General features: G+C 33.1%; 1 protein-coding gene across 2 annotated transcripts; it reads right to left on the reverse strand.

The window, feature by feature from the left end:
* Window positions 1-4,407: 4,407 nt before the first annotated feature.
* Window positions 4,408-55,670, reverse strand: LOC111060849 (elongation of very long chain fatty acids protein AAEL008004). 2 transcript variants are annotated; one of them, XM_039426354.1, is made up of 8 exons: window positions 55,465-55,670; window positions 48,552-48,633; window positions 26,596-26,786; window positions 19,827-19,916; window positions 14,882-14,938; window positions 13,452-13,557; window positions 10,367-10,503; window positions 4,408-7,244 (listed from the first exon to the last, which is right to left on the reverse strand). In XM_039426354.1, the coding sequence occupies exons 2-8, from the start codon at window positions 48,631-48,633 to the stop codon at window positions 7,077-7,079; spliced, it is 831 nt and encodes a 276-aa protein (XP_039282288.1). In that variant the 5' UTR covers window positions 55,465-55,670; the 3' UTR covers window positions 4,408-7,076. The 2 variants fall into 2 exon arrangements, with proteins under 2 accessions (XP_039282288.1, XP_039282289.1); XM_039426355.1 differs by lacking the exon at window positions 55,465-55,670 and adding an exon at window positions 52,523-55,454 and having other exon boundaries at window positions 5,356-7,244.
* Between the last annotated feature and the right edge of the window lie 16,419 nt (window positions 55,671-72,089).

Here is a 72,089-nt window from a genome sequence, read left to right on the forward strand (position 1 = left end):
TTGTGAAAGAAATGGAAGATGATGAGAATATAAATTATTCTTTACCACTGGGAGAAAGGAAGATTTTATTCCAGATCTGATAAGAAAATGATTGAAAATTGGTGGGCTTTGAAAAGAGATTGATTGATTTCATAAAATAACAATTTATTTGTTAAAAGAATTCGGTGATTCAATAGAAAATATAAAAAAATATTAAGGTTGATACAATTAAATAGTCAAGAGGATTACGATATTATTTTGTTAACAGAACTGACGTTTTCTTTAAGACAATCCACAGACTTAGTGAAGGCATTGACAGGGTTTGTGAGATAAAATTATATTATAATTATATTGTTATTATATTTAATTACAAACATACGATTCGATTAAATAATTGACAGTGACTAGTGAAGATGATTAATAGATTGATCAGAATAATATTAGTATAAATGAGAACATCAGCGACATTTTCAAATGATCAATGGATTTATTAAAGAAGAGATCTTGAACGTGACCACCTTTCTGATTCAGTCATTCATTCAATTATACAATAAGTACATTATCAAGATAACAGGGAGAGGAAAAATAAAGTAACCTAAGGTAACCCAAAATATAGATAACACAGTCCGGAATAGGTCAAGTCTTGTAGTTCTTCAATCAACAAAATTTTCATCTTCATCATGATCTTCACCTCAGGGCATTAGGTTTATTAATTAACTTGTTCCGGTACCCATTTCTCTCTTGGCTCCCTACATCTCTTTTTTTCTGTAGGTCTATAGTTTTGAAATTCAAGGGACATTCTATACAAATGACTGCACCAGTTGCGTCTATTTTGAATAATTCTTTCATGCAGAGGAGCAACCAATAAAACCTGTCAGAAACTTTTCAGTCCTCAAGTATTTTCACAAAGTAGATTTACAATTCAAGATGCTTCAAAACTAAACATAGAAGAAATATTTCACATTATTATAACTAAAATAGGAAATATCCACATATAAAAAATATAATTTTGAAGAAAAACAAACTTAACTCTAAATCACAACCATTCATTGGAAAATCTAGAAAATAGTTTCGGCTGTTACACAAGATTACTCTTAACTGTCGTAGCTAGTAGCAAAATACGCGAATACAGTATACAGTGAATAGAGTCATTGTAGTGGTTGGAGTTGGTAGAAGCAGTTGGTTCTCCACTCAAAGTGGGCGTGTCCTGTTTCGGCCAAATGACAGTCTCTCACCTTGATAGGTCAGCCATCTACCAATCATATAGCTTCAGCGGCAGGATGGATGTATTCATCCATTGGAACACAATAAAAGTTATCGAGAAGTTTTATGTAGCTCTAAAAAGAAAAGTGAGTTTTATTCAAGCTCAGATATTGTAGATTGTAGTTATATTGAGATTGATAATGGTTGAAATTCCAGGTTATTTTCTCGATCTATTACTGAATGAGTGAATGTGGCAGCTTCAGACAGCTCTATTCAAAATTCTCAGTTATTAAACTACACTTCTATTTTCACCAATTATATAGTTTTTAAAACCTAGTAGGGTTTACCTGTAAATTAAAGTTGGAGGGAAGTACAACAATTTTACCTGTTATATCAATGATTACCGATAAGTCAATTTTATCAAATCTTATAAAACGCTGAACGCTATGTAGTGGAAATTTTTGATAACGAGATTACTCAGACAAACTACGAAAAAATAAGGAATCGATCACAAATACATAGGAATTTTACTTTTTCACTCATTGTTTACGAGAATCGAAAATCTTGTATTGTTTATCGTGAGTAACTGAATTATTGATTTTGTCCATTCAGGATCGATCTTTTGGATTGAATAACATGAATCGACTATCTGAATTGAATAACTGTCAATTTATTCTATTGATGCTTTCAATATATAAATATGAAGAGGTTTTGATGATCAAATAACAGAGAACCAACTTGATAAAACCATTCAGCATCATCGAAGAAGTATCCATGCAGAACTCAGAATTTCATGTCTGATCAGGTTATCATGATTATCATCATATAGGTAGTGGAATCTAGTGATAGTTCCAATATTTGACGTATTGAGCGCTATCTTCCAGTCATTTGAATTTCTCTATAAATTTTGCATGCTTGTTTTCGCGTTCACCTTGTTCTCTTTGGATATACTTTTGGCCGAACATAGAAGTCGTGAGGATTGCATACCTAGAGAATTGAAGGAGTTTTGTTGGATTCTCACAAAACTATGAAGTATCGTTGCCAATCTATTTTCTCTCAATTGTTTCCTCCCAACTACCTATTCGTTCTCGTTCTTCATTCAATAGATATTGTTTAAGGACTGAAATATTAATTTGAAGTGTTTTTGTTATGCACTTGATGTTATTATTAGTTGTATTAAATACATTTTCATAGTCTCATAAAATTCCAGAATCTGTGAAGTATTGGAGGTTTCATGATAATCACATCAATCATTCTTTGGCTCTGAAGATTGAAAAAAAGAATTTTCGATATTTCAGCCTTTGAACGTGATGACATAATGAGAATGACTCTCAATTTTTTATTTGATGGAATGACAAAGTTTAGACAGTAATTTCCATTCCACAACTTAATCACGATAACAGTTGATAAGACAACAAGCTGAGTAGGAAGTCCCTTGGCATCCCTTGCCATGGATTAAAATTGAATTTAACTGCCGCGAAATAATGTCATCGCATATTGACTCGATCAGATTTGTTCCGTTATCATTATTTCGCTGCTGTTGAATATAGGTTAGGTTTTTTGGCAACTAGTCGTTTCAAATCTCAACTCTGCCTTTATTTGAGAGAATTTGAATTTGAAGCTTGGTTGAAGTTCAGAAACTGGTGCCCAGTCAATTAGACTCTTTCAGATTTGTTCAGTTAATCCAGCGCTATATAGTTGGATTTTTGGCAACTAGTCGTTTCAAATATCAACTCTTCCTTTATTTGAGAGAATTCGTGAATTGCCGGTATCTGATCCTTGTTTCAAGAACAACTATCATTTCAAAAATGTCATATTTTGACTGTTTGTCATGAAGCAAAGTCCATTCCTAACTATTCATATGAAATCATCTCAGATAAGTACTTCATTGTGTATTCGGAATTAGCAGGACTCCCTTTTATACTCTCTTGATAGGAGTTTATAGACAAAATGCACTTCCTTGTGTAGGACAAAATGTTTTCCTAATCGTTCTTAATGATATTATTTCAAATATAACATAATGTCAAGCTACTTCCAATCATATCCATTTATGGTTTTCAAAATCTACGAGAATCACGAGTATTATCATTTTTGATATACGTAAAAATCTAATATACCCAATAATTTTATTGAAATGAAATACGTAATAATCTAAGAAACTGACACAGAGTAACAGTTCTGTAATGGAGAGTTGATCCGTAGGTCGATTCACTTTTTTATTGTTCGATTATAATTTTTTTATTGTGAAGGAGACAAATTTGGGGGAACCCGTTGTCTCCATTGTGAATAAATAAATGAATAAATCACCAGCTTCATGAAAGAGGGGTGGAGATCGACGTGGGCACAAGATGCACCCAATAATAGCTTCCTAGTTGAAGATCCAACTGAAAGAGTGCACGGATTCGATCTCCAGAGGAAGGAGTGGTGTGCTCTCAATCGGATTCGTGTGGGAAAAGGGCGATGTGCTCAGGAGCAAAAGAGATGGGCCCTACTGCAGTTAGATTTGTGTGAGTGTGGCCAAACACAAACCATGAGCAACATAACTGCTGAATGCTCAATCCATTCTTTCGAGGGTGACCTAACAGAGCTGTATGGAGCCACAAACAGAGCTGTAGACTGGTTAAAGCAGCTAACAATAGAACTGTGAGTGACTCTGGAAGAATAACTGTATAGTTTTATTTCCAGACTAGGCCTGAATCTGATATTTTTTGTTTTGGAGACGAGGGTCTAAGACGCGAATATTATTTTATTTCCTGAAAAGAATTTCATGGCTGGTGTTGGCGTCGGACCATACGATTGCATGAATGAACCAACTTCATTTTTCTCACGTTGAGATTTCTCACAACGATATAAGATCAAGATCATATTCTATGAGAAATCACAATGTGAGGGGAATGAAATTGGTAATGATGGATGAAGCTGAAAATCAAGTGTTTTTCAAGATACAAGGAGTATTCTTAGCAGATGCTCAAGGAAATATGGGATAGAGCACTCTATAGAGCGCCCAGAGGGATTGTGAATGATACATTTTCTTAAACAGCCTTTTTATCAGGTAAGAGTTTGAAAAATCAAACATATTGGACTTTTTGTGCAGTTGATAAGTTGATATTGTGGTAATTATTCATATCGAATAAAAAAAACTAAGAAATTGTCGAAAAACCACAGATTTAAAACAGTTTTTTTCATTCAAACATATTGGAGGTAAACTTATTTGAAATGATTGAGACGGGTTTATAAAAGTTTAATTCAAGATATTCACAATACAATAATTCAATAATAAACATCAATATCTTATAGTATAATATAATTAGCTATATAATACATAGATATTTATCATGTTGAGGTATTTGGGACACTTATTCTGGAATTGTCTCAAGATAAATATTGTCTTCTGAAAAATCACATCAGAATCGATACAATATTTTTGATTGAACGTCTGATTTACAATGTTTCAAAGTTGTATTATACGTTCAATAAACATCAAGCCTTTCAAACTAAGAACTATGTATGACAAATACTTGGTATAATTTGAAAAACAATCTCTCAAAGCTTAGAATATTAATATATTTGATTAATAGTTACATAAAAATTAATAATAAGATAACTATCACTCACAATACATTCACATGTTTTATTTAAACCTATATATCACTAGAATTATTGGTATCTTCTAATGTTATTTCTCATAAAAAAGGCCTAGAATATATAGTTTCAACTTAGTGACCATCTATTTTCAAATAAATTACGATGCTAATACAAAACTTCTCAAATCCTAATTGGATGGAGAGAGCAAATTTCAAAATTGTGTCTACTTGGGATCGCCAGGATCACTAGAAAACTACTCTATCTAAGCAACAATATTTTTAGATGATGTACACTGTAGTATGTTATACGGTAGGTTATAATATCAATATAGGAGAAACAAGGAAATTAATATGGGTTATACATCAATGTAGGAGAAATCTACACATACATGTACTGAAACACAGTTTCTTAGGAAAATTATCTTCAACTGGTTTCAGCTTGCAATTTTCTAGAACATTGCAGACGTATAGAATGAATCACCTTCTATACGGTAGGTATATACGGTAGGTTATAATATGAATGTAGGAGAAACAATAAAATTAATATAGGTTATACATCAATGTAGGAGAAATCTACACATACATGTACTGAAACACAGTTTCTTAGAAAAATTATCTTCAACTGGTTTCAGCTTGCAAATTTCTAGAACATTGCAGACGTATAGAATGAATCACCTTTTATTGTATTCAATCTATGAGACTTCCGTTAAAGAAGGAATATTTGTGATTATTATTTGCAGATATTTTGAATTCATTCCCGGGAGCCTATTGAGTCTCTAGAAGTACAATGAAAGAAACTCAATCGAAATGAATAGAGGAGCTCCTAGTGAAAGGAGTCTATTGTAATGGCCAAGTCCTGTCTACTGAAGACTTCATCAAACTGAGTTAGAATTCAAATTAAACTTAAATATGATACAAATTATCACAAATAATATTATGATGAATGAGGTGATCTAACCATCCACACAGTACAGTATAGTACAAGAATAACAATATGTACAAGAAACTCATTCATTCAAATATTATTATAAGAATAATGTGAACAGCTTAGAGTCCTGTTCCTATTACAACAAATCTCTCAACGTGTAAACTTTTCCCAATGCCTAGCTTTTAAAACAGATCGATCGCGACTATTTCTCGGTATACATTTGTTGTAATGGTAACATCATAATATTTAGTAGCTCTACTTCAATAAATGAGTATATAAAATACTACGCTACTGGTTGAGGGTGCTAATAAGGGGCAGTTCCTATTACCACAATCATATTAAAAAATTAGTTGCAAGAAAGATGAAAGTATGAGAACATCAAATAGGATAATAAAATTGTAACATGGTGTGGTATGAATTGGTGGCAATAGAAACAGACCCTTAGGTAAACCTTAAGTTACTATGCAACCAGGTTATATAGTTACTGTAGGTAGACCTACATGAATTACACTGGCATAACGTTAAAACTAACTACCGTATCTATGAACTCTCTATATTATGCCGTATTTATAAATTATACTGAAGAACCTTCTTAGCCAAGCAAGCTTTGGTTGCCTAGCAACCAGCTACCAGAATTTTTATAATCAGGTTCTAATCACAGTGCTCATGTTATTGATTGTTATGCAATTGGACTGTGCTTGGCTAAGAAAGTCTTTAAGAGTTATTCATTAATACAGTCCTGTATTTTTTATTCTGGATTGGGCCAAGCGAAATCATCTTTGAAACAAAGGAAGGTCGGAAACAGAATTGGAACAGAGAAACAGAGTAACTGAAACAAAGAAATCAAGTTTCTAAACCAAAGTCTCTGAGGCAAAGAAACAGTGTTTCCAAAACAGAGAAACAGTTCCATGGAAAAGAGAAACAAACTGTATTAGAGGGAAACAAAGGAACAAAGTTATTGGAACAGAGAAACAACATTTCTGGAAAAAATTAACCAAATTCCTAAACCAAAGTCTCTGAAGCAGAGAAACAGTGTTTCTAAAACAGAGAAACAGTTTCTGCAACAAAGAAACAGAGTTTTTAGAACAGATGAGCCAATTATTTTCTCTGTTACATGGTTTATCATCAGCTGATTGGATGGACTTGTTGATCTCGATTGGTACAGCCCAGCTAAAATACACTTGGCTAAGTAATTTGAAAATCAACTTAAAATTTGTTCATTTTAATGATTTCAATCTGTTTCTAGTTCACTCTCATTGAACTACATAAAGCTGGTCGGTAGATGAATCCATCCATCTATCTTGAGCTGGATCGGCTCCGATTGACCAGCCTGATGAATGAATGATGTATCAGTCGATGAATGAAGGATGAACGTTGAGTCATCACGAGCTGTGCTGCTTCTTGTTCAAGTAGGACCGGAAGTAGAACTGCGTGAAGAGGTAGAGGAAAACGAAACCGTTGGCTATGATGTAGTAGGTCAGTTTCCTGGGCATCTCACAGTTGAAAACTGTCAGACAGGTGAAGAGGCAGATGATGAAGATGAATTGAGCCTGGAAAAATCAAATCGAAAATTGATTATTGGTGATCGATATTATTCAATTGGTAAATTTAATCAGTGATCAAATTTTTTGATGATCAAAAAATAAATGATACAGGGATTTAATTGGTGCAAATATTATAGAAAAATATGAAAACATGACATTAGTTACAAAGATGAATTGGATATTGAGAAGAAAATAGGAAAGTTCCAAATGATATGTGGAAATATCAGCAGGACTTTGGGTAAAAAGCTAGAACAGATACAATTATGAAATTTTATAAGGTAATGGCCGCTCCAGTCCTCCTCTATGGTAATGAATCATGGGTTACTACGAAGCCACTTGAAAGTAGAGTGCAGGCAGCCGAGATGAGATTTCTCCGAAGAACCAAGGGATGTGACAGAAGAGATCATTTCAGGAATGAAGAAATTAGGAGAGAATTGAAAATCTGCAGAATGAATGAAAGAGTTACGGAGAATCGGCATCAATGGAGGGAGTATGTTCAAAGAATTTCAGCTGAAAGAATACCATTCAAAGTCTATAATCATCAGCCAGTAGGCAAAAGAGATGTTGGCAGACCACGCAAGCGGTGGCAATAATAGGATTTTTCATGTTTATTTGAATAATTGGCTAGATGTGAGTCGGAACAGGTTAATGCCTAATCCTTGTTTGTAAGAAAAAGAAGAAGAAGAAGAATATGAAAACATATTTCTAGGGCACCCTCTGAGTGACACTCCTTTCAATTTATCAACCCTCTTCTCAATAGGTATAGTTAATCAAATCCCTGGGTGATCGAAAAAATTATTGATACAAAGATCCAATTCAGGAAAATACAGAAAACACATTAGAAAAGACATAGAAAACTTATGAGGTCAAAAAGATGGAAAAATCGGAGCTGGAAGGATTTTATAAAGTATGTGACACCTTTGAGAGCTCTCGAAGATATTGTAAAAATGTTACCGATGAAACTTGTAGGCTAATTTATAAGCTATAATTTTGTATTCCAATGAAATTTTGGAAAGACGCATATTGTTCGAGATATATATGCAAAAAACCAAAATATGGTACTTTCAAACAACCCCCACCCTCTTAGCACGAGGTGTAGGGGCGAGAAATTATTGATATATCCACCCCCTCACTATCCCTAAAAGAGCTGCGGGGTCAAAAAATGTGTTTCTAAACTTTTCCCTCTAAAATCATTCGTTGACTGGACTATAACTCGTTTCTACTTGAACCGGTGAATGTTCATTCTGATGTCAATACACATTTCGAAAAAGTCTGGAGAATAATGTAGAGTCTGCAAAATAATGAGCGAGATTTACGTTCAATTATGACGTTATTAACTTTTCCAAAGGAAGCCATATAAATTCGTTCTTTGTTGAAGCGAGTTGTTCAAGGATTCAATTGAATCCATCTAGTTATCTTTAAGATTATTCATAATACACTCATGTTGCTCCTGTGTGGGAGAATAAGTCGAGGATCTAAACAAATACAGTTGAAGTTAATGAGGAGTTTAAAGAGAACGTTAATACTACTCAACAATCATGATCTTGGAGTTGAATAACGATGCTGGAAATTTAAGTCATTTTAGATAATGAGAAATCGCTCTCAGGCAATCTCAGAGATATCAAATCATCACAAAATGTTATCGTGCAGGCAAATAAGCCCTCATTAGTGAATGATTCATGCTTCGCAATAGAGGATTTGTAAGGATTCCTTCAAAAGATTTGAATTCGAATTCTGGAAAATGATTCAAGGCGAGATTGCTTGAAAAAGTCAGATTTTTTATAGAGGTCAATCATTAGGAAGATAATATTGAATGAAGAATAAATTTATTATTAAATCTACTCAAGTATCTATTAAATCCACTCAAGTACTACTTCTAGGTATTGAGATTATCACCCATATTCTAATAAGTCCAGAATAATCTCCATTTTACAGAAGGAATAGCAGGAAAAATTGAAATTTCAACAATTACGAATAGCTTACAACTCCAGGATTTTTAAACTTACTTGATCAAGATGGGACTTGATCAGCTATAATGTAATGTATCAAATAGATAATTTATGAATATATTGAACTCAACTCGTACTCACAAAACTGATCAATTTTCAATTTTTAATATAACAACACATGGAAATTGCTGAGATATTGCAATTGGAATTGAATAGAAGACGCATTTATTCAAATGCTAATTAATATATAGCCTAATTATTATCTAATGAAAATCATAAATTCTCATCGAATTTCCATCTAGCTGTTAACCCTGTTATCAATGTCTGCAGTAGCAGAAGTCTTCGGGGTGATTTACAGCATTTATTTAGGATTTTCGTTGAATAATAATTATATATCAATTAGCATTTGAATAAATGCATCCTCTATTTAATTCCATCTGTAAAATGGTTGGCAGCTATGGCTTCGTATGAAATGAGCGTAATTATATATTGCAATTATTCAAATGCTGATAAATTAATAATTATTATTATCTATCCAATATAAGTTTCAAGGGTGATGCATGATGATTGAAGATGCAAGATTATTGGACCTACAGCTTCAGGTGGGTTCCTAAACACCGTGGAACAAATTGGGTGGATAGAATAGAAGACGGATAAGTGTTACTTAGTGCAATTACAATCCACAAGAAGACAATGTAACAAATCATGCACTACAAAAATGAACAGAAGATTCCAGATGCTCATTCCTGATGATAATATCATGATGACTGTTATTTTTTATACTTTCTCAATTCGAGAGCTTTAAATTGTTTGTGAATATACCTTCTTTATGAACTAAATAATTATACAACGAAAGGCGCTATCATCAAATTAATGTCACCTGTTTATGACTTTTCAATTTATCAGTCTCCATTCTCCTTCTCTCATTGAGGAACATAGAAATAGAAAAGAATTGTTTTTTCACGACGGAACCTACTCTACTAATATGAGCAGAAGTTCGAGTAGTAGTTCGAGCAAAAGTCTTCAAATAGCCTGTATGGTACTACTCTGAAAATTTATTTTATAATGAACTATAATGAAATTTATACCTAATTTGTTTCAATGAATGTGAATTTAAATAAACAACCACTCAGAAATAAATCATTTATAAATTAATTGTTATATGTATAATTTACTCACAAGTTGCAGTTTGGTGATGTATTTCTTCCACCACAGATAAGGCTGGATGGCCGGCCCAAGAGCGGCCAGGAAGTAATAGCTGTACATGGCCACGTGAACTCCAGAGTTTATCAGACCAATAAGTCCCGCTTGTTCTCCTGTAATTGATAAAAATATATTCATTTATTCAATCCATCATAATGAGTGGATTTTTTCATGACTCCACATTCAATACATTCATTCCCTCAATCCATTAAAATAAGTGGTTTCTATAATTCAAGTAAACATTGTCCAATACCAGGAGAATTATCATATTTCAATCAATTAATTTCGAATATTGGTTTATTCAGACTCAGAGAGCGCATCCAGTCATTCAAAAGGAGAGAATTTGATGTAAAAATATTCTTTTTCTAAGAGTGATGTCCAGATGAGTTCTAAACTTATTTATCTATATATTTATTTATTTTTCTATTTATTTATTCATTTATGTATGTATTTATTTATTTATCTATCCATCTATCTATTCATTTATTTATTCATCTATTTATTCAATCATTCATAATCACACAACTTAAAGAAAAGTACCACAGACATACTCCCAAAACGGTTCCAATTCTAATTTACACAACAGTCCAAATTAATGTAGTTGGGTTATGTTTCACTTCAACATTCTTCAATTAGGCTACACACTCAATTTTCAATTAAAAAAACACAAAAATCATTTTTAAATTTAAAAAAACCTCTAAATTGAATTTCATTAATAACAAATAATTGGAAAATTCTAAACTTTGAAAACAATTATAAAATTTTGAGACCGAAAAGACAAACACATACAATTAGTATACACATACTGTTTGTTTGTTTGTTTATGGGGAGGTTGATGATGAGAGGTTTGTGTTATAGTTTACAGGAACGTTTGAAATCCCGGGAAATTTACATTGGCAGTTCGATGTTATTGAATCAGCATAATTATGAGGTGTTTTCTATTCTAACCCGAATTATTGGAGGAAACTCTTGTTTTTGTGATAGTTGTCTAGTAAAAGACTACTCAGATCACAAATTTTACAGTCCTGGGATCTGTTCCATGAGAATCTGAGAGCCCAGCTCGTACAAGGATAATCTATCTCTCACAAAGATTGCGTAGCGAGCTATGTTCAGTCAGCTGCGATGGTTTTATAATATCACACAAGTATATCCGAATCTTTTTATCAGGAGCCCCAAATTCTATGATGCAGACCCTAAATGGACAAAATATCGTTCGCTCTCATTATCATGTAGAATGTTATAATTTCTCATAAACAATTCAATAATAATTATTGATGAATAATGATTGATTGACTTATGAATTATTCATAAAGAGAAGCTTAAGGTGCGTACAGATTTACGCGCCGCGAACATGAGCAATTCACTTTTAATCAGCTGATGCCAAGCTTTTTATATCTGTATCTTACCGTTTCTGTAAAGATACAGATATAGTCAGCTTATTGAAAGTGAATTGCTCATGTTCGCGGCGCGTATATTTGTACGCACCTTAAGATTTCCTTCCATCATGGAAATTCATATCCATCGACTTATAAATTCATAGTTATACTTTGTGAGTTCTTTGGTACCACAAAGATGTCAAATTATCAATCAATAACTTGATAAGATGTAACTAGCCTAGATGAAAACTATTCTATCATATTCCAATTGCTAGACTCAAGTGTATAGATGAAAACTATATTCACGTAAAATCTGAACGAATCATTTCCTCAATGAGATTTTCTGCTTGAGATTATTACCTCTTCAAGTTAAAAGCGTAAATGGTGGAATTTTCCGTTTTATCTTTTTAAATCTGGAAATTGCCGCTCATAAATACAACTTGAATACTGTAATTTGAAAGGATTCTTATAATCATTAGAACCATTGCATCAAAATGAATCACTTCTTGATGCAAGCAAACAGTTTCAAGCAATTCTCAGCTCAATCTTGCTCGATTAGAATGCAGCATAATGCGGAGTCCGTGCTTCAAACCATCGTAATTTCTGGAATATTTTCACTCGTGAGGAAAAGTGTTTCGGTTTCAATCACTTGTCTAGAAATAAACTACTGTATTACAGTACAATGAAATCCACTTCAAACTGTTGGCATTCCTCCTATATAGCAAGGATGCTACCCATTCAAACATTTTTAAAGTATGAGTTGAGTCACTACAGCTTAGTTCATTCTGGATATCGTGACTGCGGCTTTATAAACGCTTATTATTAGCATCTTGAGAAATTACCAAAATTGTCTTAGTTAATCTTTTGGTCTCGGATCTTTTGATTTTGCCTGATTTAAAATCTATTGCCTCTCTGTTTACACAAGTTACCTAATGAAGTACTTAACGATATGAAATAAATTCACATAATATATTATGATAATGATTTTGAAAAGTAGGCTACTGTGAGAATTCATAGAATTTGAAAATGAGATATCCACACATCTACAAAGAACTGAGTTTCTTCTCTATCCTAGAGTTCTTCAAGAAAAAGTAGCTTGATATGTATAAAATATATGATATATACATAATATATCATGATAATGATTTTGAAAAGTGAGCTACTGTGAGAATTCATAGTATTTGAAAATTGGATATTCACACATCTACAAAGAACTGAGTTTCTTCTCTATAGAGTTCGTCAAGAAAAAGTTGTTTTAGAACATCCTATGATAAGCAACTCTCTATGGCTGATTAAACGTATGTTCTGATGATGAATGAAACTTGAATTTTGTAAGTTTTGATGTACTCCACACATTTCAGTGTGATATTAAATCATTCTCACATTGATACATCAACTAATAACCAACCCTCATTTAATATTCCTCCCTACATGATTCTTGAATGGCTTACTTCTTTTCAATTGGAGGCTGAGTTAACATTTACATTATATTTAGTTGGAGAATGGTTTATTTTAGGCTCTCTAATACAATTCTAACTTTCTTCAACATATTGACTTCAATATAAAATATCAACTTCAATCCAAAATTTCTTTTTAAAAAATTATGATTCTATGATTTCTTCTCAATTATTGGAGTTCGAGTTAACATTAAAATTTAGTTGAAATATAATTCATTATCTCCTTACCTCTGATGTATTTGAGATACGCCCATGTGGAGACCAACATCATACTATGATGATAAACATGGAGAAACGACACATGTGATTGTTTTTTCCTTAGAACGAAGAAAATCTGCAACATAAATTGAGAAAGAGTTGATGAAAAGAGAACTAATAAAAGATCTGCGACTTGAATATTCTCACAAGTATAGGAGAATTATCGATGTTCCCCTGATCACCTCTACATGGATTGTGTAGATAATATTATGATGAAGATACACAGGATTCATCTTCATTTTATATTTGTTCAGATCAAGGTTCTCAAAAGATTACAAGTAACAAGCTCGTCTATTGATGATTGTCATGGAGAAACAAAACATGTTATTGCTTTCCCTTGAAACGAAGAGAATCTGCAAAATCAATGTAAGACAGAATGAAAACAGAATAAGACAACGTATCAAGCTTGAAAATATGTGAGATATGTTTAGAAAAGTTAGTTGAAACTATTTTCCAGTTGTGTGACAAGAATATTCTATTATAAATATTGATGGAGATAGATAAATAGAACATAGTTTTAATGGTGAATAAAAGATTTTAGGTTCAGCTCGACATATCAGTATAATACTGATATAGTATTATTCAGTATAATACTGAATATCAGTATAATCTTATGAATCGAAAATTTAAGATTCAGCTCGACAGATATCAGTATAATATAGGTTATACTGGATTTTTCATTTTAATAAAAAAATATAACATGTTGTGATGGAATAATTTAAAAGGGTACTGAAATTTATATTTTTTATATTAAAAGTAGCCTTTAAGAAAAAAGACAATAAAATGGATTTTTATTCTCTATCCTTATAAAAAGAATGATTCTCAATAGGTGTATTATTTTTGCATCTCACCATATCGTACAAGAACCATTCAGTTTGGATCACCGCGGGCATTTCATTTTTCAGATTGTGAAAGACAGTAATTTGCTAGGAACTGGACGGTCGATAGAGCTCAGAAACCGGCCTTAACTGACTTATACTAATCATAAGTCACGAATGTATTCGCCATCTTATTTGGCATTTGATTGCTGGTGCTCTTCTGGAACTCCTGGAACTCCTTGATTAGTAGAAGAATAGATTCGTTTTCAAAATATCTTATTTCCACCTGAATAACTCCATGCAAACCCAGTAACTCGACATAATAGAAAGATGAAACCCAATAACTCTTGTTAGATTATAATTTACAACCAATCATTGTTGATTCCACAACATTCAAATTGATTCTCCATTATCAAATACGAGATAAAAAAGAATTCATAACACGATATCTTCATAATGAGCAATTTATACTTATGTATTTTGTAGCTAAAGTCTATCTCTCTCGAACATTCTATGATTATCACTAAATTTTAAATATCTCTGAGTATAATTTTCTAAATATTTTTCAGAATATCAACTCACCGTATCCAGTAAATCAGCTAGTTTTGAGAAGAAGTAATACCATGCGGCTTGGAAGAGCTGTAAAATAGAAGAGGTAAATTAGGTTGAATTTCTCAACAGTTGGATTTTAATGTTAATCATATTGATAGATACACTTTTTTTAAGTAGACAATAGAGGAGTAGACAGAATGAGCATTATAGTACAGCACATTCTTAACTTGATTATTGATTCTCGATTGATAGTTCTCTTGGGTATCATGATTCCAGAAACAACTTCCATTTATTGCTATTCTTTCATTCATAAAGTTTGTTGTAATTTATTCATTTTCTTTGAAATCGAATTGATATTGATTGATTGAATTTCATAAACATCATACTCAACTGGGCTAGACATTTGTTATTTTATATTGGCAACTACTTGTATCATATTATTGAATTATTATAATGTTCGTTATTTGATTTGAAAGTATCTTCTTGTGATGAGATAAATTATTGACGATTGTAGTGATAATGGAGAATAGATTATTGGAAACTTTGGAAATCAATGAATGAATTAGTGAATCGTAAACTATAGAAAGTAGCCTTTGCAATCTATCAAACTGAAACATTACATACGTCTCAATCAATATTTTTCCATGATATTTCAAAAACTCAATAGACTTATAGCTACTGACCACATTATACGTGAGGATATCAAGACACTCAACAAAATTTTTGAATAAACTCGTGACTACACGCTCGATAATATATTCTCTGATCAAATCATATGCGAAAGTTCAAGGATGGGCAGCCATAATAACCAAGTGCGTGAACGGTTTTGTTCTTTGATCAACGCATTCTCAAACATCACAATCATTATACTCACATTCTGGTTTTTCTTTCTAGTAGCCTATTCCTCCATCTGAGATTCCAATAGAATACGTTGTCAAAATATTTTACGAATTGGATCCAATGATCAAATTAGATTGATTTAGATTAAATTAGATCAGTCAACATCAACATTTTATCAAAATTTTAGAGAAATAGTAAAGGCTCAGCCTAGGTTTTCATCCAATGTCATAATTTTATTATGATTATTGTGTTTTATATTATGAATGAATGAATGAAAGATAAACATGGGAAACCCCATTTTCCAAGGTACAACTAAGGGAAGGTTCATATTGGAATTTTCTTCATCCAGCCAGCCTATCAACAAAGATTCGTTATTTAAACTTTTAAATGATTTCTCTGAATAGTGCTCCTGAGAATTGAAATTAGAATATTGATTTTTTTGGGAGCGATTTGACTCAGTGGTCGCGCGGATAAGCTATCGCTTAGATGGATTAAGAATTGTGCGCCTGCTATTCCCGTTGGAAGGGTGACCGCATGAGCCAACGCCTTTGAATTTTATTCATGAGTTCTAAATTCGCTTACCGGTGGTTCAGAAGCTACCTAAACCTGATACTGTGGGTTCTTTCATCTCTTATTATCATCTGCCTCATTACCCACGCACAAGCCTAGATTTCATGTTGGATGACCCTCATAAAAAAAATGAATCTATATTATATAAAAGCGGAATGGCACTCACTCACTCACTCGCAGAACTAGAACTAGAAATCTACCGGACCAAAATCGTTCAAATTTGGTAGGTATGTTCAGTTGGCCCTTTAGAGGCGCACTAAGAACGGATTTGGAAAAATCTCCAAAGATACGCCCAAAATCTGCGTTTTTCAACGTTTTCTCAGCTTTATCGAGAACTTATGAACAGAAAATGTTCAAATTTAGTACAGATAAGCTCAGCTAGGGTGTAATAATTTTGTGTTAGAAGGAATTCGCAATAACGTCAAAGATACGCCCAAAATTAGTGTTTTTTTACGTATGGTTGATTGAATTCAGCGAGGAAGTACTTTGACTTTTAAAAGATACGCTTAAAATTAGTGTTTTTTACGTATTGTTGATTGAATCGAGCGAGGAAGAACTTTGACTTTCTGATGGAATGAAGCATGCTCAAATGAAAAATTGATATAATTTTCGGACGATCCAGTCCGGGTCCAAGAGGCGGTGCCCCCTCGCTAGACGTCTATGGCGAGCGAAGCGAGCCTGACGGCTAGTAAATGAATGAAATAATAATAAGAATAATAATAGAAAAATGAAAATGGAAATATTCTCAATGAGGAGAGTTAGGACATCTTTACTTCTCAGGTTAGTTTCTTTTTGTAATGCGAATTGCAGTGGTTACAAGGCAAACTTTTAGACACACTTTCCAAACCGTCATCATTAGTTGCATGAGATGTATTGAGTATTTGTTATTTTGTATGTATTGTATCATTGTATTTGAGTATGTATTTCAAGCGTGTATTTTAAGATGTATTTTAAGCATGTATTTTATATCAGGGAATGCTGACTCTTCAAAGTCAATCTCACAATAGTGAGGCTATTATAGGCCAATGTTTCCGAACACTATCCAGTCATTTAGGTGGTTCACAATAGTTTCAAGGGAGTCAACAAGTAGTTGGAATGGCATGGCCGGTTTCAGCTGTCCATAAAAGAGGATCCGCTCGGTTTGGATGTTTAGAGGCAAATGGTCTCATTCGCTGACCGTTTAACACCCTCCTCTACATGTATACATGCAGTTCTACATATATATAGTATGTATACAACCACATGTATAGTAGATCTATACAACGTGTTCTACGTATAATTCTATGGCTCTATTATGTTTGCCGAACCACCAGTGATGCAGTGATGAAGCCAACGGACTGACACGCGGTCCACAATCATAATTTTGTGAAGCTGTGGAATTTGAGCGAACTATATTATTCTAGAATAATGGAGCTAGAGACGCATGCAACTATGCAAATTGACTGCAACGCGGCATGCTAATTTTGTCTGGATCGGTTGTGTTTTCCAAAAGAGAACAATATTATTACTACTTGTTGACTGGTGTAGTTTGCCTTCATGAATACAATGATGAGTGGAATAGTAGATGGGATAAGCATTGCTGGCTGTCACCCAACGTTAAGTTGGCTGTTTGTGAGTAGTTTCATGAACACTGAAGGATGAAGTAGCTTGCTATAATTTTATGATCACAGTTTGATTCCTGTGAGTAGTTTTCTGTGTTTAGTAGTTTTATCAACTCTGAAGAATGAAGGAGCTTGCTAAATGATTATAGGGTATGATTCAAATATATTGGCTGTAAATCTATTCATTCATTCATTATTAAAGAATTGTTGGTATTCTAAACTTCATTTGTTTATGAGTAGTTCTATCAACACTGGAGGAACTTGCTCTGGGATTACGATAGGATTCAAATACAGAGTGATTCACGTAAGGTAAAACAGTAGGTAACTTGTTAACCGTTCATTTTACAGAGAACTTTGAATTCGCAACTTCCCTTATTATTTTGTGAAATTTTATGACAAGCCATATTAAATTGAAAATTTGGCCGCAATCTTCCAAAATGGAGGATAACTTCATTTTTTAAATGGTGTCCCCCCTTTTTTATGATACTTTTGGATTCTACATAGCATTTTAAGACATATTTACTCTTGTCATTTTGTTTGCTATACTTGACCGTTTAGGATGTACAGCCATAATAAGCCAGTAAAGCAATATCCATATATGATTATGTGTGGCTTATTATGGCTGTACATCCTAGACGGTTTGGTTTATCGAAAAAAATGACAAGAGTAAAAATGTCTTCGAATTTTAAGTAGAATCCAAAAACTACATAAAAAAATGGGGGTTGCCATTCAAATAAATAAAATTGTCCTCCATTTTGGAAGATGGCGGCCAAATTCTGAATTTAAAATGGCATGTCGTAAAATGTCACAAAAAATTGAAGTTGCACATTTAAAGTTCTCTGTAAAATGAATGGTTAACAAGTTACCTATTGTTACACCTTATGTGAATCACTCTGTAGCCTATATTGGCTGTAAGTTGTCACAATATTTTGATGAATAACAATAATGAAAAATGAATAACAATAATGAATAATGAATAACAACTATGCTTCCCATTCAACCACTGGTAACAGCTTCTATTGAATATCTCAGCAAGTTACAGGAGAAACCAGTGTGCGTGAGTTATGTACTCTTTGATGCCAAGTTGATTAAATCACATTGTGATCCTCTGCCAAGTAGAATCATTGTAATCCTGTTGCACTTGGAATATAATATAGACTCTTTCATGAATTTACAGTAGTACACTTGAGATTGAGTTATATCTTGAAATTTATAGTATATGAATTTTCGAATTAAAGCGAACAGCATAACATTATCAAGTATTGAAAAAGCAAAGTGGAATTTTACGCAATTTGCTTCAAGTTTTATAATCTAGGTGCATTCCTTGTTTCTCACCAAGTTTACTAGATGAATTGAATCGTTCGATGATGCATAAATGAGTCTAGATATCTTTGGAAAGTTCTAGAATAATTGTCGTTCATATTAAGATTTTCATGACTGTTGAGGATGACGTGTGAATATCTGATCAGTTTCTACTATGATAGAAAATAATACATTATTTTGAGATTCAAGAGTCCACTCATTGTAAAGGAAAAAAATCCATCATTACTGATGGAGTGGTTTAACCAAACGTCATAATTCCAATGCAATTACAATTCACTACAATCATAAGAAAAGCATATTTTCATGATCGAAATTCACAATGAAATTTCTGGTACTAGTGTATTCTGCGTCATAATTCATCTTCAACGTTAGCGTTAGCATCAACTCACGGGAATATGAAGCCCAATCATACACAATTGTAGATTATACTTTCTTAGCCTAATCTCATTCTTGTGTGATTGTGGTTATTGCATAATGCGTGTGTGTGTTTTGATTATTAAACTTGTTCGGGACTTCAAGGTCAAAAAACTGTTGGAAAACAGCAATATTTTAGAATTCTTTTCTTTATTGGGTTTTCTAATTCTTAATTTGAAATGGGTACTCAGATTTATATTTCCATTCATATTTGGGAAGATACGTACTTCATTTCTCAGGAAGAAGTTCTCTCTCTTATCGGCTGGCATACAAGTGTGTTCGACTATGTAGGTGATAGCTCCTTGTGTGTGGAAAACCTGTAGGGAATAGAAATATAATTATTAGAAATGCATTTTTTTAGAATTGGAACTGAATAAGCTATTGAAATAATTGAAATCGAGGGTTGAGTGGTTCTAAAGCGTCATCTTTGTTCATCGTACTTGTTAAGTGTACAATTGAAGATCATTCAACGATGTTGAATCACACAGTTAGCACATATCATGATTCCATCATCAAATTACAGAATTCATGAAAAAATATCATTCATGACAAAAAAGATCGTTATCTCTTATCATGGAGAAAATAATTCATTGTTCATGAATTTGACATCGAGTCCCAGAAAGTTTCAGATTTTTTTGTTTTCAAGAGAACAAGTGTTCAATGAAATTGAAAAATAAAATAAGAGGAAAATATTGCAAAATACATTACCCGCTAAAATGAAACAAGATATTGTGTAACAACATAACCGTGAAGGTTAAAGCTGATATTATGATAACAGAGTTTTCAAATAAAGTGAGAGCTATACATAAATTATTCGATGTGTGGTGGAATCTACATAATAAGCACAGTTATGTTCAGTTAGCCCACTCAAATTCGTCGGACACAAAACTTCAAATGGGAGATGTTGGCATTGAATAGATTCAGAACGAATAAAACTCAGACGGACACGACAAAGGACTCTGAAAGCATATCTTGTAGAATAAAGGATGTGATTGAGAATGGTGATGTTCCATTGAATAATAACTTCCGTGAAAAACAATCGAGACCTTCCGAACGTATAGGAAGTTGTAGGGAAATGAAGTCACCAGCGTCGATGTCAATTGATAAAAATTATGTGTTTCACATGTTCATCTTCCGCACTTTTGAAAAACACGATCATCATTGATCTTTGTATTTTGAGATGACTCATATGCCATTTTCACTGTTTCTTGAATGGGAATGAATATTGTTATAGCTTCAAATTCGCTCGCAACACCAAAATTATACTATTAGTCAATTATGATTGTGAATACTTTTATCGTGAAGACTTTTACGCTGGATTGCAAATACGTTGTCTCCGTCAGGTTTGGTAGAGAGTTAATGGAAAGAATACTTCGAATATTCTTTCCAAGGAATGGACATTGATATGTCCAAAGCTCCGCCAATTTATGTAGATGCATAAAAATATTATCTATTCTATCTATAGTTATTAAAAATTGTTTTTTTTTCATATTATATACAGCTCAATAATCATTTTCTTAATTTATATTTTATAAATTCATCCATAATTTTGCTGTATTGTAAGCTATTGTATATAAGTGTATAAGCCAGTATATATTGTAATCTACATAAATAAAGTACGCAATCAATCAATCATCATTGACTTGAAATTTTCTCCATTATTACCGGGTTAATCGCAGATCAGACTTTTTCTAATTTTTCTAACCCTGATGACTATGTCTATTACACTGTGTGTTTAATGACAATGAAGAATTATATTCTATTCTGATCTTAGAATGTAATAAAAATAATATATTATATCCCGGAATGTTCCTTCCAACATCTGGATTAAAATAGTCATCCAATTTCGGTATAATGTACCACTCTCGTACGCTCAACTTCAAGAATTCCAGATTACTAGATTCTGCTTTTTGGATTTCCATATTAATTCATCAACTCTGATATGAACCTACGGGGTAGGTCATTCGTGAACATTTCCGGACTACTAAAACCTACAGGATTCATTTGTCAGCCAAATCCTACACATTAGAGTGCTCTTTTAATGGATTGAAATAATGTGTCAGTCATGTTGGATTTGGCCATTGTACTCTCAACTTTGGTATGAATTTTGTTGTTTAGCTCGCCCACTATGATAAAGTCGTCGCTTGAATAGAATTTTCTTCTACTTGTTTTATAGATATTTTCTTGAAATTGAAAATAAGGTTTTTCCATTATTTTCATCACTGGTGATCAAGACGGATTTAATCAATAAACAAGTTCTCCTCTCAATTTTAGAATGAATTTGGAAAAAACCAGAATTGGCAATACCTTGTAGACAAGAAACCTAGTTGATTAACAGTATTGTAGTTGATTGACAACAACTTATTTACAACTCTCTTATTACAAGTAATATTTCAATCTGCAGTTCAACTCAAATTTCATTTTGTTGAGTTTTCCCAATTTGTTTAATAATAATTATAGAAGGGCGTTGACAATGATTGAAAGCTCTTATGTATGTTCCATCATAAATGTATCAATGAAATAATATGCAATTTGAGTTCTAATATTGTTCAACTAATTATTGTCTTCTGTTTGGAAAAAATCCTGTTTTGAAATTATAATAAATTCATGGAAAGACCACTTAAATTGATAATTTAATTGAAAAATTGAATTTCATTCATGCTGGTGGATTACACAATCAACTTTATATAAAAAAGAAAAACCCTTATTATGCTTATCATACTTCTGTAATTTTACTGTCGCCTAAAATATCTATGTAACTATTCATCAAGGTTATCTTGTAAGTAAATTATCCAGCTTATACTGTTGAACTCCTTTGTACCTTATTAATCTCTTCATTATCAAAGTAAGTTTGTCGAATCGAACATATAACAAGTTTTGTTGCCAAGTCATGATGTAACCATAACGTTTTAATTCAACATTGATTAGGGATTAACATTTTATAAAAAAATGCGACTCAATTCAAAACATGTTTAGCCATGTACTCAATCATGAACTCTTCTTACCCTATTATTATGTATTTGATTCCATTGGTTCAGTTGTGGGTTCTATTTTCAGTTATATTCATTAATGTGGTAACTTATAGGTTGCACTTAACGGAAAGGTTCCCGGCAGCCATTTGAAAACCATTGTCATCAATGATAACCAGAGGATCTTCTCGTTGTGTGCTAGATACAGCTGGACAGTACAACCATAAAGTAAAGGAAACTATATTTTCATCAAACTACAGTATATTACTGTCATATCTGGTGCATCTGACTGTATTGAAATTGATATTATCGTGAGATCACGTTTCTGTCAGGTCATGCTTATCTCTATTCTCATTCATATGTCCAATTCCAATAGTAGAGTTTAGTTTTAGAACCAGATGGTGATCTAGTGCAGTTACTGTCATAGAAAAAAAACTTGACCGTATTTTGTCTTATAATAAACTAGATTAAGTGGATTCTAGATTCATAAATGAATATGTTATTTTTTCCTGAACTATTCTCTATCATAACATAAGCTCGACTCCAAAATGTATTGCTTTCGTATATTTCATTGGATATTCTGATTATTCAATTAGAATATTTGAATCATCTACACAGCTACACTACACTTCCAAAGATCTATGCTTGGAACGAATTCGAGTATAAACAACATTTTTATTATTGGAATCTTTTTGTGTAATCTGAGTTGGTAGAAGCTTTGACTCCGCCTATTTATAAAGTACACAACGATATGCTAAATAGTTGCAAAGTTGAAGAGGTCTCTCAAAATAATGGAATTAGGAATGGAGGAATATGGTACTGGTTCAATGATATTCAACGGAGGTCGGTGGCATTATTAAAGCGTAGGCCTATACTGTCGGCAATTGGAGCCCCGCAAAGTTGCAACTGTTCAAAAGTGTGCTTGCTTATCAACCAGTGAAAGTTGGCAACTTAATATTTGTTCATTATTAAAAATTAAACGAACTTACTACTTCATCAAGCAACCTAAGTCGCTTAGGAAGTCTCCACCGCTAAATAGAAACTTTTAATGAGTGTTTCGCGAGATTTCCTTTTTTCGAATTTGTGTCTCTTGCTTCCCCCACCCTGTGGAAATGGCGGCTCTTATAAAAGTTGTCAATGACATTTTGTACTTACGCTTTTCAAGCTCTTTGTATCTAATGAGTGGTGTAACTTACAGAACTCTTCTACCTAAAAAAATGCCCATAAAAGCGTACCGTAAACCAGAAGATAGAGATACCACTAAAACTATTCAGATAGTGAAAAAAAGAATCCATCAACGTTTTCTTTCACTAATATCATTTCATTGACGATCTAACACCAAACAAGCTCATTGTTGATATTCTTCATCCTAAATCACTGCAATTGAATTGCAAATTGAGTGTTCTTTAGTAATTCTGATCATCAATTTCCCAGTTTCATCGAGGGAAAAGTTTTTGACACTCCCAGAACTGCAACAATCTTGAATGACTCTCATTTGAAGCCAGGTTTGTACGTTGTTAAATGAGGAATGAATGATAATTGGATTATAGACATCGGATGCCAGATGAGATGGAAATTCTATTTTCCTACAGTTACGTTGAAAAGTGGCCATTGCTGCACTGATTACAGAACGCAAAGAATCACTTTTCCGCTCTAGTGCGGGAAAAATTTTTCTGCACTCCCAGATTTGCAACATGGCAACGCAAAAATACTTGGTAGGTTATATGGAGCAACAGTGCAGCAAAATCAAAATGAAGTTGGTAACAGTGACTGCTGTGGCTGCTATAGTGAGCAGAGGTGCAACGAAGCACAACGCGCAAATTATTAGTATTAGATATTATAACCAAGGACAACATTTTTATTCAATTTGACAATAAATTAAGGTTTTTATCAATAATAAAATTACACAGAAAAACATTTGATGGATTTCAGGCAATTTTACCCATAATTACCCACTTTTCATATTCAATGGTAACTGTAGGAAAAACTTAATGTGAAATACGTGCGCAAAGTTCCTCTGCTGCACTCAAGAAACCATTCCGCCCTCGCCTACGGCTCGGGCGTAAACGTTTCTTTCGGTGCAGCAAACTGTCACTTTGCGCACTAGTTGCACAAATAACTATTTCAAAGTTAGTTGTGTAAATGTTTGTTTCTGGACTTGAGAGTGCTAGGCAATTGAATTTAGAAATAAAATAGATTTAATAATGAAAATTAAATGTGATATTACTGTAAGCTTGAACTGACGTTGTTATGACATTTTTATGTTTTTGACAATAAATATTCATTTATTTAATGATAGGGCCTACAGATTCAGTTATGTTCCGAATCACTTGACTCCCAATCTAATTCAATTCATTATTCAGTTTAGCAATTAAATATCATTGAAGATTTCACTGATGAAAGCTCACAGAAGATGGAAAGCATATTTGGAGGCTCTCCTGTCTTTCTTCATCTCCCAGCCCGCTAATTCTGGAATCCGCCAAGTCAAATAGAATATTTTACCACACAAAGAAATTAACATATGCGTTTCATTGTAACTGTGGATTGAATCTAATCCATAAATTAAAGTTGATGACCGTCGGTTATAAAATTGTTATGTAATCCTCATGAAAGGTTTTTCACATTTGAATAATAAATATAATAATAGAGAAATGGTTCTATTCAGCGAATAAGATAAACTCCTAGTCCAAATTATTCAGATTCATTAGAATCGTATATTATTTTCTGTTTCGAAAAATCATAATCAGTAGAATCACTATAGTGAAACAAATGCTCTCTCATTCTTCCTCTTTCGTTCTTTTTAGCACATATTACCCTCCTTAGTGTTTCATTTAAATTATTCATATACCAGATTACGACCTGTTTCAGTTTGAGCCTATTATAGGAGCTTGTACTATTTATTTCCAGAATATTAAATGAAGGCGATTTTTCACATTCCAGACTGTTTGTTCGATCGCATATCTATAAATAATATTTAATGGAGTATTTTTTAAGGATCGGGCAAGGTCAAAACTGTTCGTAATGTCTTCTTTGTTTAGATTTGCAGCTTTGCATTCCTTTCAAAACGCAGGAGTCTTCAACGAATGGATCCATCTAAAATTATATTCTTATAAAATAAATTACTTTTATCTTGCAGGTGTTTTTATAGTATAGAATCAATTATCACAATACTAATAACACTGATGTGATATTATTATGACCGAGCGAAGTGAGATCTAAATGTGCGTACAGATATAGGCGCCGCGAACATGAGCAATTCACTTTTAATCAGCTGATGCCAAGCTTTTTATATCTGTATCTTACCGTTTCTGTAAGAATACAGATATAATCAGCTGATTAAAAGTGAATTGCTCATGTTATCGGCGCGTAGATCTGTACGCACTTTGAGATTCAAGTCGACGGTTTGGCATTTCTTTTCATGTTTACATGTACTGCATAATGTTTAAATGTTCAAATGTTTATATGTTACGCATTTACAGCGGAACGCGGTAATAGATTCCCATGAAATTTGACAGGTATGTTCCTTTTTAAATTGCGCGTCGACGTATATACAAAGGTTTTGGAAATTTTGCTATTCAAAGATAATATAAGAGAAGAAAGGAGCCTCCTTCATACGCCAATATCAGAGTAAAAATCAGACTATAGAATTATTCATTATGAATCAGCTGTCTAGTGGACTATGATACTACCCGTTCAAAAACATCGATCATCTTGAAAATGTATCTTTCCATCAACGTTAGTAGAGAGTTGCAGCCAGACCTGATAACAGCGCTCACACTCACATTCCGGGACGACACGTCACGGTACGATAGAAGAGAAAGCTCTATATTTATTTAGGATTTTTTCTAGACATTTTAATTTGATAAATTATTCATTAATTTTTGAGAAAACTTAACAACAGGTCAATGTAACTTACTGAGCGCGAGGTCTACTGTTCACAGAACTACTAGTAAGGTAATAACCCTTGTAATTTTTTCAAATAATAGAAATTAATTTTTAGGAGTGGAGCTTTGAGAATAGGACTTACCTTCTGGAAGAGCCATGCGTTATATACAACTTGGAAAAGATTGTAAGCCATCATAATGTATTTGAGATCGTATGGCTTTCTGAAGGACATGTATTGAGGTCCCAGTTTGAGGACGAAATATAGGTATGTGGCCACTATTGTTGCTATGGGGTAAGGGCTGCTCATCAGGAACCAAGAATCGATGAGTCTAGCTGTAAAATAAAGAAAAATTAATTAATAATCAAATATAATAATTCATAGGCTCTAATGTAATCAACAAAAAAAGGAAACAGAATGATAAATTGATTGAATAGTATAACTCATCGATTATGAATCATAAACAAAAAATGGAAACAAAATAATTGACATTATCATGAAAAGATTCAAAGGAAACTGGAAAAAGATGTGGAGGGAATGAAGTTTTTGACTAAAAATTTTGTGAGAATGATATCTGTTCCAACCAAACAGCGTCAGACACTGGAAAGGCATGTGGTTGGTCAAAACTTGTAGTCCTACAAAATGGAGTCCAATAAGTTTGTTTCCACCAATCAGAGAGGTGCAAAGCGTAAAATGGGCGTTCACCTCAAAGTTAGAGTACAACATTTCGTAATTGGTTAGATTTTTGTTTCCGGAGTAGGCTACTTCGCAGACTTTTTGATACTCAGTATTTGTTTTTTTATTTGAGGAGCCGTAATCTATTGCTGTTTACTGTATATTATTATGTATCACTGTCAACATCTTAAAAAGAGTTCCGAAGGACATCCAAGAAGGGAATGGGGGGACACGAGGTGGTATATGAGTCATTCTGGAAGTCATATGAGTATTATATAATACTGTATATTGTTAAATTATAATATTCATTTATACATCACTGTACATTATATATCACTGTATATCTTCCAATCAAATCTGGTATCATCTGAATTGACAGATTGACTTCTTCCAAAATAGAAATGTATTTCAATTATTAATCAAATAGTTAGTATTATGTACCACATAATAATATAGTTCCTAACATTGATATTGATAGACTCTTCACTAATTATAAATTCATGGAATCGTTGAAGAGGATCTGTAAATAGATAATAGTCTTGTCTGCTAATAAATAGTTTGTTAAATGCTAGTTGTTAAACTATTTTAAAGTTTTTTAAAAATAAAGGGTGCTATAAGGTTTTATTTCGTTTCATTAATAGTTTGAACTGTATTTGTATTATTGATGGCAGCTCATTCAGTATTATTTTATTCCTGATTATAATTCATTTCAAACGAATTCATAGAATGTAAGTTACTCGAGAATTCGAAATCTTTATCAAGTATTTGAGAATTTGCCATTCTCGACCTTGCAGCTTACCAAGTTTGAAATGTGTGTGTGCTTGACCTTCATCTCATAGGAGTTGAAATCGGAATAATTTTGAAAGTCTCAACGCTTCATTGGAGAAACAAACAAAGATTAATTTCGAGAACTGGTGAAACCATATCCTTATTTATATTCACAGAATTTTATTCGTATAAAACGTATATTTAACAAACAGGTGTCATTCAAACAATATTATAATATACGTTCGTCAAATTTGATCGGTTCAGAACATAACATTATTGATATGCGAGTTTCAATGCATAAGGTGACATCTACTCATCCAGATAATAACTTTTGTTAACTAGTAACTTTTAAAGTTATTCATGGAATAAAACAGAAACCATAAAAAACAGGTTTTCTATGATAACTTCCATAACGGAGTGATATCAATATTATTCCATCACATCTTATCGTTTTCATAGCTTCCTGATAACAATGTGCATAATGTTCTCCTAAACTTCTGGTCAAACTATTATTTTATTCTAAAATTTATTCAAGAGTTATCTCTATCCATCTCGCTTTATATTAACGTCTCTAATAATTTTTATTCATCCATATTAAGACTTCCAAACTAGAAACCTACTGACAAATTGTCTACTCATGTTGTCTGTAGAGAATATCAATTTGACTAAAATATAATTAGTATAGAATAAGAATAGCGAATTCATAACGCATTATATAGGATTCAGAGTTCACGAAAAACATGTATCTATTATTGCATTGTAATATATTATATCGATTATATTCTGATATTATTGAAATGTATTGTCTCTGTGAGTTTATGAAGTTCTCCAATTTCATCTGAGTCATTCTGATGAGAATCAGAAAGTTGTAATCCTTATAAAAGGAATGATGACACAGTATGTGTATGATAAATTTATGCTCATGAGAGGTTCATGTTTATGACTGATTAAAAGTACAAAAACACTATTATAAAGCTATTTTTCAAAATTCTCAATCTAGTTAATTGTTATTGCATCGTCCTGACAACCAAAATCTCTTGAGGTCCGAGTCAATCTTACAGCGTAGAATACTCACTTCCATTCAAGTCTGTAATTTGGTAATTTTGTTTCTCACGATTTACCAAAATACGAGTAGCATAATAATTGCTCTTCAAATGTTTCCGCGATCAACAATAGTACTGTTGACCTGTTTGAAAATTTGTTTACCTTACTGGAGCAACGAGTACACGTTCAAAACATGATAACTTGTAAACAACCGCAAAACTGTGAAGCAATGGTTGATATAATCGTTTATGAATTATTACGAGATGAAGAGAAGGAGAAAATTGTTAGTTATGATAATACGAAGACTTCAGGATAAAATCAAGGAGAAAAGAGTTAAAGATTAGATAAGATGAAAATCTGACCAGGATGAAAAGATGAGGAAATCTGACCAGGATAAAAGATGATAAAAGAGGAGGAAACAGGAGGTGAATCAGAAGAGGCAAGTGAGAGAATGACTTATAGGTAGAAAGAAGAGGAGAATTATCGAAGAAGGAAAACAAAACGGTGTAGAAGATTAGACGAGAAAGATGTTGGAAGAAGAGATGTTGTAGGAGAATAAACTTCTTCGTACAATGTACAGAGAAACAAGAAATTGGGAAAATTGAGTGGATAAGAAGCTAATGAGTATAATTAGTGAATATTATATTATTATATTTGTAGCACATAACAGAAACACTCTACAGTTTTATAATATAAATTAAAAAAGGAAACACACGACATATTATAGATTAAAAACACTTAGAAACTTATATTATTGTTTGGAAATTTTCGAGGAGATGTGCCCTCATCCTGTTTTAATTCATATTATAATATTTAGTACTTTTATTTCATAAAAATGATTCACCAAATCAATAATAAATTTTCATGGTATGAGAAGAACTCGGAGAAAAACTGAGAGGGAGAAGAAGTACATGATAATTTAACAGGAATTCATAGGGAATGTGGACAATGATAACGACAAAGTGATTGATTGATTCCCCTCCTACACACAGATGGATAGTCTAGTAGGGGGATTCCAAAATATGTTGGATATTGTATTTCATATTCGTGTATTATGTTTTTTGGAAATGAACTGAAATTGAAATTGAAAAATTGGATTGATTGATTGATTGAGTGACTTATCCATCCAGATTACAATAGAGGTGATGGAAAGTATTTATGCAGATTATATGCAATATTTATGCATTGTATGAATATTTATGCAGGTATTTGAGCAGATTATAGGGATGGTCAGAAGGTGAAGGAAAAATAGAGACACCAAGTGAGGGAAAAGTCAAAGAGAAACTGATGAGCAATGGACAGAAAGGATAAATAACTATGATAGGAGGATATAATGAGAAAAGAGAAGGGAGAAAATTGGTGGGACATAAGATAATTACAAGTAGAGTAGGATATGGGAAAAGTAGCAGAATGAGCATAACCTATTTTTGGACAATTTCTAAGCAAATTTGGTAAAGGGACAGTCTTGGGCTTTTAAGTAGAGCGTGCACTAAGTCGGTGGAGCGGAGAATTTCCGACCTCAAATTAAATACATGTGATCAAGTGTACCTCCGTGCACTAGGAGCGCGGCGCGACGCGACGAAAAGTCGCAGCTCGAAAGTTTCTGGACTTTGCGGGTCATTCGTGAGTTGAGAATGATATTGTTATTTTCAATGTATCAAATGAAAAATATATCTAAGTACCCTTTTTAAATTATTTTTTATTTATATTCAAAAGTAACCCTATAGAAAAAAAGATAAATAAATAACTTTAGTTGAAGGAGAAGTATTAGCAGCAGGAGGAGGAGAAGAATGATTGAGTTGAAGTAGAAGATGTAGATAACTCTCAGCATCTCAATTCATATCTACTATCCAATATCCCACAAATTTTCATTCTGATCTTGACATTTTCCAACAAATTCCGCATGAATATTTGTGATAAAACGATAAAACCTATGCTAACATTGCAAACCATTTCCTGAAATTCCAAAACACCCCGAGGAATGTTTTCATGCCTTTGGACATGTCAAATCCCTTTGTTGTCACAAAACATGCCTGATGTCAGGAAGTGTTAAGCTACTCACGGAAATACGATGCGGAATCATTAGTTGAAATATGTATGAAATATTATTGTTGAGGTGGAATTTGTTGTGATTCCTAGTATAGACCCGATGTTGGAAATTACAAGATATGCTACACTGCCGCGGGGACATTATGTCAACGTGATTAAGCACACTTTTAAGGGCAGGACTTCAACATCATATGTGATTCATTGAAACAGAAAGTTCGTCGCGATAGGCTTTTCATCTGTATGTTTTCCTGTTTCCTAACTCCGCCTAATAGAGATTTTTTCCATTTCATTTCATATCCTGTTTATTCAATTGTAAAAGAGACTTCCACTTCTGCTTTATCACATTATCCACAGTGCATCGTAGTTTTACAAGCTTTATTTTTCCAAGTATCATTTCCTCTATATTCGATAAACATGTGGTTAAAGAATCTGAATTCAGAAATCATCCATCACTTTCTCTCATTATCATTATTATGCCATGATAGAAAAAGCACGCTTCTCATCTAAACAGAAATCTCGATACTGTGTAGAATATCTAAATACGGTGAATACATATATTTACTGTGCAAATACTGTGATTCTGACGAATATAACTGTGTTTTAAATATACCACTAATAGTGAACTCATCAACAAGAATTCTTAATGTAGAAAATCACATTGAAAAAAGTTGAATGAGTGAACAAGGATGAGAGATGAATAATTTTTAATAATTAATTTTGTTTTTGTTGTAGAATAATTGAGATCTTCGTGTGATCAGCTCCATTGATAAAAGTGTGGGATGGCTTGTATTATTACTAGACTACTAATTTATGGTTTTGGCTGTAGGCTGTCGCTAATATCCACATGCATTCCTGGGGATATAGTAAGTAGCTGGAATTCTAATCTATTCTGTTTTTCTGCTTTTCATTTACTTGTTTTATCATCATAGATTCTACAGGAATAAGATAGTGTATTACTTTCAAAAGTTGTGTATGTGATGTTTGCCAGTATTTACTTCCACTATCTCTCCGTTTTTTCTCCTTCTTCTTCTTCTTTTACTCCTTTTTCAAAAACGCACTGGCCTCCTCTTCAGTTATAATATACTGTATCATAGTATTATTTTATTTAATGCATATCACCGTGGAGAAGAATTGTCAATCTTCCATTACCGTATTCATTTTCTTTGTTAGCGGAGTTCCATGTAAATTCAACTGGATGGTACACCAACTCATCTGATATCATGTAGAAAACAGCACAGCTTAAGTATGGGAAATAACTATATCAAATCAAATCAAATCAAATCGAATGTTAATATTATAGTATACTAGCTTACCGGCGAACTTCATACCGCCAAAACGTCAATGAATCTCATGTCACTGTGTGAAGAATGAAGTCAAGTCTTGACTTTATTTGGTGAATCATGAAATTTATCTGACAATCAATATTTTCATTTACATCTCAATACGGACTTCCTATGTGCTTAAAACCACCGTTTTAATACCAGTAAACAATTTTATCACAGAGTGACGTGTTTATTACAGCTGGTAAGTTTAGATGCTAAATCATATTATCATACCATGATCTTGAATCATGATGATCTTCCCGTTCTACGTTAGCCGCTCGGCCGACAATTTCGAAAACCTAGATCTGTAAAATGGAGTAATATATAATAATTATTAGCCCCCCCCATTTAAAATTTCTGGTCAGAAACCATTCCCAATATTTACACAACATATTCCCAAAGTTTCATGCCGTTCTGTCAAGTAGTTTTCGAGTCTATAGGGAACAAACAAACAGACATTCATTTTAATATATATGGATAACCACTTTTGGTTTTGATTCATTTTATAATATCTTGTATTTTTGAATCACACTCACTGCTGGTGAACCAGTTTCACTTATGTCAGTAGTGCATTTATATAAATTTATTTATCACTACATACTTACAAAATTATGTTATATTTATAGTTCTTATTATATGTTTAATATAAGTACTGATTGCGAATTGTTATGACAAATCTTATCTTATCTAACTCTAATTTCATCTCGAACCATACTTCATAAATAGAAGGAATCATTATATTATAATTATTATGTTTGTGTGGAAAACAACATAGCTTTAAGTATGGAAACTCTAATCCCATCTCGAGTCATACTCCATGAATAGAAGAAATCATTATATTATTTTATTATGCTCCTATTTAACTGAACAGCAAGGAGTTCACTATGCAGATCGATAATTTTATGCAATAAACACCGATCAAATCAGTTTTGCAAGGGGATAGCGCTGAAATTACTGACTGCAGTAGGATACAACCAAGCACTAAACACGTAGATGTTGTAATCCTCACAGCGACATCAATTGAAACAGCGCTATTGTTTCCTTCTAATTTATCCAATTTATTTGAGCGTCGCCAGTACTATTGCACATTATTTGACAAATGTGAATGAGACGAGAATATTGTTTGGTCGCGCTGGAAAATGGGAACATCTTTAGCCACAAATTGAGGAGAGTGAAAGTGTTTTATTGGGATGTACTTTGAGAAGCGACATGGATGAGACTATTTTAGCTGGCCACTTATACAAACCTGTGTCCATTCTTCCACCGTACTATAGGATAAGGCACTTTGTACAACAATACTATTTACTACTATATATATATATATATATATATATATATATATAAATAGGGAAGGAGCACCACGACCTACTTTATGTTGGATTAGTTTGTCCAGCTGTTACAAAAAGTACTGGGTTTGTTCGGGATTCTACAATCAGATTCACTTCATTTTGTCAGCATTATTCGAACAGAGAACCTTGATACTATTTTATAAGATATACTGACTATTCAAAGCAAACTTTAAACTGTCAGCATTGATCGAATGGAAAACACTAATGCTGTTCACAAGGGAAAATGACAGTTTAAAGTGAATCTCACAATAATAGACAACATTCACTGGCATGATTAATTCGCTTCTTCGATTGTTTGTCGGCAGTTCTTCTCTAGGTCTTCCTCTTGCAATGCTTCTTCTACTAATGGCAGGCCGTTCTCTTTTCTGTTGAAAGGAGAGGTGCTTTTGAGGGTGGGGGTCCTTTCTACTATAGAAGAGTGTTGCGAATGTGGGCAGATAGGATTTGGCTAATGGTATTGGCCAATCAATACTTGTGGAGTACGGTATTTTAGATATTGATGATAGAACTCAGCAGTAATGCATTATGTTTTGTAACATTCATTGATAAGATGTTGGGATTAAATTCAATTAATTTTAAAATCGGTCGAGATGACTTGACACAGAGAATTAAATAGGCCACATAATAAGTGACTATCTCAGAACATTTTCTCTTGTGTTTCATAAATTTGAAAAACAAAATCCTGTTAACAATATTCTTATTAATTACTCAATTTAGTTCTTCATTTTCTCAATATTCCTAATTACTCAATTTATTACTTTCTTTTTTCAATACAGTTATCCAATAAATCACATCATGTTCTGTAATAGTAATTGATAAGATATGAAAATTGAATTCAATTAATTTGAAAATAAGTCGAGATGACTTGACACAGACAAGTAAATAGGCCAAATAATAAGTTACTATCTCAAAACATTTTCTCTTGAGTTTCATAAATTTGAAAAACAAAATCCTGTTAACATATTTTTATTAAAATATCTTTATTAATTACTCAATTCATTTCTTCATTTTCTCAATATAGTTATCCAATAAATCACATCATGAAATTCTCATAAACACAATTCTGGTTGAAGAAATGAATAATACTTCTCCAGATTTGTTAGGTAATTTCAGACTTGGGAGTAGAAGTGGAAATATACACTTTGGTTTCAACCTTACAGTTGTGTTGTGAGTGATGTTGTGGTACTTTTCCATAATGAGAACACAAAATTGATGTGTTTACATCAAGTAAGCGGTTGACAATTTCAATTTGTGTTTTCACTTTGGTTTCAATTTTCTGATTCCATTCAGTCAATAAATTATTTCAATTACTTTGAAAATAAGTCGAGATGACTTATTTAGACAAGAATCCAGATTCCATTCAAGAAAATGAATTAATCCAATTAATTTGAAAATAAGTCGAGATGACTTAACGCAGACAAATAAATAGGCCAAATAATAAGTGACTATTTCAAAAAAAAAATTATCTTGAATTTAATAAATTTGAAAAACAAAATCCTGTTAACAAGATTTTTATTATAATATCTTTCCTAATTACTCAATTTATTCCCTCTTTTTCTCAATATAGTTATTCAATGAATCACATCAGTAAATTCTCAAGAAAACAATTTCGGATGAAAAATAAAAAAATACTTTTCCAGATTTGTTTAAATTTTCCAGACTTGGGAGTAGAAGTAGAAATATACACTTTGGTTTATATTTTCTGATTCCATTCGGACAAAAATGAAGGATCCAATTAATAATCAACGATTGAATAATATCACAATCTTTTTGAGATTTTTGAATTCAAATTTGATATTAGAACGATCCCTCATGGAATCCAATACATTCAACCTGCATTTGCACTGTTCTCTTCTTACCATTCACATTTTTATACTCTATTATAAGTTAGTCCTTTTATCATTTACCAAATGTAAACAACGATCCCGAGAGTTTTTACAACATTGCTGCTGTATTCTCACTTGTCACATCACATTACTACCTTTATAATGGTCTCTGACAAGACAACGTTGCATGGTTCGATCGCTGAATGCTGTTTCTGTCGAAGCTAAAAGCGGAAATGTTCACACCAGTTTGAAACTGATTGAAATTGACAGACATTGAAAATTAAATGTAGTTCAACGGAGAACCAGTCGGGTACTTGGTTGGTATCACGTAGGGTTTTTGATAGTAGATATTTTAGACAAGAACTGAGAAACCATTGATATATAGTCTGGAATACTACTGTATTCTTGTTCTGTAGTTTTGTCATCGTATTGATATGTTTTCTCTTGAAACTTTTCTTAGTATTAGTGAAGTATTTATGAGTATTATTAGTTGGTTGGATGTCATTGAGCTGCATTAGGCAAAGTATAGAATACGGTACTCTATCTGTATCTCTATATATTAATACTCGATATCTCTTCTATCTCTATCTCGGAAATGAAGCGTTCATCTATTATCTTTGACAGCTAGTATTCTCTTCGACTGTGGAATGTTATTTCGGGAATAGACGGACATGTCACTTGGAACATTCATTGAGAAGTGTGTACAAACGTTAATTTCCATTCATGTTTTGATCCTGGAGCTTTTCATTCATGAAGTTTCCTGCCTGTCATTCATTGATTTGGCGTTTTCCATACGGGTATAGTAGATGATGTCCAATGGTAGATGGAGTTCTATGTCGATAGTTCAAAACTCTTCACTCCTACTATTATCGGAGAGGGAGGAGTATAATACTACTATTCTCAACGTCTTCTTCTTGCAATTGCACTACCGGTAGGCCCACTAATGGGTCCCGATTTTCCGAGTACAAAGTTTAAAGGTTTGTGTTTCTTCAATGGTTCCAAATTTGTTTTAAATAACTCAATATTATTTGTTACAAATGGTGATTGAGTGGAATATTTCTAATAAATTTATCAATTCGAGCCATCTAAATTCAAAATGTATAGTTTTCCTGTTTATCTTGCACTAAAATTTTATAAAAATTGTACACGTGAAATTCTAACCTTATCTTGTACTTTGTCACCTATAAATTTGGAAGAAAAATAGCACAAGGGCTACCTTATTATTTTATCTACCAATGTTATTACATAAGTGTCATTTTTATTGTAAATAAATGGCAGGCCGTTCTCTTATCTATTGGGATTATTAAAGAACAATTATTGTTCTTCCAATCCTCATTGCTAATACAGAGAAAATCACTGGCCCCTCAGAAAGCTCTTTATAATTCGAATATGTCAATTCATTTTATACATTCGTGAATACTGTAGAATCCAGAGGCTTATCCGACTGCAAGACGCTATAATTTCAATTTTCACATGAAATCTCAAGATAATTCGATGAAATGTGCCAAGACAAAATCTGATTATAGATTTTTAATTTTTAAGCTCTTTATAATTCGAATATGTCAATTCATTTTATACATTCGTGAATACTGTAGAATCCAGAGGCTTATCCGACTGCAAGACGCTATAATTTCAATTTTCACATGAAATCTCAAGATAATTCGATGAAATGTGCCAAGACAAAATCTGATTATAGATTGTAGTACTGCATAGTACTTTATGGAACGTGTCCACTTCTTATACTGACTAGTGAATATTTCCAATACCATAATGTCATCACATAATCTGACTCTTGCAGATACTAAAGTGAATTGTTTTTCCACAATACCTCATTGCTTATAAAGAGTAAATCACCGGCCTATCAGAAAGCTCTTGATAACTCAAATAAATCAATCAATTTTCCCACTATACACTCGTGAATACTGAAGAGGCTAATAGGACTGCAAGACGCTATAATTTCAATTTTTTCATAAAATCTCAGGATAATACGACGAAATGTGCCAAGGCGAAATCTCATAATAGAGTATGGTACTGCATAGTACTTTATCGAATGTATCTACTTCTTGCACTGACTTGTGAATATTTCCAACACTGTATGGCATCACAAAGTATGAGATGTGATCAATAGTATATAGAAATAAAATACAGCAGAATAAAGTTTTTGATAGGAACCCTCTTAACTTTTGTGAAATTCAAATATGGTAGAATGATAGCAAAAGCCTGCTAGATTAAGCTTGAGCTTCCATAGTGAAAATTCCAAAATCAGCAGGAAATTTATACCAATACTATTATAATGGGATTATCCTTTTGTAACATCAACTAAGCTTCTCTCAATTCCTTCATAATATTTCCAATTTTTACGAACTTATGTTGTTATCAAATTTTCTTCAAGATTGAAATGATGATAAATTTAAAACAGATAATAAGGAACACACTGGGGCATACGACTGTGTTTTCGATAATATGTTTGGGTTTTGTTTAGTGTAACTGTTATCAGTTAGGAAGTGGAATCGGATTTATGTTTTTTTTTTGGAGGGGGGTGGAGGAGAGAGATTCTATCGGGATTAGATTGTAGAAACTACTGAACTCTGACTGACGGCTTCGGCTAAGCTAATCGAATTTGAGTTGTTATTTGTTCATTTGTTTTTCAATACAGTGTTGTACGATGTTAGAGAATGAAATGTTTATCTTGTAGCCTATTGCAGTGATATTGTTTGTACAAACATGTGAAAAAATGAATTCTTTATCTATCTATCTATCTATGTTGTTATTGTTGTAGAATAAAAATGATTGATACTATCATCAGCTTATATTTAAATTAATCACATTCATAGTACCAATCGTTTATAACATTACAATTGTGTATAGCATGTTACGTTTGAAGCCAAATATGATATGCTACAATGGGAAAGCTGATACTAACCTTTATAAGGTTACTGATTGATAGAACATTACGTTTTAAGCTGAATACTAACGAAATCATCAGTCTAACCTTTCTCTCTTGTATCTCCCTTTCTTTTTAACGGTAAAGCCGGTTCCCTAGAACCAGTTGATGTTAAAGTGAACATTATTGAGTAACCCACTCTCACTCTATGTCAAGGACACCAGCCTTCTTCGCAGTGTGAAATTCTACAATGAAATTCAGCCGGTATGGTAAAGCCTGGTGTGAAAGTATAGGCGAAGCACACTCTTATCAACGGCTTCTATGACATAATCAACGCGCGATCCTGTTACTCGCATCAACAAGTCAAGTTTCTTGTTTGCAACATCAATTCTCGTCAACATTGCCATCGCGCGATCGACTTTGAAATACATAAGTTGACCAATGCATTTGGAGCTGTGTTGTATTAATCTTTGGAGAAATACTTCGGAGTTATGCAATGGACATGAACCTGAAATCTTGAGTTAATCTCGTGAACAACACTTTTTAAAGACTAGTTTTATGATATTTCTCTACTATATCACATTGTATTCTCAATTGTTTATTCGATCATGTGCTAATAGAGCAGTTATGGGATGTCAATATTGTGCTCTCATATGTATTTCAAAATGAATGAATTGAAACTGTCACCTTAACAGAGTTATTGACAATAAATTATTCACTTTTTGTGTAGTTGAGAAGTAGATATTGTGGTTATTATTCATATTAATTAGAAAGACTAAGAAATCGTCAAAAACCACAGATTTTATTAAAATTGGAAAGACTGGTTTTCGGTTGTTACACCATCGACAATCTCTCATTTTTAAATGAAATCTATGGTTTTTGACAAATTCTTAGTCTTTTTATTTAGAATAAATTATTCATCTGAAGCATGAGAGATGAAATGAGAAGCATGAGAGAGAGAGAGTGAGTTTGGTGAAATATTTTGGAGTTGGGTGATGTCATAAACCTGAACTTGGGAAAGATTCGTTGGGAGTTGGGTGTCATCGAGAACGAGTGAATTAGATCATTTGGATCAACGTGACCTTGACTGAAGAAAAAGATTGCCGTAAGAAGAAGCTTGACCCAACTGGAGAAAATTACGGATTTGGAGTAACAAGCTATGTGGATATGTGGAACAGAAAAACTGAGTAGATTCACTTCTGAATGTTACCGAGTGATATTCTATATTTCATTAGATTTATTATTAATTTACAGATGTAATTTCCATCTGTAGACTGGCCGCTATGGCTTCGTATAAAATGAGCGCTGCTACCCAGAGATTGTCAGTTTGGTGTAAGAGTAAGCATTCCTGACCGGCAATTAGGAGGTACTGGGTTCATTTCCCGGGCTGACAAATAATTATTGAATAGTAGCTCTCATGGAATCTCCATCTAGCTGTTAACCCTGTTGTCAATATTTGCAGTAGCAGAAGTCTTCGGGGTGAATTACAGCATTTAATTTGGATTTTCATTCAATAATAATAATAAGATTTATTAATCATATCATTGTCTTTTTTCCTTTAGGGCTACTTTTGAATATAAATCTGAGTACCCTTTTCAAATTATTTCGTCACGACATGTTTCGGCTACTAATGACAAAAATCTGGTGTGGCGCACTAATACAACTTTCCTTGCCGTTATGAAAATTGATCACCTGACGCTAGTGTTCACGCGCATCTCAAGTCTACTATTCAAAGATCTGAGCCAGCTGGTGACAGGACAATAACGCTGGAGATACACGAGGTCTGCTATCTCTTCTTACTGAATGATTTATTAGAATCAACAGTTGCCAACAGTTTGCAATTGAATAATCACATTCTCTCGAATTTCAAGCCTGTTTTCAATTTTGGGTGAAAATAATATTACTGAACATCAATTTATTGTAGAGATTTTTATGCTCAATCTTTATCTATTCCACTTGAACATTTTTTGTTCAAATTGTATCTGGAGCCTGATAATTGGGAATCTAGAATCAACTTTGCATAGATGGGACTGATAGACTCCTGAAATTTCTACAGATATGGGACTTGTAACAGTTGATAGAGCTTATCAATGACTCTTCTAGTTATGAATTTGATCGAAATCGTTGAGTCGTTTTTGAGAAAATCGCGGAAAACCCTATTCTTGACAACATTTTCTCCATTTCAGCTGCCATCTTGAATTGCATTTGTTCGAAATTGTTCGGATCCTTATAGTGTAATGACCTCAAGCTCCAAATTTCAAGTCATTCCATTAATTGGGAGATGAGATATCGTGTACACACTCACACACACACACACACACACACATACAGACCAATACCCAAAAACCACTTTTTTGGACTCAGGGGTCCTTGAAACGTATAGAAATTCGGAAATTGGGGTACCTTGATTTTTTCAGAAAAGCAATAATAGTTTCGTTACCTTACCTATGGTGATAGGGCAAGGAAATTAAAAATACATATGATTAAAAATAAGAATCTTGCAACAGTATATATTTATTTTCCTTGATAATGGCATTAATGGCCGAAACATGTCGTGACTAATTAATTGAAAAAGGGTACTCAGATTTATATTTCTATTTATATTTCATATCATGTCTGAAATATGATTTGAAGAGGATTCACACATGAGTACATGAAGCTTGGAGTTGTACGTTAGTAACGCTATCAAGAGTTTAATGCAAATCTGGCCTTTCAGACTTTGGCCTATCAATTTGTTCGTGATTTGGGATAAAGACATCCTGATGTTATTCAACTTGGATTTTTTCAAGAGCACCAATTTTCTAGTACGATGTTATTCAGATTTATACAACTAGGAATTTTTTTTAAAAAGCGACAAACCAATTGGGAAAAAGTGTTTATTTTGGTGACAAGTCCGTTTTCGGCCGAAACTACTAATCAATCAATAAGCTGGCCTTGGTTGGTTGAGTAAGTCCAATCAATTACTGGCATGATCCTATTGAGATCACATTGAAATGGACAGAGACCTTGAATCTTATTCCGCTGCCAAACCGTATGTTGTATGTTCTTGCTAGGACTAGAAGGAATATTCGGACTAGGAGTCAACTCCATTATAAAATAGTGCAATATAGGCTACACTTCTTGGCTATTTCTCACTTGATCCACGTCGTGAATGAAATTGGGAAATATATTTTTCCTTCATTAAATCTCGTTCTCACTGAAATATTTCATACACTTTTATGTTTATTCATATTACTTTTCAAAATATGTTATTTAAATTTGGGAGAGGAATACCACAAGGTAACCTTATTTTTCCTCTCCCTAGCATGTTGATAATGTACTTATTGTAAAAATAATGAATGAAGAATGAATAGAATGGAAAAAATTCTCTATCAAGGATATTGAATTTAACAATAGAATGGTTCATTGATGGAATTGATCATTCACTCATAAATACCTCAATAATTTAAGGATTTGTTCCTCAATACCTTAATGAATCAAATAGTGTTTCAAGTCCAATAAGGTAATAATTTGGTGGAAGGTGTATAATATAATTATTTTGTCGTAATGAAGTGAAATGCTCAGGTGGTGAATAATCAAAGCAACAGTTGTTGATGCATTAACATTCGCATATAATAACAGAAATCCCATACGTTTTTCATTGAGAATGGGACAATTATCATAGGTGCGACAGTGCATGAGAGAATAATGATTTTAAAAATTCCAATATATTCTTATTTTGGATAAGATTTCCTAATATTAGAAGATAGAAGTGAGAACCATTCGAGTTATGCAAATGAGATGGGAAAATGTTTGTGGGAGGAGTAGAAAATTCCAAGCTCTCTATTAAATAAGATAAAGCGGACTTTTTGTGTAGTTGAGAAGTGGATATTGTGGTAATTATTCATATTAAATGAAAAGTACTAAGAAATTGTCAAAAAACCACAGATTTATTGATACTTAGAAAGTCCGGTTTCGCTCACTACACCATTGTCAATCTCTGATGAACTAAAACTAAATACAAGAGCAGCAGAATTTATACTATTTGCGAGTACTGCTCTTGGTCAAGGGCATGAACGCCTGCCATTGGCCCAGCTAGACAGTCTCCTCCCACTCAACGATGTCACAAAATGGCGGCTTAAGCAACATACTCGCCATGATGGAATTTACTCTCAGTACAAAATAAGAACCAAGAAAACAAGTGAAAGATAATAAAACAAAATGGAAAAACTATTGACTTATGTATGCTTATAATGTTATGATAATACTGAATTCGTAGTGTTGTATTGATTGAAATGAATCTGGTCATTTGAACTATACTGGGAATTTTCCTTAATTACTCTTTTTATTTCTAAAGTCTCTAGAATATTCAAAGATCTGCCTTTGTTAAAGAAGCGAACCTCTATTCTTGTAAATCACATTCAGGAACCTTCATTTTTTCATATTTAAAATTCTAAGAAAGCAACTTTATTCTAAAGGTTGCTATTGAAGTATTTTTTTTTCTAATTTGAATTTATTTCTACCATTATTCTTTCATATTTTAAATTCTAAGAAAGCAACTTTATTTTCCAGTTTGCTATTGAAGTAATTTTTCGAATTTGAATTTATATCACGCAGTTTCCTTTTAATTTCATTGCATCATTGTCTTATAGTATCGCTTGAAAATATTCTTGAAACCAATTTCAAGATACGAATCCTTCAGTCATCTTACATTTTCTATTAGGTCTAAATAACTTTCAGGAAGTTTGAATAAGTGACGTTGACGAGCAGTCAAACAGTTTACAACCAAAAGCAGATTCTTCAATCCATTTCACGAAACTGCGTTCATCAACAAGAAATCTAAATAAGGAACTTATCGTCTCTCCTCTTCTTCTTCTTCTTGCCCTTTCAGAATTCATTATTTTTTCCTGATCTCTTCCTACTTCTCCTTCACACATTAAAAAAAAGAACTTTGTCTGAACTACAACAAAGTTAAATTTTTTTTCTGAATTTTTCTTATTTTTCATCACTTCTTCATCTTCTTCTATTCCTTCCGTACTCCTCATCTTCCTTTCTTCTTCATCACCCCTTCATTCTTCTTCTTCTCCTTCTTCTTCTTCGTCTTCTTCTTCTTCTTCTTCTCTTCTTCTTCTTCTTCTTCTCTTCTTCTTCTTCTCTTCTTCTTCTTCTTCTTCTTCTTCTTCTTCTTCTTCTTCGTCTTCTTCTTCTTCTTCTTCTTCTTCTTCTTCTTCCTCTTCTTCTTCTTCTTCTTCTTCTTCTTCTTCTTCTTCGTCTTCTTCTTCTTCTTCTTCTTCTCTTCTTCTTCTTCTTCTTCTTCTCTTCTTCTCTTCTTCTTCTTTCTTCTTCTTCTTCTCTTCTTCTTCTTCTTCTTCTTCTCCTTCTTCTTCTTCTTCTTTCTTCTTCTTCTTCTTCTTCTTCTTCTTCTTCTTCTTCTTCTTCTTCTTCTTCTACTTTTTCTCCTTTTTTTTTTCTTCTTCTTCTTCTTCTTCTTCTTCTTCTTCTTCTTCTTCTTCTTCTTCTTCTCCTTATCCATGTTCTTCTTTTTTTCTTCTTCTTCTTCTCCTCTTACTCCTCCTCCTCCTCCTCCACCCCTTTCACCACCACCTCCTACTCCTCCTCATCCTCCCTCCTCCTTCTCCCTCTTCTTCACCTTCACCTTCTTCCAACTTTTCTTCTTCATCGCTTTCTTCCTGTTCCTCTCCTTCTCTTTCCTTCTTCCACCTGTCATAGCAGATAATATTGCACGCTGACAGAACAAAGTGTGTGATGGAATCTGAATTATCAAATTAATTACTTTCAGTTGGGCTGACAGACGGACGGACGTCATCCTTGAACTTTTGTTTTAGTTTCGCTGAATAAACTGACACACGGATGAAATTCCGGCAACTCAATGCAGTGACATATAGATGAAGGAGCTCTGGAGTAAGATTTGCTAAATTAGCCTACACAATGATACTCTACCCTTTAGACTCCATTTTCTCCAGTCTTATTTGTTGTTGCCTTGCTCTCCTCTAATGTGATTAATATAGTTCGAAATAAAGACTGTGATTTACTTAGTCAGTTTAATTGATTACTGTTAGGCTAGTGCATTAATAATGCCCGATTATTATAACCTCTGACTGAGGATTAGGGATATACATCAACCCAAAGACCCAAGTTACATCTTATGACTCAAGTTATAGTCGAAACTAGTCGTTGAAATATTTTTCAGTCAAGTTTTTAATAATAAAAAGTAAGTATATAAGTATAATAATAAAAGGATGATCTTGCAATAATGGCAGACTCGGGCGAAGTTGCAATAAAACAAATAGAAACTTTGAAAGAATGTGCAGAAAAAGTTGGCTTACAAATATCCTTCGAAAAAACAGTGTTCACAACCACAAACCTAGAAGTTACCAGACTACAAACTAAATATGGAACAATCAACAGGGTTCCAGGTTTAAAATATTTAGGAGAGGTTATTTCGGAGAGATTATCACAGCAGGATAGAATAAAGAAAGCTCGTAAAGACCTAGGGCTGGTGCAATCCATTTACAATAAAAATGCTTGTCTCTTCACACTAAAATTGGACATTATAATACAGTAATAAAGCCATCAATGCTATATGCCAGTGAGACCCTAAATCTCAACAGGAAAGCTGATCTAGAAAATTTGAAGAAAGAAGAAAGGAAAATAATTCGAAAAATTCTAGGTCCGAGATTAACTGAGAATGGTTATAGATTACAGAAAAATAGCACAGTTGAGCAACATTCAAATATTGTAACAGACATGAGAAAAATACGTCTAAAATTCTATGGTCATATCATGAGGCTCCCTGACCATAGAATCACAAAAAAAAATAGTAAAATATGTAGCTTCGCTTGCCTATGGAGGAGAATGGATTAGAAATGTTAAGAAAGATCTAGTTTTGGCAGGAATTACTGATGATGAAATTAAAAATAGAAATAATTTCAAAACAAAAGTGAACAAATGGGAAATTATTCCAGAGATAAAAGCACCAAGAGTTGGCACAAGATGGAGTGAAGAAAGAAAAGCTGCATTTTCTCAGAGAATGAAAAGCTGGTGGGCGAACAAGTAAACCGCCAAGTCTAATAAAAATCGATGATCATGATTTTACTCAGCGTCTTCTACTTCGGGAGCTCTACGACTAATAATAATAATAATAATAATAATAAAAAGTGAGTTTTTATATTGTTTCTATCAATTTGTACAAAAGTAGCCCATATAAGTGAAGTTTTTTTATCAACACAAAGTTTCATGAGCTATACGGGTTGAACTAGGGGTTTATTAATAGAGGGTCCAAAATGAATAAATGATCGATACCTAAAAACTCTCAAGCACTTTCATTCTCCTGTATAATTATTTTCATTTGTATCATTTAGTTAATTTCCCAGTATTATTGTTCTAGCTAACCAGAGTTCAAACTCGATCATTGTTAAAAATATCAATTTCAAGTGTATCTTAAAATGTTCATCTTCTTCTTCAGCTTCAATCATTCGATTAATAGACAGCTATTCATCGTTTCCTGTCTAGAGCAATGCTTTTCAGTTAGATGTAGCTCTGGATTCCTATAGAGCTTTCGTAACTTGCTTCAGCTATTGTAGCCGGGGTCTTCCACGAGTCCTTTGTCCAATAAATTATCATACCTCCCAGTATTCTGTTACCAAAGATCTGGGGATCCAGAGCTACATCCAACTGGAAAGTATAGCTCTGGACAGAGAACGATGAATAGCTGTCTACAAATCGAATGATTGAAGCTGAAGAAGAAGATGAACATTTCCAAGATTTTCAAGAGAATTCGTTGTGTCTTATTACATGGCCAAGTCAAGAATGCCGTCTGTCCTTCAGGATTATGATAATTTTCATGTACGATTGTATTATATCACAATCTGAAATTCAGTATATCACAATCGATCGTTCATCGTTTCGATGATATTACGATAATTGCCTGTTTAGAAAATGTCAATCTGAATTTAACCTGGAAGGTTCCGAGTTCGCCAATATTATACTGTCAACAGAATTAGCTGTGCATTATTGAATTATTTATTCGGCTGAGACAAATACAAGACATTTTAAAATATCCTCAGCTATAAATACATACATTGTTGATTCACCGCTCACTCACCTTGTACACTACAATGCTACAATAATAGAGCTTGATAGCATCTTTGCCTCCACAACCCGACATTTATATTCTTCTAATCTCAAATGGTAAATACAGTTTGTATGTTAAAGTTTTCCTCAACTTTTCAGGATATTTTAAATTCAAGATCATGCTCGATTATCTTCAGGTGAATGAGCTGACTGGACTATTCTTCGCTAGCCTCACATGAATATGAATGAGCACTAAATTATCTCATGCGTGGTCTACTCTATAATTTGAGAATACAAGAAAATGTTGAAGGGTGTTGTCTACATATTGCGATAGAGCACTGTTCGATCAAACGGCTTTGTCCAAAAAGGGATTATTCCCTTATTCTCTATCGGACCAGTTCATTGGAAGAGATTGTTGAGGCACTTCAAGGTCCTCAAAAGGGGTCTCTTCATAAATCTGTTGCTATTCATTTCAACAGCGGCAAAATAGAACAAGTACGTGAGGTCTTCACCATTACTAATCATTATACAGTTCTATTTATCATACTAGATGAATGATTCTCCAATGGTGCGTTTCACGTTTCAAATCAAATCAATCAAATAAATTAATTAACCAGAATGTTACATACAGAAATGAGTTAAGCTAGCTACACACACATCGATTTTGGTCGTTCGATGAAAGATCGTTCGAATTTTTACCGTATGACCAAAAATTGAAGTAGCTTTCAGACACATCGATCGATTTTATAACGATTTTGATCGTGATCGTGCATTTTTAATGATCCGCATCAGCTGTTTGCCATCTGTTTGATATGTGGTAGCAAAGACCTTAAGATGCATAGAGTCACATGCAGCGCTAGTGTCGTACTTGGAATTGAAATCCGCCATTGAGGGGGCATCCCATAAGATTATTACATACCAATGCCACCAATGCCTTTGTGATCTATAGTATTACAAATAAATAATATATAATATCTCGTGCTAAAATACCTCAATGGCGGCCTTCTATTTCAAGTAAGAACTATCATTAAAAAGGCATAGGCATTGTGGGTCTATAATCTCTTTAAGGTCTTTGTGTGGTAGTGAAGCCGATTGAATGTTGGACGTTCAAACAAAATCAGCTTTTCACACTCATCGATTTTGGTCGTCCGATAAAAAATCGAACGTCCCAATTTATATAGTGGCGCAATGGAATGAATGGGTGATTACAAACTCGTCGATCAACGATTTTTATCGTACGGACGCCGGGTAGCAGCCGTCTCTAGCCTCGACTATATACAACTGCCGTGTAGTGGTCGTGAATACAGTGGCGCATGTGATCAAAGCGGCAACTTCATACGCATCGGATTTTATTCGAACGTCCAGCTCCCACATTTTGCGTTATCACCGTCATCAGAGAAGGAATTTTCGAGGTTATACAGTGTTTCAAAAATTACTACAACTTTGATAATTCATAACAAATTATTCAAAAGAGATAAAGAACTGTTTACAGTGTTGTTTTGAAGGAAAAAAACTTAAAATTTTCATTCTTAATAGTGCTATTTAATTTCTATATTAAAAGTGCTAAAAAATTTATATTTAATAAAATACAAATGTCTTTAATCTGGAATTTAGATAGTATTCCATGCAATAGAAAATCGATACAGTAACGAAAGTTAGAGATCATACTTTGATAAGCTAATAGAGACTACTATGATCTAGGAATAATCAATCTACATGTTACGACGTCATTAATTAGTTGTGGGGCCTGAATAGGGTATGGTCAATACCTACTATTACTTGATAGTAATAGTAGGTATTGGTATAGTAGGTATTGCCACTACACGGCGTGTGTACGATAAAAATCGTTGATCGATGTGTTTGTAATCACCCATTTATTTCATTGCGCTACCATTGGAATTTGGTCGTTCGATTTTTTATCGAACGACCAAAATCGATTTGTGTGTAGCTAGCCTTACAGTACAATGATATAAAGGAAACCCCCTACAAGACTACAGGTCTGTGAGTAGGAGGGTATGCTTTTTCAGATTTGGAATAGTTGAATATTTGATTATTGGATAGTTTGAAGTTCCAGTTGGAATGATACATTGGAGAGTAATTGAAATCCTACCTTCTTCTGGTACTTCATCAGGATCGGTCCCATTCCCAGGGATTGGGAATATTGAGCAGGACAATCCCGTACAGGTAGCCATCTGGAATTATGAGGAAATTGAGTATTAAAAACGTAAAAAATTATTGAATATCGATTGAAATGAACAAGAAAGCATAAATAGTCGATTGAAAAATCTATATGAAATGTAATTTAGGGAATTTATGTCGCATCTTTTACTGTTATCTCAAGCCGATTACTGTCGATTATTGTCAATTTTCACTGTTTTGTTGAGGTGAGAGTGTAAGAACGGCACAATTTGAGAGACTACCAGCGTCACACAGCTGCATGGGAAAGAACTACGTGAACTATCGGCTTGGGATAACAGTAAAAGTTGCGACATAAATGCCCTATAACGATATCTACTTATGCTATCGTTCCTCTATGATATCATCAATCAATCAAGAATTCTCTCAAAGTCTTGTCAAAAACTTCATATTCAGAAAAGCTTTGTCAGAGTTGAGCATAGACTGAATTTCCATTCCTATACCACAAAAAGGAACAATTCAATAGCATAGAAGAAAATCAATTTAGTTCCTATATGCCTATCGATAATATTATATTGATTCATTATTATATTCACGTATCCCTACACAGGGTAGCCTGTAAGGAACACACATTTAAATTGAAAAAGAAATTGTTATTTTTCAGGCTATATTTTGTTTGTTATCCAATTCAATGTTTCATCCAAGATAAAATCTACAGTCTAAATTATTCTTCTCTTCATAAATAATGTCTCTTTCTACACTTTGTCAATCATTTTTGATAATTGTTAATTATAGCCTCTCAGTCTTCAGAGAATATCGTTTGAATGAAGATGCATGATACTTATAGTATATTTTAGAATTCATATTAGAATATACCAATAGAATATGTTTAGACCTAGGATATTGATCGATTTATTAGCTGCCTCTATTGAAAACCTAGGAGGGCAAAGTTGTGGAGCAGCCGGCTACATATAGTTGACGTATAGGATACGTATATTTTTGAGAATATTTTATGATATAACTCATCAATTTAATCATCAAAAAATGTGACTATGTGATATTTTTGAAAATAATCCTCATGCATGATAGTTTGAAACAGTACAAGAGTTTTCCAATACTATTCTATGCATCCGCGTAGAATAAGTAGGTAATGAATTGGCATGTAGGACTGGTTCTTCTACACTGTGCTTCAAGTTAAAATCAACATAGAAAATCATCAACGCATAATTATACATTCCTATAAGGATTGTATTTGTTTCTGATTGGAATACCATGTTGAATGTTTTTACAATTCACGTACTTATTGAAGGTCATAGGTAGTTGAAGCTCTATGATTATTGTAGTGCTGTTCAATGTAAACCAATCTTGCTGAATTATTCAGCCATGTATCCACAATAGCTGATTTGAGAATTGAAATTGAATTTATCTGATCCAAACCTACATTCCGAATGCGTAAATTGAAGCTCTCACCTACTAAAACCTCCTTATTAGATCGAAATTACAGATCATGTAATTTTGGGTAAATGAGTTTTGCCATTGTTCAGATTTTCGATGAAATGATGCTCAGTTTAGTCATCTCTAATTAATCTGCAATTATTGTTTTCCGATTACTGGAATCTCATTATTATACAGTGATAATTAATCTGAGAATCGCAGAACTCATTTAGGACAACCGTGCATAAACTAGCATTTGCTCTATTTTATTTGAGCCAAATTCATAGAATTATAGAATAGAACATAATTGAGATGCGAACAGACTCCCCTAATCCCATCAATTTATTTGGTAATTGGAATTGAAATATTTCCATGTAACGAATTTCAAATTCATAGAATGAATACCTAAGGAATAGCTAATAGGAATAGGTTCTAGGAATACCTAATAGGCTACCTGGGTTATCAATTTATGAACTTTCATTTTGTACAATATGTTAATGCTTCTATAATACTGTTTTGTACTAAAATATTACTACTCGGGCATTAGCTTTTCCAATTGACCTATAGGATTTCAGTTTACTTCAATATCCATTAAGGATTCAGGTTAATGATAGAATTTGGGGATTTGATTCACAATAGCTATTCGTGCAAATTATGTGCAAAACCGGTCATTGCACACCATCTATCCAGTCATCTATCGTGTTTTGCAAAACGTTTGCACATCAGTTTCACACAATATTTTTCACAACACTCTAGTTATTTTTGATCATTCATATAATTTATTTCTCTCGTATCACACAACCCGTTTAGGTTTTCCCTCAATATATGTAGGAATCAGCTGTTGAACAGTTCAATAATGACTAGTTTTGCAATCGATTGTTCAAAAAAATGAATTCATAATAAATTTTGAAAAGAATAATTCTGGAAATTATAATTATCAAATCAGTATTCCTCACATTATCGCACAATTCTTGTATATGTAAACTATAACATTTAGATTGTTTTGATGTATGTTTTATGAATCAACTTATTCAATACTTTTCATCCACTAGTGCATGTGTGGTTAGTATGAATTGCCTCGACCTATTAAAAGAATGTACTAAAGAAAGAAAGTACTGAAAAAATGAAATTAAGAAAACATCCAATTCCTTACAACTTATAATAATGGGATGAGGTTTTAATTATTAGTACGTTTTATGGATGAGTGGAAGTTAGTTTATACAATTCACATCTATTAATATGAAGTTATGTGATGATCTGAAAAATGAATGTTAGTATAAACAAGGTAAGCATTTTAGAGGAAGTGTATAGTGTGTTAGATAGTATGAATGGGCGAGCATGAAAAGATATGTACCAGGTTCCATTATGCAATCATAACAAATATTGACACAACTACTCCTTATCCTCTCAACAAAAATATCAGAAGAATGCATTCTACAAGAAAAAGTCAAATTCTAAGGTGTTACGGAGAATAGGTGTAATTCTACGGTAATTTTTGGATAACTCCTAGTGAACTTCTGTAGCAATAAACCTCAACCCTACCAAAACTAGGCATGTGTACAGTTTAATGTTATCCAATAGCTGCGGATAATAATGGAGCTCATTCATTATTATTGCCTGAACTCTACTATTTCCACCCTTGAACTTCTGCGGTCACTAATGTTTATTGTTTACTAGTCAAATATTATTCATTTTTCATCACTATTATTTATAATTTGAACATCCATCAATAGTCTTGACAATCACCTGAATTTTGTCATTTTTGTTTCGAATTTTGTGGATTTCGATAGTTCATTTATTATCAGTATTCTCGATCACCTCAATTCTCCAACAATCGTTTTGAATTTTGTGGAATTTGATAGCTAAGTTCGTTAAGACACCCTCAGACTCGGATAAATTGCTGTCAGAGAGATCGTGAGCTCAAATCCCACCCAGTACAGTCATGGTTTCTGTTTATATCTCCAATCCATCTCTTCACCCAAGTAGTCTACAAGTCAAAACTTCATTTTTAGCATCATTTAGAGGAAAAATAAGAGAAAACACCTCAAAAATAAGAAGATTGGACTCTCAGCACCCTTATACCCAAGGTACCTAGAATACAATGTATTCTAGGTACATTGCTAATACCTTTCAAAATTGCACTAAGAAATAGGCCTATTGACAATATCAGGTCTAGTTTAGACTCTCTGATTAATGGTCTCTGGAATTAGACTGACAAAATAATATCAACAATCAATAGATATCAGACCCAGATTAGACGCTCATTAGACTACCTTAAAATATTAGAGTATACTTCCTTCATAATACCCTCTAATAATACTAGTTATCTACATATCATCCATAGATATTAGGTAGGATTACACTTTTTTGGCAACTACTTCTCAAACTGAAAATTCTTGTCAAGAATGTACACAGTTTTTCAGATTAGCGGTAATTCAACTACGTCTACTTCTAGCTACAGTGTGTGCAAATTTATGTAAATGCGATCAAGATCATGTGTGTGAGCGTTACCTGTTATCAAGGGCGAGTGAACAGCTCTCTTTGTCTCTTTCTCTCCTCTCCGTCTTCTACTTTCGCGGGCTAGTTCGCTGTACGCTGAGTGAGAGAGGGTAAGAGAGGAGGAGCGGGAGATGATAGAGGAAGATGTAACTCGGGGAGAGAAGCCGCAACTTTTTTTTAAAATCGGGGTCAAGAGTTATGACACAAGTGACACAAGCATAGTTACCCAAAAACTAAAACCATGTATAATGGAGTTTACACGTTGGCTGACCGAGCTTCTTGAAACTGGTTTGGAGTTTGGTTTAGCGAAAGTGATCTTCAAAGTTCATTGGTGATCGGGTAGCCGGTTGCATTCATTCGGTGATTGCTCGACTTTGAATGAAAATTGCACAAGTCGACTGCAGCCAATATGCTACCACGTTTTGTGCTTTTTTAGTTGACCCACTTAGGTTGCTGGTAGTTGCTTTTCTTGTAACAAATATGATATTAGAATGTAAGTTAGTATCAAGATGTGCTTCTGTTGCTGTACTGTGTTAACAATGTTACGAAATTGAAAATTACTTCAATGTACTTATTTGAGACTGGATAAAAGTTTATGTCTCATTAGTATATTTATTCTATGGTCAAGATATGGTTCAAATCTGAAAACTCAGAGATTATGATTATTGTAGCTAGTAGGTTGAGGAACGTGTTTATTCTTTAACCTAATTCTTTTTGTCACTCAAGTAATGTGTAGTTCTCTTACTCTCCGTATGCACATAAAAGAGATAATCCAGATCAAGTCACAGAAATAATTATCATTCTAAGTGAATCAATGGCTAGAATACTATTCCAGTCATAAAACTATATGGCAATGAATACTAATTGAACCATGTATCATAACAATTGTCGTTGAACAATAAATTACATTTCAAATATGTGTGATAATCAATCTAATCATTATGTCACTTATGATTATATAGAGTAATGATTATCTACAGAGTTTACTGGAATTGGAAATTCAAAGATTTGGGAGATATATGATTTGCAAACCAAGATAATCTAACAGTATGAACATTGAGGGATTATGAAACAAAGAAACTATGAGAGTTAGTAATGAGTGTTGATAATTATTTGAGTGGATCTTGTAATCGATCTTTCCTATTTCCTCCAATTTACAACAAGTTAAAGGATTTTTCAAGTAGGATACACTGTTATTTTCTGTTTGGAAATTGTTGTTCTCTTATAGTATATTCCAACGCAATAAGGAAAAGGTCACTGAAATCACTAGGCTAATAAGATCACTGCTATTCGAGTAATTGTATTGACAAACTGAAATTGAAAAGTATAGTTCCAACAAGATTCAATTTTCCGAATATTTCCGCTATTGAATCTGTGAATGAGTTGTATGAAACTAATAGTAATCAAAGTTCAGTTCAGTTCTCGAAGAAAAGCATGTAAAATAAAGTAGCGAAAATTTTGATGAAGAGCAGAACGAAAAATGTGAAGAAGATAACCATTTCTGTAACCTATATTTCAAACTTCAGGCGTGATAAAGTTGAAAAGTTTTTACGATTTTATGAAAGCTGAAGCATGAGACCTCACGTGAGGTTTACAGTCTGTCGTTGAAAAATAATATTATTTGGAAATGCTCAGATAATTATAATTTTTTCCAAATTGAAATTTTCAAACTTAAGTCTACTACTAATTTTTGATTCTGATCTAACTCTATTTGATATGATGAAGTTTAATTTGTTCAAGTAGCTTTCACCATTGATGTATATTTACTTATCAAGTTGAGTTATAGTTAAAAATTTATTGTACAGTATTGAGAATGTTAGATCCTGAATCGATGGTAAATTTTGTATTGGCTTTTATAACTTAGAGGTAACATTCAAACAAAGATTTGAATCAATGTTGGGATTCTATATTCATCAATAGGAAGATTAATTGTTGAAGATTATCGCAAGAAAATGTCAAGTGTTGTCACCAGAGAATCTACCTTGCAATTACTTCTCAAATTAGAGTCGTTATCAATTTCAATCTCACATTCCCAACATATTTTTGTTGAGATGTTAGAGAAAAGTTATTTTTTGAAATAATTATAAAAAAAATCTATTGATAATTGATGGAATTTAAATGTCAAGACAAAGTGGTGAAAATAATTCGACTATGGAGAATAGGTAAGTTGGATATATACAGATATCTCCTGTGTCGAGCAATCACCGATGATCATGCAATTGTGAAAATATTACTTGAATCACAATACAAGAACTTAATAATTTTCTCTTCATGAAATATTCTATATTCACTCATATCACAACCCTACTGGAAAAATATATTATTTTGTTCAATTTCTCTCCAAAATTCCTAGTTCACAAAACTTTCCTTGGAGTACAAGATTGCAACCCTTCTTCTCCCTTCACCTTTTCAAAATATTTTTTACTTTTTTGAACAAAATACTCCACAACCTCTCAGGATGAAGAAATAGTAGAATATGTGACGCTGACTATCATAGATTTTGTATCGTAATTAGTTATATTTATTGGAAATTAAAATTTTCATCGATCTTTCCAAGCTCTGATTGGAATTTCTCAACAATCCCTATACTCCTTTTGAGATGGATTTTTCAATTTTTTTCAAAATTAAGCACCAAATGTTTTTCCTTTGAAGGAAATTCAAGAAATACCCGCTAATCTGTCCCAAAAAATGACTGTTTCCCAAATCTATGGAGAATAAAATAAAACTGAATCAATCCAATAAATTTACTGTTTTCAAGTCTATGAAAGCGGTAATCTGTTATAAACCGACCCAAAAAACGACTATTCCCAAATTTATGGAGAATTGAATGAAACTGAACCAATACAATAAAATTACTGTTTTCAAGTCTATGAAAGCGGGATAAATGATGGTGAAGAAGATGAACAAATCCAATGAATTTGGTGATATTTACATCTAGTAACTTTTATCCATACCACGAAATCGATCCAAAAAGCGGAAAGCGATGTAGTCCACCGGGATGTGAATGGCCACCACACAATTTGGGTGTGAAGAGAAGGAGAACAGAAGTGAGAGAACAGCACAACGCACAGACTACAACCGGCCGCTTAGATCGCAGAAGACGGTTTGAGACTGGAGAATCGCACGGTTTGGCTGGCCGCGCCAGTGCAGTTTCATCACTGGCCTTCACTCGTTTCCCAATAGCGAAAACCGCTCTCGGTATGGCACCTCCACCTTTTACCCCCAAACACTTGTACCACGGAAAACCGTGTTATATTCTGACTAATAATATGGTTGCTATAAGGTAGGCCTCAGTAATATTCTAACTATCAATCAAACTCTTTATTCAATACATACATTGATTATGTACATCAATGCTTGATTGAAAATTGAAAATATATCCTATTATATTAAGCGAGCAATTTCTGTATTTTCATATCTGGTTATTCATGTTTAACGGATCTCGAAAACGGCTCTAACGATTTTCACGAAATTTGGAACATAGTAGGTTTATGATATAAAGATTCGATTGCACTAGGTCTCATCCTTGGAAAAACTCGCTGAACGACATTAAAGGATAATTCATCCTTGGCTGAAACAGCTGTGGATAGTAAAAAAGTGAGTGAGCGAGTGAGTATGTGAAAAATCAAAATATCGCATCCCCAAATTTTATAAGATGATGTATAGCCAGCTGTGAAATATAAACACGATCATTTTAGAGAATTGTGTTCTGTTTATCAATAAATAAAAATCTGGTGTGGTGCACTCACACAACTTTCCTTGCCGTTTTGAAAATTTATGACTTGACGCAAGTGTACACGCGCATCTCAAGTCTACTATTCAAAGATCTGCCAGCTGGTGACAGGACAATAACGCTGGAGACACACGAAGTCTGCTATCTCTTCATAGTGAATGATTTAATAGAATCAACAGTTGTCAACAGTTTGCATTATTGAATAAACACATTTTATCGAATTTCGAGCTTATTTTCAATTTTAGGTGAAAATATCGCTGAACATTAATTGTAGAGATTTTTATGCTCAATCTTTTCCACTTGAAATTTTTTTTCAAATTGTATCTGAAGCCTGATAATTGGGAATCTAAAATCACACTTTGCATTGATGGAGCGGAGCTCCTGAAATATTTACAGATATGGGACATGTGGTATTTGATAGAGCTTGTCAATGGCTATTTTATGTATAAATTTGATCAAAATCGTTGGAGCCGTTTTCGAGAAAATCGCGAAAAACCCTGGTTTTGACAACATTTTCGCCATTTTAGCCGCCATCTTGAATTGGATTTGTTCGAAATTGTTCGTGTCGGATCCTTATAGGGGATGGACCTTGAGTTCAAAATTTCAAGTCATTCCGTTCATTGGAAGATGAGATATCGTGTACACACACACACACACACACATACAGACCAATACCCAAAAACCACTTTTTTGGACTCAGGGGACCTTGAAACGTATAGAATTTTTGAAATTGGGGTACCTTAATTTTTTTCGGAAAGCAATACTTTCCTTACCTATGGTAATAGGGCAAGGAAAGTAAAAATAACGAGCGAAGCTCGGCGCCCTGATATTAATATATAATACAATCATCGTCCAGCATCATAAAATTCATCATAATTTATTATTATAACAAACCAATTCTATCAGCTATATATATATTATTCATAAACATTCAAGGCCAAGGTTAAAAAATATTTTCACACTTGATAATATGTTAAATACTAATAGAATCTAGTAATTTCTGGAGCCACTGACATGCCTCTCCTCCAGCATCATGAACTTCTGTCAGCCCTCCATGATAGGAATGTTGTGGACACTCAGATATTAGGTGATATTTCCCCCCCCCCTTTTGGATAAGTTTTATGTCTTATAGTATTCTATCAACTACTTCTCAAGATTATTTTTAAATCTGTTACTATCCCTCCCATCTCTAATACTACTTGGTGGATAACCCATACATTTTATCTATATATATATAAAAGCGAAATGGCACTCACTGACTGACTCTCTGACACACTCAGTCGCAGAACTAAAAATATACCAAACCAAAAACGTTCAAATTCAGTACGTATGTTCAGTTGGCCCTCTAGAGGCGCACTAAGAACCGATTTGAAAAAAAAATCGAAAGATACGCCCAAAATATGCTTTTTCCAGCGTTTTTTTGCGCTTCCTCAGCTTTATCGAGAACAAATGAACAGAAAATGTTCAAATTTACTACAGAAGCTCAGCTGGCGTGTAATAATGTTGTGTTAGAAGGAATTTGAAATAACGCCAAATATACGACCAAAATTATTGTTTTTTTTTTGCGTTTTCTCAGTTCTTTTATCAAGTAATAGACAAAAAATGTTCAAATTTGGTACAGAGGTTTAGCTAGGGTCTAAAAATTTTGACTCTAATATTTCATCAAATATACGCCCGAAATCAGCGTTTTTCCAACGTTTTTGTCACATTTTCTGCATTTTTTCACTTTTTTTTCAATAATTTATGGAAATAAATTGAAAAAATTCAGTACACAGTTTTAGCTGAGGTTGAAGAATTTTGTTCGTCAAAGATACGCCGATATAGTAACAGGTGTTTCTACCAGCGTTTTTGGCGAGCGAAGCGAGCCCGTTGATCTCATTTTTGGACGATCCAGTCGGGGGTCCAGGAGGTGGAGTCCCCTGGCTTGACGGATATGGCGAGCGAAGCGAGCCTGACGACTAGTTCCTATATAAGACGGACTTTGATTAAATTTTTCATTTTGTGTTCCTCAATTAAGAATGTATCCCTGTTTCTGGTGTTCTAATTATGTACGTCCCGTTGTCTTACATACAATAATAATTCATTATTTTTCACATATAGCACTGTGCGGTGTATATAGAGGCAGTACATTGGCATAAAGTCCAGATCTTTAAAAAGTATTCTGCATGACTGTTCAATATCAGACTTATAATGGTTGTTAAGGTCCACTCGATCTGTTTTTCCCCAAATAAAATTGATATGGTTCTGCCACAGAATAAAAGAATCTAAGTTTTAAGTTGAGTATTAGTTTTCTCTGGTATACTGCGCAAAGTATCGCGGAAAAGTGATAGGAGAGGGAAAAGGTCGATACATCAACTCAATCAGCAATTGGCCGTTTTCATACCGATATCTCGCCGACACGTCACGATAGGACAGATTCCACTCTGATAGACAGTAATAAAGGGGATTGTGGTTCATAACTGCTCAAGATCTACTGTTAACAAAACTACTAGTTCAAAAGAACCCAGTGACGCAAACTGATATGTGTAAGGGGCAAAGTTCTAAACTAACTCTCATGATATTAGAGAATTGTGGAATAAATTCGAAAATGCACATCATAAACACATTGTATAGTAGGTTGAGTATCGTAGGTTGAAAAATATGGAAATTATCTTTCTCATTTTATCCCTCCGATTAATTGTACCTCTCTTTTCATCCCTCATTTTTGTTGAGCTTTGATTTTATCGCTCCAAATTATCTCTCCGGAAATGCGCATCATAACACATTGTATAGTATGTTGAGTATTGTAGGATAAATACCGATATAATAAATACCGAAATATTGAAACGATATCGATGATACTAATAAGAAACATTTCATTTGTAGTGATAATTATGTTTTAAGTGAGATGTTCCCTCTCCTTTTTTTAGACCAAGTAGAGGAAAAAATTATATAGATGCTGCTGTAGCAATTTGCTATAGTGGTAATGGAAAGAATATTGACCACTTTATAGGTCGGTATAAGATATTCAGATATTACTTACGTCATGACGTATCAACCATTTTACAGGCCTATATGAGAGATATTAGTTATGGCATAAAGTATGAGGGGACGAAAAGGCGAATTTATTGATGGGAAAAACTGGGTCAGGTTGGAGAGGTGTTTGGGAAGAGGTAGCAAATTTATATAAATTTTCCAATGAGAGTCTCAATTCCATGTTCTTTGAGGAAATAGACCTTTTGGAGTATGATAGAGAATGTTTCTTGTGACAAGAAAATGTAACTTACAAGTGATCCAGAAAAATCAAAACTTCCAGTCATCAGTACTGACTATATTTCTTCATTTATCCTTCATTGATCATACGATAAGTAAATCATCGAGATGATAGGGAGAGAAAAAGAAGGTAACTTTCTGCTACTCCTCTCCCAAATTTATGCAGTATGAGATTACGCACAGTCAAAAATAGGTCAAGTCTTGTAGATGTTCACTTCTTTCTGAATAAAGTTGATGATTTTTTCCTATTAAAACTAGTCACTAGGACTAACCATTAATTTTGTTCTCTTATTTCTTATCCTAAAATATTTATTTTTATTGCTAAAGACTCCCAGTGAAGCCTATAGTTGTAATCTATAATTTCTCTATATCAAATTCTTTCGCTACACATTCATTTAATATATCCTTTTTCCACTTCACTAGCACTACATAAAGGGCTTTGTTCTCTTCAACCTCCTTGTGAGTTCAGTGCTGTCTAGTAGTTGGATGACTTCGGTGTTGTCGTGTTGATGAAGACGTGACTCATGATGGGCTGCCAATCGTCTCATTTCACTGGTCACATAGGGGATGTGCAGATCTCGGTGCAAATCGCTGTTCCTTATGTACCAGGGCGCATTCACCATATTCCGCAGTACTTAGTTTTGGAATGTTTGAATCTCATTGATGTTGGATGTTCTAGAGCAGCCTCATAGCTGAATTCCATACGTCCAGACAGGTTATAGAATTTGTCTATAAATCAATATTTTGTTGTTCAATGAGAGATGTGGTGATGGCCTAACAGCCAATACATTTTACTGTATTCGAGTCCCAGCTCGCTCCTTTTTATCTTGATATGCTCTTTCCATTTTAACTTGGCGTCAAGAGTCATTCCAAGGTATTTCGCTGTGTTGCTGTGTGGTACTACATTCTCATTTATATATTTATATTTATTCGAATCGGATCATTGATATTTTTGTTTGTGAAGTTGATATGGATGGACTTCATCTCATTCAATCGAATTCTCCATTTTTTGGTCCAGTCACTGAATTTGTTGCTAGCATTCTGTAGTTTTGTGGCTGCTTCTTGTACTGTTTCTCCTTCTGTCAGTATTGCAGTATCATCAGCAAAAGTAACAATTGTCACTGCATTCAATTCAGGAAGATCGCTTGTGTACAACACATTAGGAACATAGTTAGTGATGATACAAATTTATAGGACAATATTTGAAATTTCAACTGGCACAGAGACAAAAATGATTGTTACTTGGAAGAGGTTACATGTTCGGTAATATCGAAGAGGATACATGCTCAATATGGATAATACTTCTATAGTAATGCACTATTTTCCTTAGCGTATTTCCACATACGGGAAGGATTCAAAATACTGTTATGATATAATACTGTTGTACGATATAATGCTACATCTGAATAATCCGTTAGATGTCAACATAGACATGCATAAAGCTCAACGTATTCCAAGTGTTAGAAAAGTGCAACACGCTTGTTACTTGTCTAAAGTAACATTGACATCTTAACCTGAAACAGATACAGTGGGATTTACTCTATACTGTAAGCATTACTCATAGATAACAATATTGCTTCCTATTTAGCAAAGGGTCATGAAGTTTATATGTTGATAGAATTGAAGTTGAAACAGGCTTACATCCGCTCCATGCTCGTACAAGTAATAGGCCTAAGTGATGTAGTAGTGCTACTACCATTAATTTGTTATCAATGGACATTTGTTGAATAACATTGTTACTCACTTAGTTATCAATGGACTATCCATTTCATTGGTTTGTCGTGTAGCTTGATTTTGTCTCGAGTTGACGACTGAGATGAAGAGTGTTTCAATTGAACGTCATTCCATTGCAGTCTCATCATGCCTTTATTTCCACTAATCGCACCACTTTACGTATACCTAAACAACCAAATTGATGAGAAACAATAGAAAAACTTGTAGTTTCTTTTATTAAAACATTTAAAGAACTTGGAAATATTTTAACATAACACTGTTAAATAAAAGGGTACTACAACTTTTCAAATTGTTTCTATTAATTTGAATAAAGTAGCCCATATAAGTGAAGTGATTTTATTTCTAAACAACTGAATATACTGTACTGAATGAAAAATTATTGATGACTTAATGACCATGATTAAACAAGTGATAGTATCAATCTTCTCATTCGTCTCCCATTAATCAACTGGAACACGTGTAAGATATTGGATTGTTCTGAAATAATTCGCAATAAGATATTTTGTTAAGGATTCGTTTTCATTGCTATTGGCAAAATTGAATTTTGAAGGTTTTGAGTTAGTGTCTATTAGTGATCTCATAAATCACTGCTATTTGTCTGTCTCAATTGCTTTCAGATTGTAATATTTGATTTCGAAGAACTTTTATTAGACACACTTCCAATAGGTAGGAATAGCACGGTCCTCATATAATAGAAGTAGAATCTGAGTGGTTGGAGCTGATCCATGTGATAATTGGTATAAGATATTGGATATTGGTTTGAATATAAAACTATATAATTAGTTTTGAATCATCAAACTTGTGATGTTTACGAGGAAGCTACCTCTACTTTACTGCTAACTTATTTCAATTTGATTCCAAAATGAGAATTATAAGGCAGTTAGCTTAGAAGAATATTCAGTAATCATGAATGACAATGATCACAAAATCAAAGTTAGAGGGTAAATCCGCTTACCAGGAGTCCACTATAATAGAGATATTTATAATATTATAAAGCAGATTTATAAATTCATCCATAACATTGTTATAGAGAATGATGATGTTTCATGTAGGCCTATGATAAAGTTTATTATTATTTAGCGTATGGCCCTACGACACAAATCTTTATGTTATCTAACATAAGACACAGATGGAAACAGACCCAAACATTCTGATTCTAGGGTACCTCAGGATATCCGAACCACTTGATGCGCATTTGGGGGTCGCGACTGAGCTGCGTGATGACCAATTCAAAATGGTGGATCCAGCGTTCATTGAAAACGGTCATAGAATGGTTACCATCGATGATAGAGACCTCTAGTAAACGTGAATCGAATAAAAATGAACTTTTCTACAAAGTTTATTACACACTTCTACCTAAAACATGATTTTAACCGCGAAAAATGCAATTTTCCAAAAACATTTCATTTTTCAAGATTATTTTTTCTGAATAACTACGTTCAATGACGATTTTTAGACACAAATCTTTATGTTATGATAAAGTTAGAGTGCAGTTATTAATAGCCTACTCGCATCAAACACTGATCAGATAAGAATACTTTTTCACCAACATACTCAGGCAAGATTTTTTCTTTCTCCAAGAAAACCATTAGATAAGTCATTACTTGTTGCCAGATTGCTCTACAAAAGTACATATGTATGGAGCAGGTTTAATTTGTTAATTTATTACAGTCTGTATCGCAGTAGTTCATCGCACCTAGTCAGGTCAGCCACGTCACGTGGTCATAGTGAGATTCACTTCGATCTGTCAGCTTTGGTTGTGTGGGAAGTATTTGTGTGAGTCATATGAATAATGCTGACAGTGGATAGTAGATCTCATCATAAATACTGACGTCGTCGATTCAACATTAACTCTACAATCATATATATGAGAAGCAAAGAAAATTGCAATTGACGGCTAGAAAATATAGACAATGGTATCATGTCTGTCTTTAATTCGTGGATGCAATTTCTGCCGAATAATAACTCAACTACCTATCAGTCTCCAGTATGACGTTAGAGTGCGAGTAGAGTTATTTGAAAAACTGTGATAATAATCCAAGGTCATTTGTGGTTAAGTCTACGAGATTTCCGGAGAGTAGTGCGTGAGGAAGATGATATTCCTAGGAATTTGAGGATATAATATTCGTTAGCAGTGTGGATTATGAAGATGTTTGCTACTTAAAATTGGAATTTTGTTTGTTGCTATCTCGATTAGTACAAGCATAGACTGAATTAGAATAGATTAGAGCATAGACTACACTCACTTTGTACTCTGTGATACAAGTCTTCCATTCGTTCTTCAAAAATACTTCATCACTATTTTCAATTTCAATTCAATTTATTTCACCAAAACACAGAAAACAGTACAAAGATATGACAATCAGAAAAAAAACAATTATTATTCTAAATATCTATATCAACTATCTGAAAAATACGGCTGGAGGTGAATAACTACTATTAGTACAAGTCTTATATTTATTCTTCAGGAAAAAAAACATATCTGAAAATTTCTTAAATTCTCGTTCTTGGTGTGGTTTATTTCTAGGCTTACAGTCTCACTTCTATTCATCGATTATGGGAATTAATTCCGATTATATAGTCGGATATAATTGAAAGAAAAGTTTGTTATCTTGTTTCTGTTTAGTTAGTCATGATTAAGTTTTGAGTAAAGAAACGTTCAATTTAAAGAGTCGAATTCTTTTAAATTTAGAGTTGTCAGTTCCTTACATTATTTTAACGTCGATTATAAAAGCAAAAATGTCCTAGTTGAATCTAGTCCAACAACATCATTTCTAGTTCAAACTACACAATTCTTTACCTTGATCAAGCTGGGAATGGATTTTTTACGAAATAACTCAGGGTAACATACCTTGGATTTGTACAATTACATTATTTCTCTATATCCTTTTTTTCATAGAAATACAATATTAATCTCAGTACCCTTTTTTAATTATCTTATCACAACATGCACCGGCCATTCATGCCATTTTCAAGTCTATTTCGACTTGATTATCTTTCACTTGATTATCATTTTGACTTATTATTACTCCATTATCAGTACACTACTTTAAAAGTCATACATCAGTGAAAATCACTCTTGAATGAACAAGTAGCGTATTTCATGAACAAAAAATGTCTCTTTTCTGTTTAGGGCTAATTGCAATATAAATAGGAACTCAAATCTCAGTACTCTTTTTGAACTATTTCATCACAACATGTTTCGGACATTCATGCCATTTTCAAGTCAAATGGATTGGATTGATCAGTCAACATTGAGATTTGTATTTTTATTTATATTGCAATTAGCCCTAAACAGAAAAGAGACATTTTTTGTTCATGAAATACGCTACTTGTTCATTCAAGAGTGATTTTCACTGATGTATGACTTTTAAAGTAGTGTACTGATAATGGAGTCGTACCAATTCAAATAGTATCGTTCCACAAAATGGAGTCTGAGTGGAACCAGCCAATAGGAACGGTTGATCATGGACTTGTACTCACACTTGATTGGTCGACGTTGTTTAGTGGAATCCACCAATAGAAAATTGATGATGGGTGCTACGTAAAGCGGACTGTTTCTTCAATGATTTTTATCAAATCAAATCAAATAATTTTTTATTTTGCATCAAAACAAATACAACATATTATAGTACAAGTTCCTTCTCTTGAGTATAATAACTGTCACGTTATTTTTTATAGTTAAATAACGATTAGCCTCCTGCTTGGCATCAGTCGGTAGAGCATGAAATATTTTAATAATTATAAAAATCAGGTCGTGGTTTTTTATAGGATACAGTCTCACTTTAGTACGACATGTTCTTGTCATCATACATTAATGGGCACATACAGGAGCTTATAAAAATAATACTGATAATTTATTAAAAAATATATATATGGTACTTATCCTATAGTATTGAGGAATAAAAATAAATCGTACACCATAAACAATTTGATACATATATTAACAAATATTGCAAAAAATAAATCAGAGCAAAAAATATATAATATAAGATAGAACAATAATCGAAATCAATAAAATATCACAGGCTAAATACCATTCTTCAAATTTTACAGCACGAAACGTTACCATGTGCTTTTATTTTTATGATCATATGCATTTATTTGCATGTAGCTGCGATATCAGCTTGCTAATACCTGTCGACTTGGACAATTCTATTTTGAATAGATTTTTAGGTCAGCATGATAAACTGACAAACTAGTATTCCAAATATAAATATTAAATTCTATAGTATCTGATAGATTCCTTTGTAATAAATATATATTTTATCTCAGGGTGCGAGATTTGGCACCTGAAGGAATAAATAGAGCAATTCATCTAGTGAATCAGAGCTACAACAAACTATCGCAAATTATATTGCAGAAATTAATGATCATATGAATATGTATTAACAGCCTAGATTTTATACTTATTTGATTGGTAGATCTTCTGATATGTGGATTGACTCGTTACTTTCTAATAAAATACCTTTAATAATATATTTACTTGCGCAAGTATTTTTTGCCAAATTCTTAATTTATAAGAAAACCCTTTCGACGAGCTAGCTTTGATTCTTATTTAATTTCGAAGCACTGAGGGCGCCCTATCACTATTTCAATATTTTCCACTCACGTGTCGGAATTTTCTTATGAGCTGCTGATGTCGATCCAACTCCTGGAGGTCCTGGATTATTGTAGCCGGAGTCGTCTCTTCCAAGGTGTTACAAATTTATTTAAGAATGAATTTTGCTTTATAAGAGCATCACAAAGTCTTATAAGAAATTTAGTAATTCAATTTAACTTTAAATTATCACAAGATATAGCAAGGTATTACGCTCTATAATTTTTAGTGATCTCTCATGGTGGCAGTTGGCAGGCGAGTGTGTGGTTCTCGTTTCTCAATTTAACAATTCTCATTTCCGATTTCCAAATTTGCATAAAAATTAGAATATTCTAGTCCTCCGCCATTCAAGGCTCAAATAGACCGTATTAAAATATTAAATTATTACTTATGTTATATATTTAATAATTTCTTTGCCTTCGGGCCATATCCAAAACATAGACTATACAACAATTTTTTATAAATTCTATTTATTTGTAGAAATATATACAAATATTTTTGAATCGGCTCACTATTGCCGCCTATCAATTGCCACTATTTGATTGGTGCATGCAAATTATTATGGTATTCATGCGCCCAGTAACCTCCTACTTCCTTAATACATTTAATTATTTTTGTTGGGGTTTTTAAATATGCTCTTCACATGCTAAGTAATTTTTTATAGGTTATTAGTTGTTTCATACATCACAATAATTAGCCACGTGAGACCTTTAGTTCCTCAAATTGCATACTGTTTTGCCACAATAAATTTCTGCCAAGGTTTTTGGTCAGATTCTACGTTGTATGGCTCGGTCGATCGTTAGGTCACCGATCAGTAAATATTTATGCCTAACCTCAATTTTCAATATTTCATATAATATTATAAATTAGCGAAATTTATTTCCATTCCTCTTAGGCTGTTGTACAGTTTAGCCAGGACGTCTGATATTATCTAATCTTTACGTTATCTCTTTGGCGATATTAGCCAATTACTTCACTTAGACCTATAAATATTTCAGCTAGGGATTTTTATTTATCAATCCAAATTAAATATGTTACATAACATACTGTAACTTAAAAATAAAAAATATATAAATATATAATATATACTAAAAAGAGAAAAGGAAAAAAAACAAACTTATGATTTTCACAGAGCAAAATAAAATTACTACTAACAAAAAAGAAAAAAGTCTTTTGCCCGTTAGTAGGAGCTGACAACACTGCTAATTTTTATCAAAATGTACTTTCACACACGCAGACACACACACTCTCACACATGCAAATGGGAATCAATTTGAACTTTACCATACAATTCAATAATAAATAGTCACAACCAACAACTAATTCTTGATCAAACTATTCATTCCATGGTAATAAAACAAGGCTTAGATTGCTCAAGTATAGATGACATAATGAAGAAAAAAGCAAAAAATAATAAACACTAGCTTTAAAAATAACACACAGACTGTCAACAAGGGAAAATAAATTCCTCACTTCTAGAAGTATGACATTACAACAACAGTATCACAGTACAGACAAAATTGTGAAAAAATTGCAATAATAATAATATCAAATTGAAGATTGAAAGGTTGTATAAAAAAAAATCTATTCCGTTGGAGTTTGAAAAATTATGATTATTTTGTGAATGATATATCCGAATTTTATGAATGAGGCAAGAAATGCAATAGAAGCGACAAACAAAGAAGAAAATTGTCACCACCACTTCTCCATTGACATCAGTAACTGTTAATAGATATACATTCCATTCATTCATAAATGTAAATGGCTGAATTGTTCCAATTTATTGTGAAAGTGAACAATAAATAAAATAAATGTTCATTTTCCAAAAAAAACTAAACTAGGTACTACATCAATTTTAGAAAATATTTAATGATTTACAATAACATACAATAGTTAGTTTAAGAAATTTATTATAATGCGTTTTCTGTGTGGAAATTGACATATTCCACTATGGCTTACCATGTTCTAGAGTAGGTTTTGTTTGTTTGTTTTTGCGTGTGCGACTTGGTAATTAGTAAGTGTTTAGTAAGTCATTAGGTGTTTAGTTGAAATTATGAGTTTGTTTGAAATAATTTTTTCTATGCTCTGTCTTCCTTTGCTCATCAACCAATCGTGTACTATTTTTTTGAACCTGTCTAGGATGATTAATCTGTTTAAAATTTGCCAATTCCAGAGAGTACTTTTAACACTGTATTTCTATTATCATTTTAAATAACACTAGAGCATTACTTCGAGTTTGACAATAAAACAGTGTCGCGCACATAACAAAAGGTTACAACAGATCTAAATTTCCATAGCAGAAACAATATAAAGTGCATAAGCTTTGATAATGCCTGTTCAGCTTCACACTATCGGCTCATCCAAGATCTGAAAAATGTCACTTATACGTTCTGAAGAATGTACTGACTACTATGAATGTGTGACTAATATCATAGAGAAACAATAGCGTAAGTAGATATTCCATGGTATAGGGAATTTATGTCGCAACTTTTACTGTTATTTCAAGCCGATTACTGTTGATTATTGTAAATTTTTACTGTTTTGTTGAAGTGATAGTGTATGAACAGCACAATTTGAGAGACTACCAGCGTCACACAGCTGCATAGGAAAGAACTACGTGAACTATCGGCTTGGGATAACAGTAAAAGTTGCGACATAAGCGCCCTTTAACATGGGATATCTACTTATGCTATCATTTCTCTATGCTAATAATTATGTACCCATCGGTTACTCATGTAATTCACGTAAGTTACTAATCGCGATTGATCATGTGAAGATTCAAAACATTATCGTCTATTCATTCATTATTTATATAAATTTAAAATCCCAAACTCAAATTAAATGTGTCCTAACTAACTACCCTCAATTGAACGCACCCAATGTAATTGTGAATTACATGCGGCAGCCTCACTCTTCTATTCATTCCAATCATTGGCCGGATGTGTATCCTTACATAATTCATAGACTCGGTATCGACCATGTCGGTAAGCCTCGGCATGAGAGCCAGCCTGACCGTGAAGTAGTAGCATTGTACACCGGCTAATTAATCATTAATGAACACCAAAACAGGGGTCTCCGGTCTTCTGTCAACGCACCACCTGTCATCTTGATCGACAGTTGGCGATTAGTTCAACTAATCCGCCAGTTAACTACTGGAAACAGTCACAACACTGACAAATCAACCGCACTGAACCACCGTTGCCAGAAAGTTCAGCCACAACAGCAAGGGGTGCACGCATTTCAAAATTAGATGTCGGCTACGAACGGTGAACTTGAAATTGTTAATGTTGCAGATAGAATATTCAAGTGGAAGGAAAGGCTACACGAGTATTGATTGAACTGTATTCTAGCTGTTTGTCCTAGCTATGCCAATAATTATAGATTTTAAAAGCTTCAAATTTATTGTATTTGATCGTTCAAACATGAAAATCTTGCAGATTTAGTATTAAAGTGAAGGAGAAACCCGCAAGAATTAATTGAAGATTATCCTAGATATTTGTCCTAGCTATGCCAATCATAGATTTTAAAAGCTTCAAATTTATTGCATTTGATCGTTTGAGCTTGAAAATATTGCAGATTTAGTATTAAAGTGAAGGAGAAACCAGCAAGAATGAATTGAAGATTATCCTACTTTCAGTTTCGAATTGCGTTAAGAGTATCGATTTGAATTTGATTGTATTTAATCTGTTAACTGTAGATAGGATATTCCAGTAGTGAGGAATGTACAGGATACCTGATTGTATCCATACTTTTAAGGACAATAGAGATATGACATTCATTTTTATATGAATAAGCTTTGCCTTATACTCTTACCTTATGCTCCTGAACTCTGGAGCAAATGCTCACGTATTTTAAAGATTTTTCATCAGCTGATTCGCTTTTGTAGCCTTACTTTCTTTTTTTTTAACTCACGGAAGCGCTAAATATGCAAGTAAGAGGCACCGCTTGTGTTTGCGTCGTCTGCTCTGTTTTCTATTAATTTTATGAATAGAGTTTTAGGTTAGTTGAGTTTAGAATTTCGAAATAATAGAGTGAAAAAAATGTCATCTTTATAGTAATCGTCATCATATTCTTATAATATCAATAGCTTCTTATAATCGTCTACACTCTCATCTTCTTAAATGCCTATTTCCTATTTTGTGATGGCAATCTTTATATTTTATCAGGTAGCTATATTTTTGATTTATTTTTTGTAGGAATAATGGTAAAATATATCATTGTTGAATCTTAAAAGAGTTTTATAGCTCTCAACTATTGGTTGTGATCGTATCTGGTATAGTTTCCTCTTCCTCAAACGAATTAGTTAAGCCATTTTACTATGAGCAGAAGCTGCTCTAGACTAGACTCTCCTTTTTTGAAGCATTTGCTTCAAAAGTTGAGCAAATGCTCTAGTTTATTCATACAATTTTGAGTATAAGCTTTTACTTTTGAGCAAATGCTAAAACTATTTTTTTGATGAGCATGAGCAAAATGTTTTGCTCACGTTTATCCATAGAAAATGAAGCAAATGCTCCATATTTTAGAAGTATAAGCAAATGATCAACTTTATCCATATGGCCGATTGACCTCGCTTTTACTCTAATGAGTAGTGATTGTATTCTTATTTTTTTCATATAGCACTCTTGTGGAAGCCAGTTCAGATCAACTTTGTGAATGCTATTGTTGACTGGAGATAGATGAAAATGTCTAAAGTAGTGATGAAGTACATGACAATATGTTTGATCATCATTGAAATTCTCTATGAAGATAATATTATCCTATTATATTAAGCGAGCGATTTCTGTGTATATTTTTATATCTGGTTAATATTTATATGGTTACAGTATTTATGTCCAACGGATCTAACGATTTTCACGAAATTTGCAACATAGTAGGTTTATGATAAAAAAATCGATTGCACTAGGTCTCATTCCTGGGAAAACTCGCTGGAGGACATGGAAAGGATAATAATTATTCATCCTTGGAAAAATAGATGATAATTTCGTCGTCTGTCGAAACAGAAGATGCGTGTTTGGGAGAGAGACAAAATTATTTCCAGCTATGTAATCAATCAGCGAGAAAATATCTAGAAATTTTAATCGACTTGTTCAAAATAATCTGATTTGTTGACATGACATGTTAATCATTTCAAACTAGAGTAAGTTACATCATAATTTTCAAAGTTAATAATTATTTAACAATAATTTTAAGTGATTAGTGAGTGCTATTCTGCTATTTAATTTGGTTTATAAACAATCTAATTTAGAACTTTTTGTTTTCAAATGTTTGGACTGAGAATTGAACCTGAATTCGAGTGTATGGAACAATATAACATGAAAGTTAAAGTGATATTGTGGCTGATCCCACATTAAATTTTATGGGAATGAATTGGAAAATGCATTTGCTCAATTGATAATTAATTTATAATAATTATTAAAGGAAAATTCCAATTAAATGCAGTAAATAACCCCGAAGACTTCTTCTACTGCAAAAATACTGGCAACAGAGTAAACTCAAATGTTATAAGATCGACTATTGTGTTAGAACAAAAACTGTTTTCATTGCTAACCACGTTGTGGTCCACACATTTTGATCAATTCAAAAAATGTAGATTGTTAGTCCATCATAGCCTAACTAATCTGATTGGAATAAAAGGTTCGGATTTGTTTATCAATTAGGGGTATCAATTCACTTATCAATAAAGAATCTTTGTACAATGATACTTTCTATGAAATATCCCACACAGCATCAACCACTATTCAATGTAAGAAAATATTATTATTACATCCACCTTATCGATTGGAAATATTAAGTATTTCAGTGAAAGAGCAACAATAGTGAATATTAGTAGCTTTAATATCGAAAGTAACAATGGTACTTCTTTGGCTTCTAATCAAGAATTATACAGAAGAAGAACAATAACGTGATAATTCGTTATTTCCTATTAGAGTCGTCTAGTTTCTCAATAGATCCATTGCAATTTCAAAGAGAGAGACAAAAACTGATTTATAGTCATAATCTGCCTCCCAGACACTTCGTTACAGCGGTTGCGACAGAATGCATAGACAATATTATATCATAGACAATATTCATAGGGTGTAATCGGAGGGGGGGATGTTGAATGAAGGGGTAAGGTGGTCTTGCATTAGTGATGACATCGTAAAACTATCGGCGCTGTGCGAGGCAAAGCAAGCAAAATTCTGTGTCGCAGCCCACGTGAGAAAAAAGAGAAAAACGCCGAAGATGCTCTTTTAATAATGCAATACTCCTGGGACCATTGA

The sequence above is a fragment of the Nilaparvata lugens genome, chromosome 4, assembly GCF_014356525.2.
Source record: "Nilaparvata lugens isolate BPH chromosome 4, ASM1435652v1, whole genome shotgun sequence".
NCBI classification, from domain to species: domain Eukaryota; kingdom Metazoa; phylum Arthropoda; class Insecta; order Hemiptera; family Delphacidae; genus Nilaparvata; species Nilaparvata lugens.

What these genes read in the sequence shown, in the direction of transcription:
- LOC111060849 (XM_039426354.1), bottom strand. Translation starts at nt 48,633, where the DNA reads ATGGCTACCTGTACGGGATTGTCCTGCTCAATATTCCCAATCCCTGGG. An exon ending in GTATCTCAAATACATCAGAG is followed by an intron (nt 10,504 to 13,451) that starts GTAAGGAGATAA and finishes TATCAATTACAG; the next exon opens with GAGAACAAGCGGGACTTATT. An exon ending in ACATCACCAAACTGCAACTT is followed by an intron (nt 7,245 to 10,366) that starts GTGAGTAAATTA and finishes TGATTTTTCCAG; the next exon opens with GCTCAATTCATCTTCATCAT.